Source organism: Myotis nattereri (assembly GCF_964212035.1).
Source record: "Myotis nattereri genome assembly, chromosome: 8".
Classification (NCBI taxonomy): Eukaryota; Metazoa; Chordata; class Mammalia; order Chiroptera; family Vespertilionidae; genus Myotis; species Myotis nattereri.
The window spans coordinates 32,437,119-32,493,251 of NC_138083.1; the positions used below are offsets into that span (position 1 = coordinate 32,437,119).

General features: G+C 53.5%; 2 protein-coding genes across 2 annotated transcripts; one reads left to right on the top strand and one right to left on the bottom strand.

Moving 5' to 3' along the window:
- The first annotated feature begins 22,721 nt into the window (after nt 1-22,721).
- On the top strand, nt 22,722-40,135 carry SDCBP2 (syndecan binding protein 2). The gene is made up of 9 exons (XM_081096846.1): nt 22,722-22,793; nt 30,518-30,590; nt 31,230-31,299; nt 32,003-32,103; nt 36,251-36,409; nt 37,012-37,187; nt 37,264-37,435; nt 39,337-39,428; nt 39,637-40,135. The coding sequence occupies exons 2-9, from the start codon at nt 30,537-30,539 to the stop codon at nt 39,689-39,691; spliced, it is 879 nt and encodes a 292-aa protein (XP_080952972.1). The 5' UTR covers nt 22,722-22,793; nt 30,518-30,536; the 3' UTR covers nt 39,692-40,135.
- A 496-nt stretch (nt 40,136-40,631) lies between these two features.
- On the bottom strand, nt 40,632-52,460 carry SNPH (syntaphilin; the record flags this gene model as incomplete). The annotated part of the gene is made up of 4 exons (XM_081096845.1): nt 40,632-45,331; nt 47,323-47,472; nt 51,559-51,765; nt 52,279-52,460. The coding sequence occupies 4 exons, from the start codon at nt 52,458-52,460 to the stop codon at nt 44,158-44,160; spliced, it is 1,713 nt and encodes a 570-aa protein (XP_080952971.1). The 3' UTR covers nt 40,632-44,157.
- Nucleotides 52,461-56,133: the final 3,673 nt, after the last annotated feature.

Consider the following 56,133-nt stretch of genomic DNA (forward strand, 5'->3'; position numbering starts at 1 on the left):
GGGTAGAGCACTATGCTTGGTTGTCTGGGGTTACCAGGAGGTTGGATATGTGCTACCAGCAAATTGATGAATTACAAAGGGAAGAAGGGATTTTAAATTGGTTTCCTCAATAACATTTGGTGTGGAGTTTTGTCATGTGGACAGGCTGGGTGGTTACAATACCTTCCTGGCCCCTGCCCTGTATATGCTCCCCTCCTCCCTCATTACAGAGACCACCAAAAATGCTCCCACATCCATATAGACATTTTCCAAAATCGCCCTAGTGAAGAGCCTTTGATACTTAAATAGGTTGCTCAAGGCCTTGCTTAATGCTTTTACAAATCCATCTCTTTGTTAATTTAAGTCACCAGAGTATTTCAGGGTCATGTCCATCATTAGAATTCAGTATTTGTTTATGTTTTATACCCTAAGACCTAAAAAAAGAGAGTATCACCATCTCAAAGTTTCCTTATGCCCTTCCCAGTCAGTCCCCACCCACACCCAGAGGTGACAGTGCTTTCATTTTTCTACCATAATGTTATTACAGAAGAGGACTGTAATAAGAATCAAATTAATAAACTAAATTTATTTAACCACCAAATGTTAAAGGATAAAATTTTTTTTAGTAAAATGATTCAGATACAAAATGAACATATTAAAGATTTTATTTAACTCATTAATGAGAGAAGCAGACAGATGTTTTATTTGGTTCAAAGGAGAATCCAGAGAGCAAGTAAATATACAGTAAGTCCTCACTTCATGTCATCTATTGATTCTGAGAACCTGTGACTTAAACTGTGTGTGATGAAGCCCATTTTACCCTGGCCTAATTGGCATAAACAGGAGTTAAATTCCTGTGGCATGGTTTCTGGTCACAAAAAAATCACCAAACTTCTAAATAAAGACCCAAAACACTTCTAATATGAAACACTGAAATAAATGTGAGCTATGCTTACATTTAAGAAAGATTAAAACAGAATTATTTCACAACCCATTTAATCCAGTTCAGGGTTGAGGGTGGCCAGAGCAGCTCAGGGCACAAGGTGGGCACCCACCTGGACAGGACACCCTTCCATGGCAGGGCACACTTATACACCCATCCTCAGACTGGGACAGTTGAGAAACCAATTCACCTAATGTGCATATGGGTGGGATGTGGAAGGAAAGCTGAGTCCCCAGAGAAAACGCATGCAGGCATGGGGAGGATGCACACTCAGACACTGGGCGCCGGCTGGGACTGGTCTTTTATTGTTATTTGAGGACCTGCTATATAATAAGCCCAGTAGAACACTAGGATGAATTTGCATAATACAAAACTGGCATAGTTGGCATTAATCACTAACATTCCATTGGATGCATAGAATTAACCTGCATTATCAGTTTGCCTCTATTTACATTATTTTAAAGTACTAGTAAGTTAAAGAAAGTCAGATGGAGACACTCAGAAGAGTGGGCTAGATGGAACACCCAGTAATCAGGTAGGGTTAGAACCTATTTCAGAGTCCCACAATGCTTTCTGACATCCACTTTTTCCTCATGCTCATTGGCCACAATTAAATATGAAGAGCTGACTGGTCTGGACCAACTGAGGACCCCACCCTTATCTACACTAGCGACGGGGAAGGACTCAGGACCCCGAAGCCCTGGTCCCCTGAACCGGATTCTTTTTTCTTTTTTTTAAAATATATTTTATTGATTTTTTACAGAGAGGAAGGGAGAGAGATAGAGAGTTAGAAACATCGATGAGAGAGAAACATCGATCAGCTGCCTCCTGCACATCTCCTACTGGGGATGTGCCCGCAACCCAGGTACATGCCCTTGACCGGAATCGAACCTGGGACCTTTCAGTCCGCAGGCCGACGCTCTATCCACTGAGCCAAACCGGTTTTGGCTGAACCGGATTCTTATTAATGAAGTGAGGAGGACATCAGTGGGCCTGGCTAGAACTGGCTTATGTTACTACTGACTTTTTCCTTTTTTGTTTTATTTCCAAGAAGCATGATGGTTATGTCCTGGGATCCAGGAAAACTTCCTAATTCTGTTTCTGAGTTTTCCCGTTTGTTCAATGGACTTGGGGTGGGGGCTGAGGTCTGGGTGGTGGGTCATATTGTTCAGATGAATGTAAGATAGCTTCCAACTCAAAAGTTGTAAGTGTTTAAGTTTGGTGATCATGTGAGAAACTTCCTGCCGTGACAGCCACACACACCCTCCTCCCCTAATAACCATGATGGTGATTTGACTACAAAAAGGCATCCCATCGACCTCCTCTTGCTCCAGGAAATGGTTGGCCACAGAAAACCCGCCACCCCTTCCTCTTCTGGTATGTCCCCAAGCTGCTTTCTTGCCCCTTGGCAGCTAACAGTGATGACCAAATATACTTGAATACCAGCTGGTCTCTCCTCTCCACAAATCCTACCTTAATAGGACTTTTCCCACTGAGACAGTGTGTCAGTATTTCCTTTTTACTTAGTAAAACGTACTCCCTAACACCTTTGAACCCCTGCTGAAACTGGTGACGGCAGATGGGTTTTTCTGCTGCAAGTTTATGAGCAGGTTTTATTAATCTTGTCTTGAACTTAGATTTATCTTTCACACGTGTGGGATGTGCGTCTAAGAATTCAGCACTTAACATGCACCTGCTTCCTGGATAAATGTGGGTTTGGGTTCACTTTGGTTGACAACCTCGGACTGCACTGGCTTAGGAACGGTCGAGAAACCATGGTTTAGGGATTCTCATGAGCCCTCTAATTAAATGCAGTGAGTTAATGAGGGACAGCTGACACCAAAAATGGATTAAAATTAAAATGTCAAGGGCAGCACTTCCTGGCTTCTGTCCAGCGTGTCTGATGCGTTCCTCTAAGTTCCCCAAGTTCCACGCATGCACAGGGCAGGTTGCCTTGCTGCAGCAGCTGCCCCCATAGGGCACACAGGAAAACAGCTGTCAGCTTTTATTAGGAAGGTGGACATATTTGCCACTGGGTATGTAGGACTGATACATCATTGGATCTGTCTGCTAATTACCACTATAGTTTTTCCTCTTTTGGAATTAGTTTATATATTTCTCAATGCAGTGCATACCCAAGATTTAGGGAAATAAATTCAGTTAAACCGTGGAATATATTTATGGTATGCATCCCTGTAATCAGTGCTGTCCTAGGTGCTAGGAGTGAATCCAGGATGGAACAGAAAGACACTGCCTCCAAGGAACTTACATTCTAGTGGAGACCCAAAATAGGAAGAAATAAATAATGTTAGCTATCCAGAGTATGAAAGCAGTGAGGAGAGTGAAGTAGCCAAGTGAAGGTTTGGAGGAAAACTGTTCTAGGCTGTGGAACAGCAGGTGTTAAGGCTTTCCAACCCACTTTGAGGAGTGGTGAGTTAGGGGTGCTTGGAAAACACCAAGACCAGTATGAGGAGAGCAGAGGTGTGAAGGAGAGACTTGGGCAAGGGCCAGGCAAGGCAGGGCATTACATTACAGATACAGTGAGCATGATGATGCTATTGGTGGATTTCAGATGGGGCATGGTGTCTGTTTTTAAAGTAATGTCTCTGGGCTCGGCTGGGCAGAATGTCTGCCCACGCACTGAAGGGTCTCAGGTTTGATTCCCAGTCAATGCCACGTACCTGGGTTGTGGGCTTGCTCCCCACCCCGGTAAGGGTGCATAAGGGAGGCAACCAGTCAATGTGTGTCTCTCACATCGATGTCTCCCCCACTCTCCCCCTCCTCCCTTCTCTTCCCCCTCCCTCCCTCTCCCACTCCCTCATTCCCTCCCTCCCTCTCTAAATGAATGGCAAAAATCCTAGGGTAAGGATTAAGAAAAAAAAAAAAAAGATGTCTCTGGAAACTGGAAAATTGCCTGAAGGGGATCATGATAGCTAGTCTCCAAAGATGGCCCCCAATGAACCCTGCATTCCCCTTGACTCTTGGCTTGACTATTAGCAGGCAGTGGAAGGAAAGTTCTGGGACTTCCAAGCCCAGGCCTGAAGAGGACTGCCAGCTTCCACTTCCTTCCTCTTGGAACACTAGCTCTTGGGCCCAAGCTACACAGAAGAATTGAGGCCCACAGCCCACCCCAGCTGAGGACCCAGCCAACTGCCAGCACCAACTAGCCGCCAGGTTGAGTAAGCCATCTGGACATTCTGCCCAGTCGAGTCCACAGTCCACAGCCCAGCAATATCACGTGGCTAGAGAATACCCTCAGCTCAAGAAAAGCACAGAACTGAGATTTAATATATTGGTTTTGAAGTGGCTTATGTCATAGTGATGGATAACTGAAATGGGAGCAAGGGAGGAAGTAGGACACCAGTGAGCCGGCCATTGGGTTAGTTTAGGCAAGAAATGGAGGCTTTGACTGGAACGGTGGACATGAGGGTAGATCCAGGACACACTTTAGTAACATAACTTTCAGGCTGGACTGAGGGAAAGTTATAATAGAAAAACAGCAGTTCCTTGCCTGGCCTTCCTCACTCCAGACCGCTCTGGAGAGAGAACTGTTTTAAACTCTTAACTATCTTATAGTCACCACTATATAGCACCAATTGTTTATACTGTGTTTTTTTTAAGAAAGAAAGAAAATAAGATAAAAGTAAACTTTTATGTGGAAAGAGCCTTTATCTTAAGAAACAAAACCTCAAAGACCTAAAGAAAATTATTTGTAGATGTGGCCACTGGAAAATGGGAGGGGAAAAAAAAAAGCTATCATACAGTTAAAAGATGAGCCATAATGGAGAGAAAATATTTGTAAAATATAACAAAATCCTTATATCCTAAATAGATATACAATTCTAAATCAAAAGACAATCTAATGGAAAATAGCATTAAGCTGCTCTAAGAATTTTACATTATGTTTCTGCATCTTCCTGTATCACTTTTCCACACCTTTCCATGGCCTCTCATCCTCCGTTAGACATGCCTAGGCTTCTTTACAGCAAGGTGGTTTCACGTCCAGGTAGGTGAGAGGAGACATGTCTAGGCCTCTTTAAAGCCTTGGCTGTAGAACTCACACAGTGTCACTTCTGCCACATGCTATTGGTCACAGTAAATCACAAGGCCAGCCCAGATTCAAGGGAGTGAAGAAACAAACTACCTCTCACTGCAAGGACTAACAAAGTTACATTGCAAGGGGGCATGGCTACAGGGAGGAGTGATTCACTGGGGACCATTATAACACTTGAGCACACAATTTCTAAAACTGCCTTCTACCCTCACAAATGATTGATAGTTTGGCTAGGACTATTGGTCTAGATTGGTTTTTATTTTTCCCTAAGAAGGAAATTATTGCTGCATTGTTTTGTATTCTCCAGTGTTGAGAAGGGTGATGCCGCTTTGATTTCTGTTACTTTCCTCCCTGAAATCTGTCAGGATCTGCTACCTATGATTTTTTTATTGTTTGTTTATTTGTTTATTTGTTTGTTAATCTTCACCAGAAGATATTTCTCCATTGATTTTTTTTTTTGTTTTTTTTTTTTTTTTTTTTTTTTTTTTTTAGAGAGAGTGGAAGGGAGGGCCAGGTATTGAGTCTGCAGTTGAGGTAGGTACCCTCAACTGGAATCAAATCTGAGACCCTTCAGTCTGCAGGTCGACATTCTAACCACTGAGCAAATTGGCTAGGGCTGCTTATCAATGGTTTGATGAAATTTCATAATATGGCTTTGGGGGGGGTCTTTTTTTTTTAAATCTTCTCCTGTTTTTCATTTACTCTGCTGGGCATTTGGAAAGTCATTTTAATCTGGAGACATGTCCTTCAGTTTGAAACTTCTTCTTATGTTATTTATTTGATAGCTGTATTTTCCACACATTTTCTCACAAAATATATTAGAAGAGTGGTATTATTTTACATTTTTGCAAATCTCTTTAATGCTAGGCTTAATAGAAGACAATTCTCACATCTACTTCTGCATTCCATCTGTTGCAATGTGCTGTTTTGGTTGAAGTGTATGAAGAAATTCCGGCTAGGCACATTTACAAAAGAGCTTATGTCTGAACAGATAGTACAGAAACCAATATAATTAGAAACCTGGCAACCACCTGTGTATCTTAGGACTTGGCTAATGGGGAATGTTTGCTCATTCATCTTTTTGAAAAGAATATATCCAACCTTATATTGGTAGAAAATAAAACTGACTTTGTCTCCCTGTATAAACACCACTTAGCACTTCATTTGGAAGTCTGAATGTATAATTTTGTGAAGAAAGCTGTCAGAGAAATCATGTGTCCACCTAGCCAGAGAGAATCTATCTACAAAGTCAGATAATCTCCTAGCTGGTCTGACAGTTGCCATCACAAAGTGCATCAGCTGCCCAGAGAGTAACAGCCCTCTTCCATCAGGGATTTGAGTGCATGGTGTGGACAGAAGACAAATCTTAGAGACCCTGAGAATGTAGGTAACTCATCACGAGCCACCAGGGATTCAGCAGGAAAGGGTGGCGACAGCTGCACATGAAGAAGGTGTCCCTATTCCATAGAACACAGATGGCAATGTAAGGCCAAGTTTACAAACCCCTAAAGTTTTCTGGCAAGAGAATGACTTTTTTTTTTAATGTACTTTGATCTGAGCAGGTAATTAGTAAGTAAATGATGGAGCATATTGATTCAGGCATCCAGAAGAAACCATCCTTTTACTCTGAAATCTTATCCTACCCATAACTTGAAATAAGTACCAAATAACGCATCTAAATTTTCTTCCCTTGGATCAGAGAACAGGAACCTGGAGAGCAGAACCACAGCAAAGGTCATGGCAGGAGCAGCTGTGGTCCATTGACTCTTGGTGTTTGTCAGGCAAGAGCAGAGGGTAGTGACAATCCACGTGAAAGCACAGACAAAAATATACTGGAATACTGCTCAGCAATACAAAGGACTAAACGACCAGTACACCCAGATATATCAGTGAATCTCACAGACATACTGAGTAAAAGAAGGCAGACTTTTACCAAAGAGTACATTCCATGTGATTTTCTTTATCTGAAACTCTAACAGTGGTTCTCAACCTTCTGGCCCTTTAAATACAGTTCCTCATGTTGTGACCCAACCATAAAATTATTTTCGTTGCTACTTCATAACTGTAATGTTGCTACTGTTATAATGTAATCTAAATATCTGATATGCAGGATGGTCTTAGGCGACCCAGAAATCAGATCAGTGCTTGTCTGAGGCCTGTGATGGAGAGAATTAACTGGGAAGGGGCACGGGGGCGGGGGGCGGGGGGTGGTTTGGGTTGATAGAAATGTTCTTTACCTTGGCTGTGGTTACATGGGTGTATATATTTGTCAAAACTCATGAAAATGTAACTTTTAAATGGATACATTTTGCATAAATTGCACCTTTAATTTAAAAATATATTTGGTTTTTCGCCCTAACTGGTTTGGCTCAGTGGATAGAGCGTCGGCCTGCGGACTCAAGGGTCCCAGGTTCAATTCCGGTCAAGGGCATGTACCTTGGTTGCGGGCACATCCCCAGTGGGGAGTGTGCAGGAGGCAGCTGATCGATGTTTCTAACTCTCTATTCCTCTCCCTCTCTGTAAAAAAAATCAATAAAATATATTAAAGAAATATATATATATATTTGGTTTTCAATTTTCAGACAAGATGGAGTAAATGGGTTTCACCCTATTCCTTCTACTTATTACGAGTAAACATTTGATAAAATACATAAAGCAACTATCAGGATACTCTGATCATGGGAAAAAGCAGGTGGACTGGCGAGGCAATTTGGTTCTCAAGGGATGACCTAGTCAGGGGTCTTCAGGAGCTTTACTTTGTCCTGTATCCCAGCCTGGGCACTAGAGAAAGCCATGACCCAAAACTACCACCAGGCACAAAGTCCCAAGGAAAGCCTGCTTGCTTACATTAGAGGGCTGGGGAAGGACAGCAATTAAGGACAAGTCTTTTCCAATACTTGCTCCTCTCCAGGCAAACACCATGAAAAAAGGCCCTCCTTCTCCCAGCAGGCTCTGCTCTGTCAGCTCCACTTTGCACTAATGTGATCAGAGGGGGTGATCTGGAGACTGAAGGGGAGCCCTGCCACGATCCTTGCCCTGAGCAAAGGTAACAATGAGGCAGCACCCCCTCCCTCACAGCTTGAGTGCATGGGAAGGGGTGCAGAGAAGAGGGAGCTGCAGAAAGAGATTCTTTCAATTTGTGTGTGAAGACCAGGCCACAACCCCAAGGGATCTATGTATGAAACTCAGCAGAATTAATACAGCAAAAGCTTTGAGAACTGAACTATGAGATGGAATACTGTGTGGTTTCAGATTGGCCTCTGGGTAGCACACAAGCAGGGCAGACCAAAATAGCAGTGACTTTGGAACTAAATTGACATTCAAACTCACAGAGCACAAAAGTGAGCCATGATGTGTGCATTCGGAACTTAAAACAGGTTGAACGCATTCTAAAATAGATTTTAAAAGGAACCAGCGTCTCAGAACTTAATACCCAAAAGTCCAGAATAAAATTAACTACTGCTTATACCAAAAACCAGGAAGTCTCAACTGGAATGAGAAAGGGCAATCAACAGAAGCCAGCGTCAAGGTGACACAGATATTGAGATTATCTGACAAGGATTTTAAAGCAGCTGTCATAATGAAAATAAGAAAGTTTTACAAAGCTTCAACAAACCACCATAAACACTCTTTTTTGTTGTTAATCCTCACCTGAGGATACTTTTCCATTGATTTTTAGAGAGAGTGGGAGGGAGGAGAAAGAGAGAGAAACATTAATGTGAGAGAGACACATTGATTGGTCGCCTCCTGCACATGCCCTGACTGGGCCAGGTTTCAGATGGAGGATCGAGCCTGCAACCTAGGTGTGTGCCTCTGACTGGAATCGAACCCAGAACCCTTCACTCCATGGGCAGGTGTTCTGTCCACTAAGCCAAACCAGCTAGGGCCACTATAAACACTCTTAAAACAGAAAATAGAGGGGTTCAGCGAAGAAATAGAAGATATAAAGAAAAAAATGGAAAAAAGGAAAAAAGATGGAAGTTGTACAACTGAAAAATACAACAACAAATAAAAAATGTACTGGATGGGCACAGAATGGGGATGGCAGAGGAAAAAAGCAGGGAACTTGAAGATAGACCGATAAAATTTATACACCCTGAACAGGTAAACAATTTATACAACGGAACAGAACTTCAGGGCCTGTGGGGAGTCCCGGAAGGAGAGGAGAAAGAGTGTAGTGCGGAAAGAGTGCCCTGCTGGTGTGGCTCAGTTGGTTTAGGGTTCGATTCCAAGTCAGGGCACATGCCCAGGTTGTGGGCTCGATCCCCAGTAGGGGGCATGCAGGAGGCAGCTGGTTGATGTTTCTTATGGGTGTTTCTATCCTCTCCCTCTCTCTCTAAAAAAAAATAATGTATTTTTTAAAATAAAAAATATATATATACATACATATATATATGTTTTAGTGGAAAGAGACCAGAGGTTCTAGGCAGATAACGATGTCACCTTTTAACCAACCTCAGCTGCAGCACAGTTCACCAGAAAGGAGAGAGCTGAGTGACAGGATTGAAAGATGTCATTTTGACCCCTGGCCAGCACTTTGGAGCCTCTGTAACAGCTGAACACTGGGAATGCTGGGAAAAGAGGTGGCCACAGTGGAAGCCATGAGACAACTCCAATGGCAGGGTTGTTGGGAGTTGGAGATGTCCAGAGCTTCAGAGATCAGCCTCTTCATGTAAGGGGCCCCTACAGAACATTAAAGGCAGTTGGGGGGTGGGGGGGGAGAGTTAGTTGAGAAACATTGATCGGTTGCCTCCCATACATAGCCCAATGGCGGATCGAACCCGAGATCTAGGTATGTGCCGTGACCAGGAATCGAGCCTGAAACCTTTTGGTGTACAGGACGACACTCCAACCAACTAAGCCACCTGGCCAGGGCTGACCGTTATTGTCATTACTCATTTTATTTTGTGATTAATAAGGACAATAATTATGTTGTATGGGGAAGGACAGAAAGCAGCTGCTGCCTGGAGGCTGCCTCCGTGTCAGGTTGACCTCACCTGAAACTTCACATCGACCTCTGAGAGGGGCTTCTGTCCATTTTTCAGGTGAGAAACCAAGGCTCTGTGAAGGGGGGAAATGAACGCAGGATCACACAATAAGTGGCAGGAGGAGGATTCACGCCCAAAGTCGGCCTGACTCCAAAGTGCAAGTCTGAAATGCGAGCGAGTGTTGAGATCCTGCCTGAGCAAAGCACAAGGATGTGGGCCAGGGGTGGTCAAGGGGGGCTTGGAGGATGAGGTGCTGGGAGGGATGTCTACAGGGGAGGACACTGAAGCTTGAGGACCATGTGAGGAGTCGGAATGGGGGTTCCAGCTTGAGCCCTGTCACTTCCAGGCTGTAGTTTTCAAAGGCCCAAGAGTCCATAGATAAGACTAAGACAGTGGTCTGGGCAGTGATCTTGGCTGGTGAGTATGACCTTTCCCTGCCCCATGTCTAAGAACTGGCCCCCCAATTTCCTGTGGCTCGCCCCACCCTGCATCTTAAGTAAGGAGCCCAGCCCCTGCCTGGAAGTCTGATGGCTGATGGTTAAAAACATAAACCTGGTGCAGCTGGTGTGGCTCAGTGGTTGAGCGTCGGCCCATGAACCAGGAGGTCATGGTTCAATTCCCAGTCAGGGCACATGCCTGGGTTGTGGGTTCAATCCCCAGTGGGGCATGCAGGAGGCAGCTGATTGATGATATTCTCTTATCTCTGACTAGAGCAGCGGTTCTCAACCTGTGGGTCGCGACCCCTTTGGGGGTCAGGTCAAACAACCCTTTCACAGGGGTCGCCTAAGACCATCGGAAAACACATATATAGTTACATATTGTTTTTGTGATTAATCACTATGCTTTAATTATGTTCAATTTGTAACAATGAGATTGGGAGCCACCACAACATGAGGAACTGTATTAAAGGGTCTCGGCATTAGGAAGGTTGAGAACCACTGGACTAGAGGTCTGGTGCACAAAATTCTTGCACTGGGGGGCGGGGAGGGTACCCCTCAGCCTGGCTTGCGCCCTCTCTCAGTCCAGGAGCCCTTGGGGGATGTCCAACTGTGGTGGAGCACACCGCTGCTGTGCTCACCAGCTGTGAGCCGGGCTTCTGGATAAGTGGCATCCCCCCGTGAGAGGGGGTAGCTCCTGCACTGAGCGGGATTGGGCCAAAATTGGCTTTCTGACATCCCCATAGTGGTCCTGGATTGCTGGATTACGAGAGGGCACAGGCCAGGCCCAGGGACCCCACTGGTTCACTATCGAGGCCAGGGAGGGGCACGGGAGGTTGGCCAGCTGGGGAGAGACTGTGGGAGGGCTCCAGGGCGTGTCCAGCCCATCCTGCTCAGTCCCGATCGGCCAGACCCCAGCAGCAAGCTAACCTATCGGTTGGAGTGTCTGCCTCCTGGAGGTCAGTGCACGTCATAGTGAGCGATTGAGCAGCCTTAGCATATCATTAGCATAGTATGCTTTGATTGGTTGAATGGACAACCAGACACAGCATATTAGGCTTTTATTATATAGGATGTTTCTATCTCTCTCTCTCCCTCTCTCTAAAATCAATAAAAACATAAAAACAAACAAACATAAACTTGGCTTGGAGTCCCAGGTCCACCACCTCCTTCCTAGATGAGTGACCACTTCTTTTCCTTAAGCGTAGTGTCCTAAACCATAAAGCAGGGTCATCATATTGACCTCAAAGGGTAGTTGTAATAATGAAACAAAAGACTAATACCTGATATTTATTGGATAATTGTTATATGCCAACACACTTCTAAAAGTTCTTATTAAATCTTCCCAACTACTCTATGAAGCTATTATTGCCATTTATAGATATGACAATTGAGAACAAGAGTGATGATGTCACTTGCCCCACCCCATACCTCTGTTCTGCTTAGCTCAATGCCTGACTCACAGGAAAAGGTAACTATGATCATAACTAGTTCTGATGCACTGGCCCCACACACATCTTAACGTTTCTGGAATCAGGATGTGCCCCACCATTGATGCGGAAGGAACATGCCAGCCAGCAGGCGGAGGGTGACTTAGTCATTGTCTGTCTGCTGTCTAATTGCCTGGATGGAATTTTACCAGTTCTCAAATATTGCATAAAATGACTTCTAAAATGATGCCACTTGAAAATAAAAGGTTATTGAGTGTATGGAAGGCTAGCATTGGCCAGGCAATGCAATTAGAAGTTAAAATCGCCAAATTCAACCAAGGAAAGTTTAGACTCTAAATGTGAAGAATTTTGATCAAATCACCAATGGAGATGTGTTGTACAACTTTATAAATAAAAACAAAACCAATGTCATTTATTTCTTTCCTCACCCAAGGATATTTTTTCATTGGTTTTTAGGAAGAGAGAAATATCAATGTGAAGCTACATGGGTTAGTTGCCTTCTGCACACACCCTGACCAGGGCCTGGGCCTGGAGGAGCCTGCAACCCAATGAAGGTGTTGTGCTCTTGACTGGAATTAAACCCAGGACCCTTGGGTCTTCAGGCCGATGTGCCATCCACTAAGCCAAACCGGCTACGGTCAGTGTTAGTTTTTTTATAAGGGGCATTCCTGATGTTCTTATTTTTTCATCCATAAGTTGTTATTAAGTAGATATATTTTCCTTTTAAAAATCATCTTATAGCCCTAGCCAGTTTTGCTCAGTGGATAGGGTTCAATTCCAGTCAAGGATACAGAACTCAGTTGTAGGCTCAATCCCTGGCCCGGATTGGGGCGCATGGGAGAGGCCACCAATCAATGTGTCTCTCTGTCTTTCCCTCTCCCTTTCACTTTCTCTAAATATCAATGCAAAAATACCCTCGGGTGAGGATTAACCAAAAATAAATACATAAACAAATAATAAAAATAATCTTATAATTGATGATGCCATAAAATCAAGCAAAACAGTCAAGACTCTTTTTGTTGTTAGCAACAGAAAATCCATTTCCAACTGGCTTGAGTGAAAAGGCATTTCATTGACTCTTGAACCTGAAAAGCATAAGGGTAGGCACAGCTAGATGGGAGAGATAAGGCTACATCAGCAGGTCCTAATCTCTCCGCCCCCAGCTCTGCCTTCTTTCCAACAGCTCCATTCCCATGGCTGCCAGCAACTCCCGCCCCCAATCCTGCCAGGTTTGAAGCTTCCAGACTTATCTACAGTGTTCCCACATCTTGTGGTTCAAAGCCAAACCCACCAACTGGCTGGCTGTCCTGAAAGTCCTCTATGGGAGGGAGCTTGACTGCAGCAGTTTGATTGGTGGTGGGAGGGGCTGGTCTTAAAGCTTTGTTAACATAATAAGCACTTTATTTTATCTAGATCAGTGGCTCTCAACCTTCCAAATGCCGAGACCCTTTAAAACAGTTCCTCATGTTGTGGTGACCCCCAATTTCATTGTTACAAATTGAACATAATTAAAGCATAGTGATTAATCACAAAAACAATATGTAATTATATATATGTTTTCCAATGGTCTTAGGCGACCCCTGTGAAAGGGTCGTTTGACCCCCAAAGGGGTCGAGACCCACAGGTTGAGAACCGCTGGCTTAGCTTCAAATCTTGCTTTCACCTCCTACTTATCTGGGGCATTTCACTTAAATTCTCCATACCTCAAATCTCATCTGTGAATAGGGCTAACATAGGTGTAAGGCAAGAATTCCATGGGATAATCCATCTAAGGTGTTTAACTCAGGTCCTGGTGTTATTGGTGGAAGTGAGAGGATCCCTTTCCCCACTGGGTGCGGGGGGTTGGGTTTTTATGATACCTTGAGAAAAAGACTTTTCTAAGACTTACATGATGGGTTGAATGATTTTTATTAGCATGGAGTTATATACCTCAGTTTCAAAAGTCCCATTTCCCTTAATCTAGGCCTGGAAGAGGTGCAGCTGGGGATTCAGCAGAGCTAGAAGCAGAACCAGTGTGCAGTTTCTGTTCCACGGTGGAGCTAAGTCTGGCACAGAATCCAGCTAGTCAGTCCATCAGTGCATTACGTGCGGGTCCACGTGGCTGTGGGCTATGTGGGCAAATGCAGAGCCTGAGAGACCTGCAAGCCAGGTGTCAGGTGAGCAGCAGAGATAAGGGGCAAGAGGGCCTGGAGAGGGAACTCCCTTTGTTTAGGAGCTTATGTGTCTCAGATTTCACACCCCTGCAGTGGCCACGCTTATTCTGGCCAATGACCTGCTCCCAGGTGTGACACAAGTAATCACCTTTCCTAATCATCAGACCTTACTGGGCATGCCTACACTATTCAGCCTTTCCTTTGCTCCTTTTCTGTTAATTAATAACTGGGTTAATGACAACGGTATTATTGGCATACAGTAAGTGCTCAGACAATGTTAGTGGTTAATCTTGTCAGTCTCCTGTGCAGGGGCCTCATTCCCACAGTCTCTACAGCCAGCTCCACCCTGCTCCGGAACCCAGCACCCCTCTGCCGCCGGCTGCCCATTGTTCCTGCCTTCCTGCTCTGGCTGCTCCAAGAATCCTGCAGGAGCAGCTCCAGCCCAGGATGGAAAAGCACCCGGGCTCTGGCTGCCCCTCCCCCTCCTTTATGGGCCTTCAGCCAGGCCTCTCCCGCCTCCAGCGCCCACAGGATGGCGGGGAGGGGGGGGGGGGCGGGGAAGGGGGGGGCGGGGAAGGGGGAAGAAGCGATGTGTGAGCACTGGACTGCGAGTCCTGGGGCCTCAGTTTCCTCTCTGGAAAAATAGAAAACCTCACAGGACCACATAAGGGTTCAACGAGACCACATGTGCAGGAGCCTGAGCCCCATGCCTGGCTTCCCACCATGAACACTTCTGTCCTCAGAGGTATTGTCTCACTCAGGTCAGCTTTCAGAATGTGGCTCCCAACTGGTTCAGCCCCTAGTGTCTGGGCCTGAACAGATCTTCGGAAAATCAGCTTCCTCTCCCTGCAATCGCCCCTCCACCAGCACCAGGCACAAAGTGGGTGAAAGGGTTGGGCAGCTTTCCCAGGCTGGCAGCCAGAGAGACAGGGTCTGGAGTCCTTGTATCCTGGCTCTGCTACAGAAGTGCTGTGTGACCTTGTGCAAGGCCTTCCCGCTCTGGGCTCCCGTCTCCTTCCTCTCCTGGCTTAGGGAGCAGGTTTGGCTCCTCCGCCTGGCTGTCCCACTGGCTGGTTGGGTTACTCTGGCAAAGCTGACCCCTCCAGGGCTCAGTTTGTTTTATCTGCAAAATGGAATGCCCGGGAGATTAATGAGATGACTCCTGATCTCCAGATGTTTCTTTAGTTTTCTGTCGCCCTCTCCCCTATTTCTCTGTTCAGAAGAGGGACTGTACTACCCAACTGGGGCAGGCTATGGGAGGCTTCCGGAGACTAAATCTGAGCCTTAGCAGCATGTCTTCCTGTGCGGGGCAGGACCAGGCCAGGCGTTGGATATGCTTTCTCCCCATCCTGATCCCCAGAAGCAGAGAGGGCCTCTGTGTCCACAGGCTGGCTCTGACATGCCATGGACACACTGGGCAGTGTGCCCATGGTGCCGGAGCGAACCTCCTGTCAGCAGAGGGAGTTTACTCAAGATCTCAGGGGAAGGATCTGGGGCTTACACCTCACATCGCAGCTTCAAAGCTAACCCTGTTCTCAGAATAACTTACTGGAGATTACTGTTACCTGCTGGCCTCTCCCCATTGCGCTGCCTTCCTTCCCGCTTCCCTCTTCTTTGCTCCCTAGTCTGTGGACTGCTGCAGGAACCCCCAAACCTTCTGTTGCACAAAACAGTTGATCTCTTTCCAGTTTTGAAGGGGACAGGTGTGGGAGGCTTGGATGCTCCCAGATTCTCCAACTCTCTCAGAGCCATCTCAAATAAAGGCACCCCAAAGACATCGTAGGAATGTACTGTGCCTCAGTAAGCACACAGTAAGCCTCGGGAAAGCCCCTCCGGCCGGTGTCCTCCAAGCCCCTCTTCGCCAAGCTCCTGCTTTCGAATGTGTCCACCTGAATTCATCAACGGGCTCAGCAGGCCAAAGGCTTTCCACCAAAAATATCTCCTTCTGCGGAAGGCTGCTTGGAAGATAAAGGCACGTTTCCCCATGCTGCTGACCTATTCCAGTGAACCTTCACTCAAGTTCCTCAGATCAGGAAGTACTGTCCTATTTTACAGCAGTGGAGCCTAGGCTGCTGGCCAGCTTGGCGGGTAGGACTATCGGGCACCACAGCCCCAGGCTCTGGAATGCCAGCCGTCCTTTCTCCTCCTCAGCACTCTCAGTCCAGGTGGGTCCCAGCAGGCTCCACTGCCGGATAAGCTGCCCCCCTGCCCCTGCACAGGTGATCACAGCGCCCTGGCAGACCCTGATCAGGTCTGAGGTCATCATCCATGTCATTCTCCATATTATTTCCCAAGCTCTGCCCTCAGGCAGGTGGTGGGATGGCATATCTCTGCACCCTTGTGATTGGGTTGGGGTAATGTGACTAGTCCTGGCCAAGGAAGTTTGAGAAGTGACATTAGTCCCTCAGCCGGGAGCCTTTTATTGCCAAGGGAAGACCCTCCCCCACTGTGGAGGCTACTGGTAGCCCCCGAGATAGATGGTGGCTGCAAAGCACCCTGGGCTCTGGAGTGAGGAGCCCTGAAGAGCCCTGCCAGCCCCCCACGGGCATGTGATGTGTGTGACAAATAGCTTCATGTTAGGAGCCACTAAGAGCTGGGCTGTTTGTTCTGCAGCGTGACCCAGCCTACCTTGCCTCGTCCAAATCTCCAGAAAGCAAAACCCCGGCTGGAGCTGAGAGGTGGCTTGGAGGACCTTCTGCCTCTGGAGACCTGTTTGTATTCTTTTATGAGATGGCCAGTCAGGTACAGCACAGAGGAGAGGCTCAGAAAATGTTCCTTAGACTCTCTGGTCCTAGAGACGGGAGGCACACATGCCACTCAGGGCCACGTGGTCTCTGCTGCCAGTGACCCGGCCACTGCACTGGGAGAAATACAGGATCCGAGGGATAGAATGGAGAAGGTGATCACTTCTAGAGTAACCATCTCAGGGAGAGTCCAACCTAAACTTATGGTCCAGAAAGGATGCAAGTAATTTCTGTATGTCTGATCTTCTACCACATTAAGAACGGTGCTGCGCCAGCACGGCCATGGGTGAACCTGAGGTGGGGTGGCGAAAGATTAGAAACAACAGATGAGAATAAAGCTGGGGCTAGGTGGGACGCTGCCCTCTGATTAGAGAGACAGTGCCATGGCCTGCAACCCGAGTCTTTATTTTATAGCCAGATTCCACGAGGCAAAGTAAGGGCGTGGTCAAGGGTTTACAATGTTCAAATCTACTCAATCACATGCACCTGATCAAGCTTTGTTTCCGTGCTGCACCTCCCGCAGCCCATATCACTCAGCCACGTGGGACCCCAGGTTCGGACCATAAGGTAACCTGCCCAAACACTGTAGCCGCTCTCCACAAAGAACAGTAATGGATCGTTTCTCACTTGGATAATGCAGTAATCCCATAACATGGATGGAAATATAATAGTTCAAATGTAGTTAGCACATCCCCTGAGCCAGGCATTAAGCGAGAGTACTTTATTGGTGCTAATAAATACAAAGTGAAATCATTTCCCCATCTCACAGGCGAGGAAACGGAGGTCCAGAGAGGTCGTTTGCCCAAGGTCACATGGCCTAACAGGACGGATCTGAGCCTAAGCTGTGCCCCCTTCAGGATGTCACGCCGGGGTACTGTGAGGGCCTTATAGGTCAGGGTCTCTGGCCAGTGCCTGCACTACCAAGCAAGGGGCTGAGGTGCCGGGTGGGGCTAAGTGGGGGACAAGTATGAGGAACTGTCGGACATTAGCCCCCTGGGTGTCTGACTCGGCTACCACCTGGGACATCTGTGACTCAGCTGTGAGGGATGGGAGACTCCTGGAGCCCAGGCAGCTCCATGCGGTTTACAGTCAAAGCCTGGCCTTCCCCCTCGGGCTGCGTGGTCTTGGACAAGGTGCTTCACTCTCTGAAGCCGGGGCTGCTGTGAACAATAGAGGAAACCGGGTAATACCCCAGGCCCAGCAGAGCACCCAGCATGGAGAAGGGGCCAACCAACGGCCTCTTCCTGTTATCATCATCCCACTGTGAGGAGCCAGCCACGGTGACATGCCATCAAGATTCCCTGCAGAGGCAGGAGTGCACAGCGGGCACTTCTCTGCCCAGAGCCCTGCTGCAGGTAAGGCCATTTTCACTTGAACCAGGTAACTTGCATTTCTGTAGCTTACAGCTGGACTGAGCCCATGAGGAAGTCGGAAACTAACATTTACTGAGAGCCAGCTGTGTCCTAGGTACGGTGTATGACTAATTCATTTAATCCTCAAGATAAGCCTGTAAAGCAGGTCCCAAGATCCCCATTTGTAGATGTGGAAACGGTAGCTCAAAGAGGTTTGGTAATGGGCAACGTCATAGATTTGGGCCTCAGATTTGATGCTGCAGCCCTGCCCAGCCCATCTTTTATTTATTTATTTAAAATGTATTTTTATTGATTTCAGAGAGGAAGGGAGAGGGGGAGAGAGAGATAGAAACACCAATGATGAGAGAGAATCATTGATTGCCTGCCTTCTGCAGGCCTCACACAGGGGGTCGAATCCGCAACCCAGGCATGTGCCCTTGACCAGAATTTAACCTGGGACCCTTCAGTCTGTAGGCCAACACTCTATCCACTGAGCCAAACCTGCTAGGGCCCAGCCCATCTTTTAAATAAGTGAGCCATTAAGTTTATTACGGTGATTGATTTTCCTAGTAGGGGTATTTATTTATTCATTCAGTAAGTACTTACTGAGAGCCCACTGTGTGCCGGGCAGGGCCCTCGGGCAGGGGTGGGAACATCTGGCCCTCGGTCCGAATAAGGCCGAGGAAATAATTTGTTCTGGCCCTGCCATGGCATAGGGGTGAGTTAATTAAATGTTTGACCAAATATAGCAGGCTAATTTTTAAGTTGATAATTTTGTGTGGCCTGGGAATGATGTTATAAATATACAAACGGCTTTGGGAAGAAAAAAGGCTCCTGCCCCCCCTCCTCCCCCCACCCCCCACCTTAGGACTAAGAACCTCCCTCACGGACAAGCCCCTGCCCTCAAGGAGCACCCACTGGGACCGGGTGGCACAGAGGTTTCACCTCAGGGGCGGAATCCAGGTGGAGGCAGCCTTCTTTGACTTTGTTGTGAGAGGATTCTGAGCCACCCCTGGGCTCAGCAGGGAGGACAATCAATGGCTAGTTACTTAGGTCTGACAAGGGTGCTGTTAGGGAGTTTCTGATTGTATGCTGGATATTAGATACCCGTTTTAGGCTTTTGAAGATTGTTCATACCAACGTGTAAGAAACCAGAAATATCTCCTGGTCAGAGCACAGTTTCCAATTTTATTTTGAATATAGCTACTGTAAACCTAATTACTAGGCTCTGCCTTCAAGGAACTTAGAGTCTAGTTGGCAGCCTACAGTACACATGAACAATAAGAGGTGATTACTATCTAAGAACAAACTGGAAGGTCTGATCCAGCCCTCAGAGGTGGGACAGGCCACATGATGGGGTGACCGGGGAAGCTTCCTGGAAGAGGGGCTCAGTGGATCTGGCTGGGTGGAGGGGGGCAGGGGGAAGGCGGTCCAGAAGCAGCAGCACAGGCGTGAGGTATGAGGTGGGAACTGGACTGGAGAGGATTCCCGCCTGGCCAGGAAGAGGTGCTGGGAGACAAGATTGGACAGGGAATAAATGAGTGTGGGTTGTAGGCCATGTGGCTTCAGTGTGAGGTCTGGGAGTTTGTCTTACCCCAACCCACCCTCATTGGACCCTTCGCTAGTGGGCCACTAAAGACTGAGCAAGGCCATGCCCAATGAAAGCCTGGACAAGGTGCTTCACTCTCTGCTGTGAACAATAGAGGAAACTAAGGGAAACTGTTGGTGGCTGAAACAGGGGTGTTAGAGACGGGAGGTGGCTAGCATGCTGTGGAACATGTAAGTGGGGGTTCGGGGACCTGGGTCCTAGTCCTAGATCTATACCGAGGTGCTGTGTGACCACAGGCAAGTCCTTTACCCTTCTGGGCTGGTTTTCCTCCATCTTCTCTTAAAGGCCCTTTCAGACCACGGCTAAATGAATTGAGGTGTGAGTGTGTGTGTGTGCGTGGCGGGGGAGGAGGGGTGTCATTTGGTTTAGTCAGGATCTCTATTTCCTACTTTTCTTTGGCCTTGAAGACCTGGCCTAAGGGGGCCCATCACCCACGGTTTACTTCATCCTTCAGGACCACGTGGCACAGCCCTGGGTGTGTCCACACTTCAGCTTCAAGCTGCATTTGTCTCACAGAAGAGAAAACACGACTTGGAGCCGCCTTCCAGCGTGTAATTAGGAAAGGGGCTTCCCTCTCACACCTGCTCACAGGGATGAAAGGAGCCACGGAGAGAGACCTTTCAGGCACCTGGGGCAGGATCTTTAGTTCCACAGGCAGGACTGGAAGGGACTTCCAAGCCTGTATGTAGAGCAGTGGTTCTCAACCTTCCTAATGCCGCAACCCTTTATTACAGTTCCTCATGTTGTGGTGACCCCCAGTTTCATTGTTACAAATTGAACATAATTAAAGCATAGTGATTAATCACAAAACAATAATTATATGTGTTTTCCGATGGTCTTAGGCGACCCTGTGAAAGGGTCCTTTGACCCCCAAAGGGGTCGCGACCCACAGGTTGAGAACCGCTGATGTAGAGAATCTTTATGAGTTTTTTGAGCCAAACTGATGACAACTGCTGGGAGGCAAAATCTCAATGGACTGAGAAAATGCTCTGGAGAATGGCAGCTTATTTTATACACTGGGATAAAGGGAGAAGACGGAAGGAGGGTTACATGAAATCCATTAGTGTAGATTAAGGAGGCGGGAGAAAGCAAAGTGGGGGAATCTCTGCCACTGGGTAAAAAGGCAGAATAGAGAAATCTTCTTTCACATTGGTGGGTACGGATAGTTAATGGACATTTACAGCACATCGAGGGGGTACGCCGGGAGCAAGGTAACAAGGAACGGTTCCGGGACCTCCTGCTCCGGTGCAGGCAGCTGGGCCTTGCTGGGCCTGGAAAAGGTTCCTCTGCCATTTCAGAGGTGTGCTCTCTTAGTGTGAAAAGACAACAGACGGGTTCACTTAAGCTAAAGATCCACCTTTGCCCGGGAAGCTACAGGCCTAGGATGTGACTCCCGTCGCCGCCCCCCTCCCGCCCTGACCCGCTTTCAGTTAGGAATTTCAGCGTTCAGAGCCTCCTCTGTGGTTACTTTCGGCCTCTGAGTTTGTAAAGCCACCATGCAGGCCTCCCTGAGCGTGTCAGGGTTAGTATGTGGCCCCTTTTTCGTCCACTGTGTTCAATTAACAACAGCTGCTTTTCTTGCTATTGTCTCTTATGCTTCCTATGGGACTCTGGGCTGTGAGCTCCTCAGAGGGGAGCAGTTCTCTCCTCCAGGGGGCCGAACACCAGCCGGGCCCCTGGTCAGGGTCTGACACCTGAGGCTAGTGCAGCTCCACCCAGGCTTGTCATGGGGACTGACCCGGACCTGCCTGGCCTGGTGAGCAGCCCTGATACTCACCCCACCCTGTGTGGGTGCCCTGCGTCATTCACATGGGACTGCCCCGCACACAGGGCACCAAGTGTGACAGGCACCTCGGTACAACTAAACACCAGGAACTAAACGACGTTTGTCCTCCTTTCTGTTTAATTTTATGTGATTATTTTGGGGGGATACGTAATACATTCAAATGTTTCAAAATTTAAAAGGCACCAAAAATGTGCTATAGAAAAGATCCCCTCCTACCCCAGCACACAGCCAACCTAAATTCCTTTCTAAAACAAATTTAATTTGCTTCCTCTTTGAAAAATCATAAGCGCTCAGAGCAAAAACTAACTTCGAAGCAAAACTCGACCACCTTAGAATATACACAAAAGTACAAACCCCAAACCCCACCACCATCCAGATTTTCAGCATTTAGCATAGGCCCTCCCAGACCGTTGTCAATGCAGATCCACTTTTCAAAACAATAAAAGCAAATCACAAGAAGAGTATCACAGTCCTGATCATGCCAGTACCTCAGGACATTCCTCACGGCTTCTTCCTTAAACAACGTTGATAGCTGTGTGATCGTCCATAGGTACTGACTTATAATCAGACCTCATGATCGGCATTTGGGATTTCTAGATTTGCCTGTTATAAGCAACATGGTGATGGGCCCTGAAACCTCACTGCCTACTTGTTTGCTTATTTATTTATAATATATTTTCATTGATTTCAGAGAGGAAGGGAGAGGGAGAGATAGAGATATCAATAATGAGAGAGAATCACAGATCAGCTGCCTCCTGCATGCCCCCCAGTGGGGATTGAGCCCACAGCCGGGGCATGTGCCCCTGACTGGAATCGAACCCGGGACCGCCCCAGTCCACAGGCCAACGCTCTATCCACTGAGCCAAATCAGCTAGGGCTATTTTTTATAACAAATTCCTAGAAGAGGAAATGCTGGATCACGATTTTTTAAGACCCTGGATACCCCTCAAACTGCCTTCATGTTCAGCAGGACTGGTGTCCAATGAAAATCTGAAGGCCAAGAAGTTTTGGTTCAAATCTCTCTTAATAGTAACAGCTGTGTGTGCTCCAAACCCACCTCCACATCTAGACAAAGGCCAGAGCCCTCCCCTGGGCCTGGTGAGCTCTGTTTGCCCTGCCCCAGAGAATTACCTGGGCCTGCCCCGGTCCCAGGCCTGGTGAGTCAGCTGACCAGGAGCGGGCACCACCCTCCAGGAGCAGGAATGCAGCTGCGACAAGGGCCACCACCTTCCAGGGAGGGAAACAGACTCTCTGGGCAGTGACTGGAGAAGGACGTGCAGCAGCTCCAGGCCTGCAGGTAAGATCTGCCTCCCGCTTCACCCCAGCTCCCCTATAGACTGGGGTCCAGGTAAGCGAGGTTTGTTCTCACCCTGTCCTGAGCTTTTTGGGATTTCCCCGGCAGTTTCCTTTCCAGGTGCTTCACTCTGGGAGCGAAATGTGAACTGGGGTTTCCTCCTCTGATCCCAGCCCTGGGCCAGGTTTGAGGGCTGAGAGATCTTTATCCAGGCCAGGGCCCCAGCCTCCTTCTGCCTGCTTGTGAGGGTGCTCAGGGAGACGGGACCCATACTTTACTCCTGGAGGTGGGCCCTTAAAGGCCAGGCAAAAAGAAGCCGATTTCCACAAGAACGGAGTGCAGGCCTCATTTTCTGTTACTGCCTGAGGCTGTTTCTATCCACAGCCTCCCTACCATAGCCAGGAACATCTTGGGCCAGTGACTTGACCCCTCTAAAACTTGGTTTCCTCATTTGGGGACTGAAAATACCCCTAAAATCAGGAGAACTGAATGAGGTAATGGACATGAGGGGCCAGGACGTGCCCTCCACACAGCAGAGCCCCAGCAATGGAGAGGGTGCTTAAAATGCGGCCGATGTGCCGGGCACGCACTGCCGTGACTGCTTTGCCCAAACTAGTAAGTCTTATGCCACCACCACTCCTTACCTGGGCTCCCCGTGTCCACTGTGGCCCCTCCAGTTGATTTTCTAAACATCAGCCAGAGGGGGCCCATTAAAATGAAACTTGGACCATGTCACTCTGTTGCTCAAAATTCTCCAGAGGCCCCAGGGTAAAGGCCACGTCCTGGCCAGGACCCACCAGCCTTCCAGGCACTGCGACTCCTCCTCCGAACCACTGACTGCCTCACTGGTCAGATGTTCCCTAGACACAACAGGCAGCCCTACCTCAGGTGGCAGCTCTCTGTCCTTGGCCGGAATGCTCTTCCCTACCCTTCAGGCTTTTACTCGTTACCCTCCACCCTCTCCCCATCGCTTCCCACCACCTCACACAGAAGCACTTACTTATCCTCAGCCAGGAGGTTAGCACTCCTCCGGGCAGATTTCACTTTTGTTCAATGCCTTCCTACTGGTCCCTAGAACAGTGCTGGGATGTTGGTGCTCAGTAAATACACTGAGTGAACAATAGCTAATGATTGCTGTGTGCCCTGCAGGTGCCAGGCACTGTGGTAGGTGCTTTGCATACAAAGCTTATCTCTATTTAAGAATCTTTTAACCTCCACGATAACTCTGTGATGCATGCATTGTTCCCTGCATTACAACAGAAATGACGTTCAAAAGGGACTTGTCCATGCTTGTTCTCACAAGGTCCTGGCTCCTGCCCTGCCCTGCCTTTCCTGGGCTGGCTCGGGAGCATCTGCGTTCTCTGAAGAAGTCCCCAGCTTTTCTCTAGCAGGCAGGACACCCTGAGAGGAGGAGGGGGTCTGTGCCGGTGGCCTAGCAACAGCCTCTTTCCGACTCACCGTAATCCTGGGCTAATTTGGCCTTCCAGGAGCTATTCCTTCTGATGCTCTAGCCCACGCTTCCCTCCTGCACACTGTCTTCTGAGATGGATGAGTTGTCCACAGAACAAGTGGGAGTCCCTCGCCTCAGCTCTTGGGAACACAGTGTTCCAGGGAGCGTTCTCACCCCGAGTCCAAAGATGCGGCTGAGCTCTGAGGACCTGACTGCCGATGTGTTGTGGGTGTTGTTATTGCTGATGTAAAAAAACAGTGAGGCTCAGGGATGGACATTCTGCAAAGTGCAGCGGGTGAAGAAAATTCCTTCCAGAGGGCTAACTGTGGGAATCCGTCAGCACTGAACTCAGCAAATTCGTCCCTTGCCAGCATGTGGGAGCCAGACGTTCAATCTGCCTCATTCGGCAGACTTATCTCCCCTTCTAGGCCCAGGGCGTTTGTTCAAAGGACTTCTTGGGCTTTCTCTTCCCTTTGTGTCTGCTTTTCCATTTCTTTAAGAAATGGTAACAGGACACCTGCTGGGTGCCAGGCCCTGGGCTCAGTACTGGGGATTCAGAAATGAGCAACATTCTTGACCAGAGAGGGAAGACAGGCAAACAAATACAAAACAGTGGAAATCCCACCCAGAAATGCCAAAGGCCTTGATCACAGCAGGTGATTAATCAACATTAGTGGAGTAAATGTTGAATAGGTGAACATAAATCCTGTGGTCTAGAAAAGGGAGGCTGTGGGTGTGGACATTTTGGGGAAAATTTAGAATTGGAGTCCACCAGATGAATAAGGGGGAAGAGAGAAGGCGTGACTGGCATTGAAGTCAAAGGGCACAGCCATGAACAAGCAGGCTGAGTTTTAGGATCAGCTGTCTGGAATGAATGAAATGCCAGGTGAGTGTAGAAGACGGTGAGATTGGAGCTGTACCAGGAGTCAGGTCATGGGAATTTGAATACGAAGTTGAAGTTTGAGATTTATCATAAGGAAAAGAGCTGGCCTGGATGACTTCACGAGCAGGTGCTGAGGATAACTCCCAGGCTTCTGGCTTAGACCTTGGGTTGGATTCGGTGGGGCGGCCGAGGAGGGGCGGCAAAGCTGAGGAAAACGGGTTTAGTAAAGATGTGGAAGGCGGCTGGACTCCTGGCCTGGGCCTCCCTGTCCCTGGAATAGCACCCCCACTTCCACCCTCCTGAACCCTCCATACTTCGGTCTTCTCAGGGTCTCCTTCCTTCCTCCAAGTGGCCTGCCTCGTTGCCCTCGCCCTTTGTCCTGCACTCCATAAACCCACCCGCCTGAACCCCGTGTAAAATGCAGTGGGTCCAATTTTGCTGTAGGAAGTGATCTGCTCGGCCAAGCACAAGTCCCCTCACCTGGGCAGCAGGGGCTCAGATCCCTCAGTCACACGTCTGGGAGCACTGGGTGAATCAGTGTGGAGTGGGCCGAGGCACTTGCGGCTCAGGCCCAGGCAGGTGCAGCCCCCCACCCCCCAAGAAACTGGTGAGAGAGTGGGCGGGACGGTGACGTCACAAAGGGTAGGAACTAGTCGGTCAAAGACGCTTCGGAGTCCTAAGGAGCCAGGGTGTGTGTAGGTTCAGATTCCTTTTCAGTTTGAGCAGCAGGCAGCGGGGAACGCAGGAGTGTTGACTGTTCGCCTCCGCCCCCACAGCCGCCTTGGTACAGAGCCTTGTCAGCGGCGAGCAGCTCAACTGCACCGATTGCTTCGGAGGCAATAAATGGCCCTCAGGGGTCCGTGGCCACGGGGCATAAGCCCCTTTAAAGCTCGATTTGACCCGTAGCCTCCAGCCGGTAAGGAGAGAACCGCGGGGCCTGGCCAAGCCTTCTTCCTGCCTCTTCATCTGCTGCTTTACCCGATCTTTTTGTGGATGCCAGCGCCAGCTCCGGGCGCCTTGCCCACCCTGACAGCGTGGCTCAGTGGTGGGGCAAGGACCTATGAACCAGGAGGTCATGGTTGGGTTGGGGCACTTGCCCGGGTTGCGGGCTCCATCCCCAGGGCTGGGCGTGCAGGAGGCAGCTGATCAGTGATTCTCATCATTGCTGTTTCTCTCTCACCCCTTTCTCTCTGAAATCCACAAAAATATATTAAAAAAGAAAGAAGGAAGCCGAGTGGATTCTAGTAACCAACCACGCCAACAACCCACTCGGCGGGGAAGCGGGCATTTCCAACCCCGCAACCGGAAAGCATTTTGGGCAGTGGCTCTCAACCTTGGCTGCACATTGGAATCACCTGGGGATCTTTTTAAAATCCTGATTTCTAGGCCTCATCCTCCGGAAATTCTGTTTCTTTGTTACTAATGTTGTGGCTCCGCCCCATAAAGAAACAGAATTTCCGGAGGATGAGGCCCAGAAATCAGGATTTTAAAAAGATTCCCAGGTGATTCCAATGTGCAGCCAAGGTTGAGAGCCACTGATTTGGGGAGTCGCCCGCAGCCCGCGCTGGCCTGGTGGGCCAGACGCATGCGCCCTAGACGCCACCGCGCACCCTAGCGGCCTGGCGGGGCCTCTGCGCAGTCGCCGTAGCTCCTAGCAACCGGGAGCGGTCGCTTCCGGCGGGAATCGAACAGCAAGGGGATTGGAGTCCGAGCGTCTGGAGATCGATTTGCAGGCGGCCTGACCGACTGGGAAGCTGGCCTGGGGTGAAGCACGAACCCCAGGGACCCCGGGGCGCTCTCTGGGCCCCGGGCATGGAGTGTGTGCTTGGCGGCTCCCATTTGACAGCGGGAATTGCGGCTGAGGGAGGGGGCGGGTTTGTCCACAGCGGCCATTTCCTCGGTAAGAAATTGATAGGATGCCCTCCCTGCCTTAGTACAAGGGGAAAGGAGGGCGGAGTAATTTATGATAAAAGATGACGCACTTCACTATCGGGCTACACCGATCATGCTCGTCCCTGACAAAATGATTAAGTTTGGATTATTAAAACACAACGTTCAACTGAATTTTGCCAACAGTTTATAGTTGACATTTAAAAAAAATACATTTTATTGATTTTTTACAGAGAGGAAGAGAGAGGGATAGAGAGAAACATCAATCAGCTGCCTCCTGCACACCACCCACTAGGGATGTGTCCGCAACCAAGGTACGTGCCCTTAACCGGAATCGAACCCGGAACCCCTCAGTCCTCAGGCCTATGCTCTATCCACTGAGCCAGACCGGCCAGGGCTATCGTTGACATCTTAAGTCGCAGGCTAATGTATTTGCCTGCAGGCGTGGAATCGCTGTGGCAGCTACAAAGGCAGACACGCATGGGTGTGTGCTGGTGACTGACGTGTGGTGAGAAGCGTCGACAGTGATGTTCCAAAATGGTGAACAAAACAAAGAGTAACTTCCCTGGATTGACCTGGCACATGCACATCTGGATAACCTGTTGTATGTGAAAGCCGGCGGGAATTCTGTGTGTCTTGTATTTGTATGTAAAACAGGTCATAAGCAGGTGTTTTGCCTCCCTGAAGGTTTGCAGGACAGAGGACATTTACTGTGGTGAATTATTCCGTGCATGACAAGAGGTCCAGATCCCTGCTCCCTGCTTCCTGAAGGCGGATAGTGTCCCCTCAAAATGCCCACACAGAATTCCACTCTGGGCTTTGGGAAAACACTGATTTATTCAGTCAAATAAGTTTTGCCAGCCTTCGTGTGCTGGGCACGTTTGGTGGGGAGGCATGGAGTGGTGAATGGGGTGGGTGGGTGGGCGGGAGCGAGGCCCCTGCCCTTCTGAGGTTGGGTCCAGTGTGAGAAAATGCCCAGATAGTAATCGTATAATATGCTAAACAGGCCCTAACCGGTTTGACTTAGTGGATAGAGTGTCGGACTGCAGACTGAAGGGTCCCAGGTTCGATTCCGGTCAAGGGCATGTATCTTGGTTGCGGGCACATCCCCAGTAGGGGGTGTGCAGAAGGCAGCTGATCGATGTTTCTCTCTCATCGATGTTTCTAACTATCCCTCTCCCTTCCTCTCTGTAAAAAAATCAATAAAATATATTAAAAGAAATATGCTAAACAGCTTGGTAATAGAGGCAGTACAGCTCAGGTTAGGAGCAAAAGAAGGCCCAGCCGACTAGCAGAGGGTCCCGTGACCTCAAAAACAGAGAAGTAGCTTTTGAGCTGAGCCTTGAAAGGGCGCCAGGCAGAGAAGGTGGTGGGCCAAGCAGAGGGGCCAGCATGACTGAAAGACGCCAGGGCCCCCGCACACGGTAGACGCTCACATTCTGTGAATGAGACACAGCCATGCTTGCTGGCAGGGAGCATTCCCCACTCTACCACGAACTGCTCAAAACTGCGACAAGGCAGGGGAATACCTGCCTCTTGATGCCCCCCAGAGCCCCAGACTGAGCTGGGACCACCAAGCCGGTGACAGTGGTGGAAGGGCCACTGGAACGGAGAAAGGGTTGTGTGGTCCTGGCCTGGGAGTGATTTCCAGGAAGTGGCTCTCCGATTCTCCTCTCCCAGAGGGCAGCTGCTAAAAATACAACCTCCCTGTTGCTTCATAGTTGAGAAAAAACAGGGCAGGGGTAGCCTCTCACCGCTGTTTGTGCGAGATTGTGCTGGCACGGGGTGTTTTGGGCAGATGGTACCTGCCGAGGACTGTCCTAAGATAAAAACCTCCCAGAGTATGTGCACAGCGGGGAGACCACAGGCAGACGGCCCCCCAGCTGGTCTAAAGGAGGTCAGCGTCAGTCTCCCTCTCCCCCTGGGAAATCCCTGATCTCATGAGATGATCATTTCTTCCCCGAAGGCCAGGGGAGGGCAGGATCTGGAACTAAACGGGCTGGCTGGGTATTTGGGGGAATAGGAAAGCACCAGCAGCCCCTCTGGAGGTAGGCTGAGTGTTGCTATGCACGACCCCTGCTCTTGCATTGCCCAACGTTCTTATGGTTTTCAATACAATTAGAAGTGAAGAATTTTATATTTCCATATCTTACAATGTTGGCACTAATTCAAATAAAAGACACCTAAGACTGTGGGAGGTGAACAAGACTGTAGGACCGCTGGGCCCTGTTGCCATCTTCGGAAGGCGGTTGTCCTTAGGACATCACAGCTTTAAAGAGAAAAGTGAGAGCCAGGCAGAGTGCAGTGCTTCTGGCAGTATTACCGAGTTAGTCTCCACGCTAGGGGTGAGGGGCTCCGTGACACGTGAGAAGGCCAGTGCTGCCATTTTGGAACTCCCAGTCGAACAAGGCAGATGGACCATTTCAGAGGCCACTGCAGGCAATGGGATAATCAGCACGAGTGAGGACATGGGTGGGGTGGGGGGAAGTGAGCACAAACCAGGGCAGGCTCCCGAAAGAAGAGTGCTCTGACCTGGGGCTTGGAAACGATGAGCCGTTAGCCAGGCAGGACGTGGAAGGGCTAGAGGAGGGTTCAGAGAGAGGGACTAGCATGTGCAAAGGCCTGGAGACGTGAAAAACCCGATTTATTCAAGAATCTGAAAGCAGCCCCTTCCTCACCTTTCATCTAGGCAGGAAATAAAGCATCACTTGTAATTCCTTTGAATTTCTTTGGATACCTTGCTCCAAGGTCTTACTGACTCTCCTCTGGGACACGTAGAAGATATGTGGTAAATGTTCACGGTGCTCCCCCAGGTCCCCATTCCCTCCTGTTCTCTGCGGAGTTTTAAAATTCCACTACAGTTTGTATGCTTGTTTTTAAGAATTTCCATTGGTCTCACTTCACCGTGGCCAAGATCAAGGCTGGAAATGGGTTATACAGTAAGAAGTCAAATGTCCAGAAGTGAAAAGGGGCGTGGGGGGTGGGGTGGGGTGGGGAAGGAATTCTGAAGGGCCTGCTGCCTTTCTGTTGTAACTAAGTCCCCGCCCACTGGACACTGGACCGGATTCTGTGTAGTGGTGGGGCAATGCTTTGCAAACCCCAACAGGCCGGTACGCAGCGGGTACTCGCTACGCACCTGCTGGATTGAATGTAGGTCTCATAAACAGGTCTGATCTTTGAAACAGGGCAGGGAAGGATGTGGCCCCCAGTCCTGCTTTTCCCGGCCAGCATGTCCTGGGTGGTTCCCTGAGCCCGGGTTCTGTAGCCCAGAACCAATTGAATGTGCTGGGATGGAACTCTGCAAGGGTGGAGACCGTGAGCTGGGGAACCAAACAGATTTGGGTACAAACCCCAGCTCCCCCATTTCCAAAATGGGGGGGGGGGTAATTGTGCCTTCCTGGTATCGTTTTCATCCTGAGAGTGCTAAATGGCTCACGTGGACAAAAGGTGGGCATCTGTGCCTCCTCTCACCCCTCGCTCCTCCTTACTTTCTGTGCCCTGCAGGGTGTTTCACGGAGCAGCCATGTCCACACTGTACCCATCTCTGGAGGACCTGAAGGTGGACCAAGCCATTCAGGTACATCGCCAGGCCCATGCTAGCCTGGGCCCCCTGATGGAGCCTTCAGGATCACCCAGGGCAGCTAAGGGAGGCTGGTCTTGGATTTCGGTGGGTGGTTGGGCCCCAGGCATAACAGGTCACCCCCGAAGGGCCTGCTGAGCGGGGCAGGTGCCCAGAGGCCAAGGCAATGGAGTCACAGCAGGAATGGAAACGGCCGGGCACCTGCGGCCAGGCCTCTGTCATGCCTGCTTTGTCCCAGCCTCTCCTCCACCAGGTTCAGTCCACCCCACACTGTAGGGCAGGCTCTTGGCCTTCTCAGCCCCCACAAGCCCTTCTTCCCTCCATCCCATCTGTGGTCTCAGTGGGTGTTGAGAGTTTGGGACTTTTTGAGAACTTGGCTGGGAGTTGGCCCCTATGTTCTGGCTGCTTCAGGGAGAAAATGGGTCATTTGATGGCTCGTAGAGCATGACCACGAACCTCCCCCAGAAACATGGACATCTCAGAGACCACATCTGCACAGGACCTCAAAGGGTCATGGATGTCCTCCACCCCCAGGCCCGCCAGCATACGTAATGCCTCGCTCTTAGGGTCCAACGGTTCCGTGGGGCGGGGGCCGGTCCCAGACGCAGCTGACCAGCACCCCTCACCTCTCCGCAGGCCCAGGCCAGAGACACCCCCAAGATGCCCATCCTGCCTGTGCAGGAGACACCTGTCCCCCAGCCTTCAGGTGAGTGAGTGGGGTGCTCATGACCGAGAGTCACCTCTTCCGGCATCTCCGAGGGCTGGTCTCTGGTCTGCTACTCTGCTGTGTGCTCTAGACACGCCCACCGTCACCAGAGCCCTTTGAGGGGCACGGAGAAAACCGGCCCAGTGAGGCGCTCACTGCCCTGCTTTGGGCCGTCTTCTGTGCTGCTGCCTGAGGGCCAGATGCTGTGGTGGCCCCTAGCGTTGTTGTCTGTGGCCGTCTTGATGCAGGTTTTGGCAACAAACTTGAACTTAGGCTCAATTCTCCCCTCCTCCCCAGGCACAGTGTCCCCAGAGCTGAGCTGCCCTTGGGTCAGACGCCTGCTTCTGTGGATTTCTTAAGAGCAGGGCCTCATGGCCCCAGTGCCAGCCCTGTACTTCGTGTTGGGTGTCTGGCCGGTGCCAAGTAAAGGGGTACATGAGGCACTCAGGGTCCCAGGCTGCTCCTGGAGGGAGCAGGACCCCTGCCCCTCAGACCTGGGGAGAGGACCACCTCACCAGCGCGTGTTCCTGCCTCCTCTCCCACACACCCCTTCCCCGGGAAACACTGTTCTCAGGGAGAAGCCGCATCCTTGGGCGCTGACAGCATTCCCAGGCCCTGTTTCTTAGAAATGAGCCACCGCATTGGAGCCACCTTGGTAACACCTTGGTAACACCTTTCTTCCTCCTTCTTCCTTTCCCATCAGTTTTGTACCCAAACCTGGCAGAACTGGAAAATTATATGGGTCTTTCCCTCTCCAGCCAAGAAGTCCAACAGAACCTGCCTCAGAGTCCAGACGGTGCCAGTGTAGGTATCTGTCTCTTGCCTGAAGTGGGCACAGATCTTCCAACTCTCCCTCCTTCTTGGTCTCGCCTTTGAAACATTCTTGCAGCCCTATTTCTTGATGGAACTTCCCATTTTGAGCCCTCATTACAAGTGTTGTGGGATTTCATGGGGTCCCGCGGGCCTTGGGGTTGCAGGGCCACTGCCTGCCCTTTGACCCCTGGCGGCAGGGTGCTGAAGGAGAAGGGAGGACATTAAACCCAGCCTGCGTCTGGGAGCTTCTCACGAAGGGCTGCCTGTAGCGTGAGAGGTGGGAGGAGCTTGTCACCCAGCTCGGTCCCCAAACTAAACAACATGGCTTGATTCCCGAGCTCCATGGCTCAGAGAGCAAGAGAAATCCTGACAGAAACATTCACCCTTGAAAACGTGTTCACTCACAGACTCAGTCCCCACACAGACCCCTCCCGGGCAGGTCCAGCACCCCTGCAGCCATTTGTCCGTGTCCTTGGCGGCCAGTCTCGGCCTGAGCCCGTGAAAATCAGTGGCAAAGTGCCGAGGGGACTTGCTGGGCCTGGAGGATTTCGAGAGGGTGGTGGGAGTGATAACGAGAATGCCACAGCCACATGCAAAGCTGCTGACAAGGGAGGATCTCACAGGAGAACGTCGACAAGGATGAGGACATGTGGGACCCTGAGAAAAGCTAGTGACACTGGGGTGTTTCTCTAAAATGACCCCCTTGATAGTCATGCTGTGAAGTCCACACACCACGTAAAGAAGGTCATGTTTATCTCTTCAATTTTAATCCATTGATTTAATCCCTCTGTTCCAATAATTAGGACATAAATGCATTTAACCTAAGTGTTGATAAAACTATGACAGCTGAATGCATTTTATAATATTTTAAAGTTTTGTTTTTATTTTTAACTTTTTATTTTTAAATAATCATAGATTCACAGGACGTTGCGGAGGACAGAGAAAGGCACCGAAGCGTGTACCCTTCTCTCAGTTTTCCCAATGGCTACGTTTTACATAATGACAGCATAACGTCAGAGCAGGCATTGCATTGGTACAGGGTGTGTCTAGGGCTCGGTGTCGTTTTATCACCTGCAGAGATTCCTGTAACCACCAGCACAATCAGGGCGTTTCATCCCCACCAGGGTCTCCTACGAGCTGCCCTTCATAATCATGTCTGCCCGCCCCCCTCACTATCTTCACCGGGGCAACCACTCCTCTCTCTCCTGTCCCTTTAACGTCGTCATTTCAGAATGTCATGTCAGTGGAACCTACAGTGCGTGACCTTTGCACTCAGCATCAGGCCCTGGAGGTGCTTCCAGCTTGTCACGTGCATCAGCAGTTCCCCCTTTTCACTGCTGAGCCGAGTCCGTGGTGTGGATGTGCCACAGTTTGCTTATGCTGTTGAGGGTCACTTCGTTGTTTCCAATTTCTGTTACAGATGGAGCCGCTGTGATGTTTGTAGACAGGTTTTGTATGAACATACGTTTTTGTTTATCTGGGGTGAATGCCCAGGAGTGCAATTGCGAGGCCGTATGATAAATGAATGTTTACATTTTTAGAGAAATCGCTCACCTGTTTCTAGAGTGGTTTGACCATGTTATTTTCCTGTTAGCAACACACGACAGCCCCAGCTTCTTCACGTCCTCACTAGCACTGGGTTTTATCACCATTTTTAGTATTCGCTGTTAGGATGGGTGTTTATTGGAATCTTATCAAGGTCTTAATTTGCATTTCTCTAATGGCTAGTGATGTTGAACATCTTTCCATGATCTTATTTACTATCTATATTCTTTTCAGTGAAATGTTTCCTCATATCTTTTGCTTATTTTATAAATGGATTGTTTGCTTTTTTAAGTCAAGTGTTTTTCTTTTTTTGGTTAATCCTCACTTGCGGATATTTTTTCCTTTGCTTTTCAGAGAGAGTAGAAGGGAGGGAGGGAGTGAGAGAAACATTGATGTGAGAGAGACACATGGACTGGTTGCCTCCCAAACTCGCCCTGACTGGGGTGGCGGGGGGGAGCAGAGTTTACCCGAAACCGAGGTACATGCCCTTGACCATGCCCTTGCCCGGGAATTGAACCCATCACTCTTTGGTGCGAAGGCCAACACTCTAACCCAGGGGTGGGCAAACTTTTTGACTCGAGGGCCACAATGGGTTCTTTAACTGGACCGGAGGGCTGGAACAAAAGCATGGATGGAGTGTTTGTGTGAACTAATATAAATTCAAAGTAAACATCATTACATAAAAGGGTACCGTCTTTTTTTTCAATAGTTTTATTCATTTCAAACGGGCCGGATCCGGCTCACGGGCCATAGTTTGCCCACGGCTGCTCTAACCACTAAGACACATTGGCCAGAGCTAAGTCAGTTTTTGAGAGTTCTTTATTCTAGAGTCATTCATTAGATATATGGTTTGTAAATATTTTCTCCCAGTGTGTAGCTTCTGTTCTCATCCTATTAAAAGTGTCTCTTGTAGAGACCCTTAATTTTGATGGGGTTCAATTTATTGATTTTTTTTTCTTTTGTGGGTCATGCTTTGCTGTCCTAAGGAATTTTCACTAAGCTCTAGGTCCTGAAGATTCTTTCCTTTCTAAAACCATTATAGTTTTATGTTTTACATTTAAATTTATGATTGAATTTGAGTTAATTTTTATATGAGGTGTGGGGTAAAGGTCCAAGTTCATATTTTTGCTATGGATGTTCAATTGCTCCTGTACCATTTGTGGAAAAAACTATGCTTTCTCCATTGAACAACTACTCTTGCATCTCTGTGAAAACAGCTGGCCCTACTTATGGGAGGCTGTTCTGTTTCAGAAGTGTCCATCCCTCCACTAACGCCACACTGTCCTGATTACTTAGCTATATAATGAATCTTGAAATTTGGTTGAGTGTGTCTTCTCACTTTCCTTTTTGTCAGGATAGTTTTAGCTATTCTAGTTCCTTTGTCTTTTCATATGAAGTTCAGATTAACCTTGCCTAAATCTAGGAAACATCTTACGGGGGTTTTGATAGATATCAAATCTGTATTATCAACTGGGGACATTTGACAGTTTTTTTATTTTCTTCAAATCCATGAATCTCTATGTTTATTTAGATCTTTGATATCTTTTATCAGTGTTTTTTAATTTTCAACATACAATTTCTATACATGTTTTGTTAGATTTATAACTTATAAGCTTTTTTTTTTTTTTAATTCTCACCTGAGGATATATTTTCCATTGATTTGTTTTTAGAGAGAGTGGAGGGGAGGGTGGAGGGGCACAGAGAGGGAGGAGAGAGAAACATCGATGTGAGAGAGACATACACATTGATGTGTTGCCTCCTGCACGCACCCTGACCGGGCGTCAGGGATTGAGCCTGCAACCGAGGTACATGCCCTTGACCTGGAATCTAACCCACAACCCTTCCGTTGACGCTCTAACCACTGAGCAACCGGCCAGGGTTTATAAGCTTTTTAGAGTGATCGTAAGTGGTATTGCATTTTTAATTTAGGTTTCCACAGGTTCATTGCTAGTATATTGAAGTACACTTGATTTTTGTATGTTGCTATTGTGTCCTGTGACCTTGCTGAACTCATTTATTAGTTTAGGGAGTTTACTCAGATTCCTTGGAATTTTCTAGTAGGCCATAATGTCATCTGCAAATAGGGACCATTTAACTTTTCTTTTCCGATCTGTATGTCTTTTATTTCCTGTTCTTGCCTTATTGCTCTGGCTAGTTCTTCCAGTCCTATATTTAATAGTAGTGGTGAGCGTGGACATGTTACCTGTTCTGGATCTTAGGGGGAAAGCATTCGTTTTTATTTTTAGAAAAAATTCAAACTGAAACCACTTTTTCCCATTGGTCACTATTGCTGTTTTGTAATTTTACTTACTTTTACTTAAAAGTGAATTTTAAAGAGGTCTTTACCTGATATCAATTAGCCTTGGAAAACGAGGGCCTCTTTTCTGTATAGCCCTGCTCTTTCCTCATTTTCCTGGCTGTCTTTCAAGGCCGTGGACTTGGCTGCCCCCTAGTGGCTCCATGGAGTCATGTCCCCTCTGGGCTCCAGCCGATCTGCTGGTGGGCGAGGCCCCAGGGCCCATTCCATCCTCCTTTCCCCCTCCTTTCGAGGCCCCGGGGGCCCGCTGACCCCCTCCTCCCCCGGTGTCTGCAGACGGTGGTCTCTGGCCCCTCGCCGGGCCAGGTGGTGGCGCCGGTGTCCGGGAACAGCCTGGGCGTGCGGCGAGCGGAGATCAAGCCCGGGGTGCGTGAGATCCATCTCTGCAAGGACGAGCGCGGCAAGACGGGGCTGCGGCTGCGGGCCATCAACAAGGTGGGGCTGGCGGCCTGGCGGGGGCGGGGTGGTGGGCAGCACCCGTAGCAGCCTGCGCCACCCGAGCTCCGCGCCTTCAGGGCTTCGGCTGCACAGCCCAGCAGCTGGGGAGGGCATTGCGGGGTGGGGGTGGGGGTGGGGGAGATGCAGAGGGTGCTGGGAGCAAGGCCCACCTAACTCCCAAGCCCAGCCCCTTCCTCTTGGCCCCTCCCCCATGGCCCAAGGCCTGGCACTGGATTGCTGAGGGACCCACCAGCTGCCTCTCGGGGGCTCCTGCTGCTCAGAGCCTCCCTTCCCCGTGCCCCCCGATTCACAGGGTTCTGGCTGCCAGGCGGCTGTCCTAGGGCCTTGGTGCCATCGGGAGAGGCTGCGGGCCAGTGCCTGGGGGTGCGGCCTCCAGCCAGGGTTGAAATTCTGCCTCAGGTGCTCCCTAGCTGTGTGGCTGGGAGTTTCCTCACCAGGAAAAGGGGGAGCCAGTGTACCCGCTGGCAGAGCTGTCGTCTCCGCACGCTATAGGCCCCCAGAGCGCCAGGAGGAAACAGCACCTAGGAAGGACCTGGGCTCGCGGGCGGGCGCGCTGACTGGGGCCCTGCCTCTCCCAGGGGCTCTTCGTGCAGCTGGTGCAGGCCAACACCCCTGCATCCCTGGTGGGGCTGCGCTTTGGGGACCAGATCCTGCAGATGGACGGGCGCGACTGTGCCGGGTGGAGCACAGACAGAGCGCACCGGGCGGTGAAGAAGGCTTCAGCAGAGAAGATCGTCATGGTGGTTCGGGACCGGTGAGTGCCCGTGGCAGGAGCTCGTCTGTCCGCCCGCAGCCCGGCCCGAGCCCCGCTCACTGTCTCTCTCCGGCAGGCCTTTCCAGCGGACGGTCATCATGCACAGGGACAGCACCGGCCACGTGGGCTTCGTCATCAAGAAGGGGAAGGTGGTCTCTGTGGTCAAAGGGAGTTCCGCGGCCCGCAACGGGCTCCTCACCAACCACTACGTGTGTGAAGTGAATGGGCAGAATGTCATCGGGCTGAAGGTAGGCCAGCGGCCGGCTCTGCCCCAGAGCTACAGGGGCAGGAGGCTGCTGGGTGGTGGGAGGGCCATGTCTGTGGGCACCATCCGAGCTCGTTTCTTCATCCTAAGGTTGCTGCGAGGAGTCGATAAGACAGTAAGTACATAGAACTTTGGGCAATGGTCAGTGCTCAATAAATATTAGCTATTGATACTAACACATGGAGGTCAAAGGTGTGACAGAAAGGGGGTGTGGTGACATGTGAAAGGCCACAGGTGCCCAGGTGGCTAGGGGCTGCATGAATACCTCCCTACTTGTGTGGTACTTCTGCTTGCATCCTAGATCACGTGACAGGAATGTTTCTGAAAACAGTTCTTCAGAAATCCATTTCTGACCGTTGTTCACTTTTTGAGGAGAGGTGTGTAGCGACTTTTATTTTTGAAAAATATAAGTGGTCTCGAGTCAGTGCTGGGGGCTTGGACTGAAGGTGGGTGCCTTCAGGGAATGGACCACAGAGGATGCCGAGTCACATGGCTTTTGGTCCCTGAACAAGTGAAAGTAACGTTATCCTAACCTGATGCTGCTCCCTGGGTAAGAGTGGTTCTCATCGCAGGTGTGATTTAGATGAGGCCCTTCCCCTCCTGCAGCCAGGGCTCTGGGCTCACAGGCAGGTCCCCCTGCAGCCAGGGCTCTGGGCTCACAGGCAGGTCCCCCTGCAGAATGGCCTGGGTGGCGGCATTCATTCTCTACCCCTCACAAGGGCCTTCACCAAGCCTTTCCTGTCACATCTGCTTCCCTGTGCCTGGTGGTCTCCCCGCCTTCCCTGGAGGCAGGTTCTGGTAGCTCACTGGGATCAGGAAGTGCTTCCTAATGTCTGTCCTAGGTCCTTCCTGCTGCATCTCTCCCCTCAGGGATCAGGGAAGGGAACCCCCATACCTGAAAAGCTGGCACACTGGTACCAATTCTGAGTAGCCGGCTCTTTCGGGTATGAATGAATCCGTCCTTTGAGGGCATTACTGCTCATGGATCCTAACTGAGAGCAGTTGTTCTACAGGGGCTGCCGGTCCTCTCCTTTCGGAAGGCTCACGGCTGCGTTACGGGCTTACCCGTGACCCTGCCAAGCCACAGCGTGTGAGGCTCTTAGGACCGGGCTGGCCCCCTGACAGGTGGCCACAGAGCGCTATGCTGCTTGAGATGGTCTCTTCACAGTTCATCTGCTTTCACTCTGGCCATCACCAGTCCTATCCAGCACGTCTTCTCCCCTTTATCCTGGAACAACCCGACAACAGAAACCAAGCTAGAGTGAAGTCAAGGCCTCTAGTCTCTGGACGGGCCAGGGCTCTGCTGCCATCGCTCTAGCTGTTGGGGTGCTTGGCACACTTTGCATGGAGACTTTGTGTGTGTCCCCAGGATCTCACTGGCTTCTGCAGGCCTTTCCTCTTCACTGAGTGAGATGTAAGAGGAAGGGTCCCTGTGGGCAGCTCAGGCTGGCTGGCCAACGGGCCCGGCGGGGGTGGTGCACCTAATGTCCCCACTGCATGGCCGTTTTCTTCCTGCTTTGGGGCCAGAACCTGGCCGGGCCCAGGGAGATGGGATAGGCGATGTGGCTGGTGAGATTCGGGGCCTCTGTGGGTGAGGGAAGGAGCGTAGTTCTGTTTGTAAGGCCCTGTTCCGTCAGGCCCAGGTGACTGGCCCTTGAGATGAGGGTGGGGAGTGGCCCATGCACAGAGGGGAGCCTCAGGGGAGGTCCACGTTCTCGGTCAAGCAGGGCCTCAGCAGGTGTCTGCCTGGGACTCCCCTGAGGGCAGCCCTCCCCCCGAAGTCGGGTGCCAGTGGCTCCCCAGCAGAGGCCACGCTGACCCAGCCATAGCGTTGCCTGCAGTTACCCCTGGCCCCCGGTGACCGCTGGCTCGCCTCCTCTCTAGGACAAAGAGGTCACGGAGATTCTGGCCACGGCCGGGAGCGTCATCACCCTGACCATCATCCCCACCGTGATCTACGAGCACATGGTCAAAAAGTAAGGCGCTCCCTCGCTCTTCCCTCCCCTCCCCACTCCCCTCCCCGCTCCCCTCTGCCCCGACTCCTCAGAGCTCAGTGCGCAGCCAGCTGCCCGCCCCCACCCACCCCCTTCAGCGTGGCTGGTGGCTGGAAATCTTAGAGATAGAAGTGAAGGCCCCCGAGGGAGGCACTGCCCGTGTGGCCACTGTCGTCGTTGCTGTATCCAGGTTGTCCCCGACGCTGCTCCGCCACACCATGGACCACTCCATCCCAGATGTCTGACGTCAGGGCAGCTCCGCCCTCCCTCCTGCAGGAACAGAGGCCTCAGGACGCAGGTTTCGGAGACCTGCTGCCTGAGCCGGGATGTCCTGACGGGTGCGCTCGCGGGGGGGTGTGTGTGTGTGACCAGCGCACCTCCTCTTCATGTGCAGCGCAGCCTCCTCGGAGCCAGACTTGCCTGGACTGCGGCGCCAGGGCCACAGGCAGCGCTTGCGCGGGTTTCCGTGTCGCGGCAGCCGCCTCAGGGCCTCCGGAAGGGGCAGCTGGGTCCCTTTTGAGACGTCACCTCTACCAGAAGGACAGTCCACATTGAGAGAACAGAAGCACATTCCTTGTGAGAATTTTTCCCTTTACTTGATCTTTGACACACACTGTACATGGGTAGAACTCCTCACTTATCTTTTGAATAAAGCTTTGATTTTAAATAAAATTCCTTCCTCCAAAGTCACTGAAAAGTCCAGAATTTCAGCCCCAGGACATGCTGGGCTGGTTTTCTTTCAAGCAGTCGTGAGACCAAGGCCTTGCCTCTGCATTGCCTCTGAGAGGCGTTAGTGCTCCGACCCGTCTCAGGCTGCCTGCCATCGGAGGCGGGACGGCTAGTGGGGGACCGTGTGGGCCCTGGAAGAGGGGACCAGCTTTGGACACCCCTCTCTCCGGCCAGGCTGCTGTGCACGTGCAGAACGGGCGCGAGAACTGGCGAGGGGAGGAGGAATGGATGCGCTCAGGGTCTGACACCGAGGGAGGTGCTTCTAGATGCTTTGTCCCCGCCCCCCAATGAGGGGGGATGGGGCGGGGCGGAACCACCCACAGCTCGTGTTCCCCTGACCTGGAGAAGACGCCTGCCAGGGGGCACGCTCTGCCTCCCACGAGGGTGGGGACAGCTTGAGCCCCCTTCACCCGCCACCTCAGAAAAAAGACATCAAGAAACAGGCCGAGGGTCGTGTGTGTTTTCATGCTTTAATTCAGAGTCGTCTGCTGCAGGTACAACTCTGTCTGAACAAAAGGACGAAGGAGACCAAAGTGAATGCCCCTCCCACCTCCCCCCTTCCCGGGCCCCTGAATTCTGTCAGGGGATGGCCGAGTGTGAGTGTGCACTGTGCCTGGGGTGCACTGTGCCCCCAGGTCAGAGAGGGGATCATGAGGTCACTGGGCAAAGGCCCCTCCGTAGACCTTTGCCCCGGAACCTTGTCCTTTGCCCGCCCCTCCCCAAGGCCGTCAGCCTCCTGTGCTGCAGCCGCTAGCTGAGCACGTGGGGACTGGGAAGGTGTTCAGTGAAGAGCGAAGTCATCCCCTTGGGAGACAGGCAGTAAACTCCGCCCTGGCCAGCTCTGTGTGCGGAGTCCTGGCCCGACTCTGACTCCGGCCTGAGCCTGGACCAGAGGAGCAGCGGGGCCGCTCTGGCCGGGCCCGACAATGAAGAAGCCACTTTCCCTGCTGAGCTCCACGGGGCCAGCGTTTCCAGAAAGTGACTCCTGGAAACACTGTCCCGTAGGACCTGACCATCGCCCTGGCAGAGGCTGGCGAAAGGGGGGCCCACGGATTTCTGCTCCAGAAGCGGAGGGCAGGCGGGAAAGGTCCCAGCCCAACGGGAGGCGGCGTGAAGCAGACACGTGCAGAACGAGCACTCAGCCCCACGTCCTGTGCCCTGCATAGTCAGGGGGGCAGGCCCACCTCCTCCGCCGGCAGCCGCCCAGGGAGCGCGCTGCACCTTTTGCATAGATGCGGACACTGAGCACACACACGCACACACGCAGGGGCCCTGGGGACCACTGACCAACAGGGCCCCCCGGGCTGTCTCAGGGCTGCCCGTAAGCCGCCTCCTCCACTAACACAAAGAAACGCCCGTCCAAGGCCCCACCAGACCCCTCCCTCCCAAGAGCGAGGACCCTCAATGCTGAGAGCAGGACCCCTGGGACCCAGACAGGCTAGTCTCAGGCCAGAGGAGGCACAGAGGGTGACGGCTGGACCCACTCACCTCACCCAGAGGCCTCGGGTCCGAGCCCGGCCAGCCCTTCACCAGTGGCTTCTCCAGCAGCAGACAGTGTTGACTGTGGCCCCAGCCCTGACCACATCCACCAAAACATAAGACACAACAGGAAGGCCACAGACAGCAAGACACAGACAAGAGCAGAGGGGCTCTGCAGCTCCACTCAATCCCAGTGGTGAAAAATATATAGATTTTATGTTGTCAAATAGAGTCATACGTTTATTTCCTCAGCAAAGCTTTGCCTGTTTCTAAGGAGATAATGCGCGGCCTGTGAGTACGCGGCTCAGGAGGCTGGGTCCCGGCCAGTCCCGGCTTGGCTTTGGATTGGGCTTGTCCTGCCCCCAGGCCACGGCCCCGGCGTCCCTGGGCAGCCCTGGCCAGGCCCCAGGAGCTCGGGCTCAGTTCGGCTGGGGTGGGAGGTGCTCCACAAAGGAAGGCTGGCCTGAGGCCCAGACCGAGGAGGGGGAGCTTTGGAGGCACAAAGCGCGTGGCAGAGGGGGCCGCTGCCCCGATGGCTGGGCCGGCTGCCCACTCCCAGTGCATGCAGGCGCTGCCCCCGTGAGGGGAGGGCGCAGAAAGGAAGGGCAGAGCCCGTGAGTCAGGCAGCGGCTTCCGGAGCAGCAGGGGTGGGCAAGCAACCTTGGCAGAGAACCAGTGTGTCCCATAGGCCAGAGGGGTGAGTAGGACACAGGGTCCCACCAACCCCAAGTGTGGGGCCTAACTCTGAAGAGTGGGTGGGACAACCAGATGGGTGTCAGCCCTGAAGGGAAAAAGGACCGGGTTTACTTTGTAAAATAATCTATATATAAAAGGCTAAGTGACCATCCGACCGTCTGACCAGTAGCTATGACGCGCGCTGACCACTGGGGGCAGATGCTCAATGCAGGAGCTGCTGAGCTGCGGTGACTTGGCAGCAGTGGTTCTTGGGTGATGCACCCTGGAACCAGAGAGGAGGGAGCCCGATTCCAGGTTGCATCACCCGAGAACTGCCCTCTTGCAATCCGGGACCCCTCGGGGAATGTCAGAGAGCCAGTTTTGGCCTGATCCCCGCAGGCCAGGCCGAGGGACCCCACCTGCCAGAGGGGCCCCGCTCACTCCGCAGATGCCTTTGAGCCCAGCGCTGCCCCAGGTGTGGCCAGCCGGGGAGGGACCATGGGAGGTTGGCTCCAGGGCGTGTCTGGCCTGTCTCGCCCAGTCCCGCCCCACCAGCCACCTTCTAATTAATTTCCCTTCAATGTGCATGAATCCGTGTACCGGGGCACTAGTAATGGTAATAAAAGGTCAGCAGCGTTTCTGGGGGCCCTGATGTGGTCCTGGGGATGGAGGGAGGACAGTGAGCCTTCCCAGGCTGGGCTTGGGCCGGGAGCAGGGTGTCTGCGGGCCGCCCCCTCGCCCCCCACGAAACACCCAGGGCACCTGCTTTGGCTTGGATGACAACATGGCTTCAGTTCCGTCTTGCCATTCATCCTGCAGTAATTCCCCCTGAGGCACATGAGTCTAAGATCCAGGAACCCTCACCCTAGACAGTAAGCAGCCCCCTTTCAGGAGGTCCGGATACATGAGAACCAAGCCCCCGAGTGAGCACAGTGCAAAGCAGAAGTTGGGCCTGAGGCCCCAGAGAAAGTCGGGGTGCGCTCCAGGGCCGTCACGGCCTTGGCTGTCCACACCAGCTGAGGACTGCTGAGTGCAGCCCGGCCTCCCAGACCACAGGGCCTCATCTCAGGCCGGAGGGGCCCGCGCGGCCAGCCCGCCTCCTCTCCTCGTGCTGGCACTCTGGAGGGGAGCCTTCCTCCCCCAGCACCGAGCCGTCTGGCTTAGCTCTCACAGGAAGAATTATCTGACGCCCAGACGTGTCAGGAGGAAAGTGGACCGTAGGGAAGGTCTGGGGCCGACAGATGCAGAACCCACACTGCCCTCTGCCCCTCTTGCCCATTTCCACCTTTCGCCCAAGTGTGGAGCAGTCTGAGGGGCTGGGGCTCCAGCCGGGCCCGGCAGTTCAGGCTCTGCTCGCAGTCCTGGGTCAGGAGCCTGCACTTTGGGTGGCCGCTGCCTGCACCTGAGGAGATAATACTGGTCCAGACGCCGGGCTGAGGGCAGGGGTGGTGTGGAGTGATCAGGGAGCTGAACAGGATGTGGGGGGTGGAGGATGGGGAGACTGAAGTGGGCAACTGCTGTCCAGCCTCTCCAGCTCAGTACACCAGAGACTTCCTGAGCAGGGGCCGCCCTTGTGAAGGGCTGAGCGGAGGGGCCGGGGTGAGGACTCCCCTGCACTCGGTCCTACAGCGGGCCTCCCTGCCTTTGGTCTCTCTTCCCCTCTCTCCTGTCCAAGCTCCGACGCCCAGCCCCCACACCGTTAACATCCAGAAAACACCACTTCCGAACCCAGAACTAAGTAAGATGATGCCCCACGGGGATGGGCGAGAGGGACGACGGCACCCCGACAATCAGGGGTCAGGCCGCCGAGCCCCTGGCCAGGAAGGCCTCAGAGCTGGGAGCCGCCGGCGGGGCTGGGGCCCGGCTGGCTCAGCGAGCGGCAGCTGATCCTGCGGATGGAGTGCAAGGCCACCGTGCAGCAGCCCCGCAGCAGGGAGCTGATGTTGTAAATGGGCTGGCCCTGGCGCCGCTGGGAGCGGCAGAGCCAGGCCACCGTGGGGACCGCGGGCACCACCACGGCCAGCAGATCGACAATGTAGTGGCGGCTCCAGTAGCTCTTGGGCTCGGCCGCCTCCTCCTCCTCTTCCACGGGGCACGCCACGCTCACCGACAGGCTGGGGTTGGGGTTGGCACCGGGCCGGTGTGGGGTCGGCCCGCGGGTGATGGGCTCCGGGGCCTCAAGCTCATCACCCACCTCATCACCCACCGTCACCACCACCGCTGAGCTGGGGTCTCTGGGCCCTGGGGGGTGGGGGTCCGGCTCCGGGCACCTGCCCCCTGACTCGGGACCCGTCCCGCAGACCTGGGCCTGGGTCACCTTCTCCAGGATGGTGTCTAGGTCAGGCTGGTACTGCAGGGAGTCTGTCTGGATGGCACGCTCCTGCATGCAGCTGGCCTGCACGCCAGCCTCCATCCCGCACAGCAGCTTCTCGTAGGTGCTGCTGGCCGGGCAGCGGGGCCCCAGGCTGAAGGAGCTGGGCAGCGAGGCCTCCTCGGGGCCGCAGTCCACCCCCGACGACAGCAGGCTGCTGGCCTCCAGCACGTCCGTCCGGCTCATGGCGTCATCGTTGGCCGCGAAGCCACTGTCAGCCCCGTCCTCCGTGGAGGAGCCAGGGTGGTCCCCGGGGGGCTGGTCCCCGCAGACGGCCGGGTCGCTCAGCTTGGTGTAGGTGGAGCTGCGGGTGAGGGAGCGGGCGGGGGAGCCGCCCGCTGACTCCCCGGCGCCGTCCTCCTTGGCCGCGCCGTCCTGGGCCACCTCCATGCTGTGCAGCAGCGTCTCCAGCTTCTTGTTCTGGATGTTGATGTCCATGAAGTACTTCTGCAGCCCCTTGTCCTTGTCCATCAGGTTGTTCTTGACCGTGTCGATGACCTGCTTGAGCTGCCTGATCTCCTTGCGGGCCTCCTTCAGGGCCAGCTGGGCTTCCACGCGGCGGCACTCCTCCTCGATCCAGTCCTCCTGCATGCGCGACAGCTGTGTCTTCAGGTCGTCGATCTCCGTGTCCCTGTGGCGGACGAGACCCATGCTCACTGCTGGCCTGGCACCGCCACCAGGGGGACAGGTCAGGAGGGGGCCGTCACACGGACAGACGGCCTGTGCCGCCGGCTCACAGAGCTGAAACCAGGATGTACTCAGTGCTCCTTCCTTCTTACTCCCCAGGGTGAGGGGGTGGCAGAGGGCCAAGCGGTAAAGACAGGAGAGGCCTCCTCCCGGAAGGAGGGGGGCGAGAGGGAGGGGGGAGAAGAAATGGGGCAAGAGACACCTCGGCATCCCACCCCCTCGTTTAAATCCATCACCTGCAGAGCAGAGTAGACGGTAAAGAGTCTCAATTTCAAGGTGCTCCTGCTATAAAAACCCAAGGCATCCTTAAACATCTTAACGTATAACCACAGAAGGAAACCTACGATCTGCTCTATGGGAAGGGATGTGGCCTCCTGTTGGGCCGGCTTTAAATGACCACCTGCAACATGGGGGCTGGAGGCGGGAGGGGAGCTGGTAATTCCACATCTTCCCTCAAGAGGAGGGAGAAGTGGGCAATCAGAGGGGAACGATGAAACAGGGTGGCACTCTTTCATCCGGGGGACATTTCTGTTTTATATCTACTATAAAGAGGAAAGCCAACAACAACAAAAAAGGCAAAAAAGGGCAAAAAAGGCACACAGCTACTCCTGAGGGAAGAGGCAAGTGCCAGGTGAACCCGACAGTCAGCAGACCCTTGTCCAGAAACTCTCGGGCTGTAAGTCCCTGAGCTGACGATGACTTGGGGGGCTTGGGGGAGGGAGGTGAGTTCGACAAAGATGCCATCAAGCCCAGAGCTCACACCAGACGGACCAGAGCCGTGAGAAAGGAGTGAGCCTGGAGCCGGCCTGGGGTCCCTCCTTCAGCACACCCCTCGGTGACACGGCCACAGGCAGCCGCCGGCCGGCGTTTGTGCAAATACAGCCCACAAGCGGCACAACGTCACTTTGGGGTTCTCGATCCCATTAGAATGACAGTCCCAGATCAGGCATCATTTATTTTCAAAGTGGGATCGGAAATGCAGTTCAGGAAGTGGGCCCAGGAATCGCAGCCGCAGGGTGCCCAGGATGCGGCAGCAACAGACTCAGAGTGGCAGCAACAGCGATGCCAGCAGGTATGGGGGTACTTGCCCTTCACTCCTCAGGGTGGGGGCTCATCCCACGGGGACCCTCCTCACTGACATGGAGCCCAGGGAGGAAGAGTGAGTTTGGAAGGCAGCTATGCTCACCACTATACCACCAACGCAACCTAAGAGTGAGTTTGGAAGAAAGAGCTGGGCATGCTCAGCTCTGCGGGCACCTGCCCCCTCTCCTTGGAGCCGGCAGGTTCCCTGGGACTGTGGCTTCCCAGTCTTGCCTGGGGCTTTATCTTTGAACTGGGTCCTGAAGGATAAGTTTGCCAAGAAAGTCAGATGGGGAAAGGCCATCCCAGGAAGTGGGGACACAGCCTCCGAAACCACAGGGGTAAAAGATTACTGAGAGGGAGGCGACCGCTGGAACGGCAGGCAGCAAACTGGATACACAGAGTGCGGAGTGAAGCCGGTGATGAACGGCCACAGGTTCCCGCAAGGGTAGCAGGCGGGGAGCGGCCAGGGGTTAAGGTGTAGGCCTTCCACGGCAGGGCACGCTGCCTGCTCAGAGCCGCAGGCCGGCTCTCGAAGCTGTGAGAGGGGCCGCCTCCCTCCTGAGACCTCTGTGCAGACAGGGCATCGCTGAGGAGCTGCTGGCTAAACCCGGGAGAGCCCTGCCATGGGTGGGAAGTCCGACAAGCCCTCCTGGGAGAAACTGCTCCTGGCCTGCCCCAAGCAGCTTCCTGAGGTCAAAGACAGCAGCTCAGGGGGGACAGGGACCCGCAGGGGCTCTGGAAATGAGCTCCCCAAGCCGCTCCCTCCTCCCAGCGATGCCCAGGGCCCTGGTGCCTCGGAGTGCGGAGCGTGCCCCCCGGGCTGCCAAGGGCTGCCCCTGGCCACCTGCTCACCGGTCCTGGAGCCGGTCCTGCGTGTCCTTCAGCCTGGCCCTCAGGTGCCGGATGCACACCTCCTTCTGCTGCAGCGGCGTCAGGTACTGCTCCGGGGTGGGCGGCTTGATGCCATGGTTGTCGCTGCACAGCATGTACTTCATGGAGCGCCTGCAAGGGGGCGCTCGTCAAACAGGAGGGACGGAGAGCAGAGCCAGGGGTAGGCCCATGCCTCCAGGGAGCAAGAGGATGCCAGCCCCACCACCCAGGTCCATGGCCACCAGGACTCCAGGCCAGGCCTCCCGGACAGGCCCCCGTGGGCCCCAGGCCCCGTGGGCCCCTCTTCTGGAAGGTGGGCTTTATCAGAGCTCTTCTGAGTGAAAAGCACAGCGTCAGGTGGGGAGCCCCGGCTCCACCAGTTGGGGGTGGGGAGACATACTGTAGGACATACTGACACCACCTCCATCAGTCCAATCCCAGAGAGCTCAGGCGCCCAGTCTCCCAACCCGAGAACGAGGCTGGGGCTGGAGGCTCTCTCTCCTCGAATCCGCACACACACTCACTGGGCGTGCACATCGGAGCACACGGACTCCCAGTCCATTTGCGCCTACATGTCCACAGACATGAGTACACACCCATGCCCACGCATCCCCACCCTCTCTGTGGGCACAGGCACATGTGAGGACGCCATGCATGGATTCATACAAGTGCACGCCCCCCTTTTCTCTGGGGCACATGTGAACACACGTGTGGACACGGCTGGCTCTGACCCGATGTACCCGAGGTGGCAGTGGCTGGCTGTGCACTGCTCCGGAGGCCACATGCTCCCAGCACGAGGTGGCACAGGCGTGTGTATGGTGGGTGCACCCTGGTCCCACCCATGTAGAGGAGGGAGGGCCAAGGCTTTCACCCTGAGCAGCTTCCCAAGAGGGTACCCCAATTCCACCAACAGAGCCTGGCCCGGCCTCCTCGGCTCCCAGCTTCCTGCCTGCTGGTGGTTCTGTTCATGAATCCCTCCTCCCCCCTTGGGTCTTGGCTGAACACCCTGGGCAGGTTTTTCAAACAACTTGGCAGGGGACTTGCTGCCCCCCAACTCAGCTCCTTTGGGGCTGGGGGCTCCAGGTCTAGGGAGGGACGATGGCATGTGAGGGGCCTGGAAAAGCAGGCCGGGGAGGCCACTGCTGCAGCACCAAGTCGCTCCTGTTTTCTGTGACGAGGGGCAGAGGTGGCGTGGGGTGGAGCTCAGGGTGCCTCTCTGGTGGCGCAAGAAATCTCTTTCCAAAAGACAAGCAAGCCAGCAGAGTCCTGCGGCCCCACACACTGGCCCTGTGGGCTCCTGGACCCTGCAAGGACTGCTGGGGAAGCTCTGTGGCGAGTGAAAGGTCTCCTCCCCATGCCTGGAGGAGGGGAACCAGGGTGAGTTACCCTAGTAAGTGCTGAGGCTGAGAGAGGAAGCAACTCTTTTAACCTTTCCATTTGCTTTCATGAGTGTTTCCCCAATATAACATTTAACACTCGCACATTTTAGTCACTAGCTCTATCTTTGTGGGAAAACATTTATACACAGGGAGACTGTACTATAATCCAAGCCTCTCCGCTCTTCCCTCGGAGAGCCCAGCGATCGTAGGGAGGCCACCCCTCGGGCCCTGCTCGCCCGCAGCAGGCTCTCCGAGGGCAGCAGGCTCTCCCAGGGCAGCAGGCTCTCCGAGGGCAGCAGGCTCTCTGCGGGCGAGAGGACACTTCCCCGGCAGAGGTCAGCCTCCGGGCTGGGACCGCCCCGGGGCTGCAGGTATGACATGCATTACAAATATCTGCTACTGAAAGGAAAAATACTAAAGTTGTCAATTATGAACTTTTAAAAATGTAAGTGGCCTGGCTGGTTTTGCTCAGAGGTTGAGCATCACCATGAACTAGGAGGTCACGGTTTGATTCCCAGTCAGGGCACACGCTCGGGATGCAGACTCGATCTACCGTAGGGGGCATGCAGGAGGCATCCAATCAATGATTCTCATCATTGATGTTTCTATCTCTCTCTCTCCCTCTCCCTTCCTCTCTGAAATCAAGCCTATATAATAAAAGAGAAACATGAAGATTAACCATCACTCCGCCACTCCGCTACACCCACCAGCCAATCAGAGTGACTATGCAAATTAAACCAACAAAGATGGCGGTTAATTTGCATATGCAGGCACAGAGCGAAGACTGAAGACGGCTGCGGCCAAAGAGCTGGAGTGAGCAGGAAGTTGGGTTGCTCCCGGTGACGGAGGAAGCCAAGCTTCCCGCTGGCCCTGGACTCCGCTCAGGAGGGGCTGGGGGCCTGGGGGCCTGGGTCACTGGGGGCGACCCAGGCTTCCATCCAGCCCTGGCTTCTGCTCAAGGAGCTGGGGAAAAAAAAAAGGAGGGGCTGGGAGCAACCGGAGCAGAGAAGCCAAGCCTTGCTGCTGTGGCCGGACCAAAGGCCTGGGTCCTGGATGCCAGAGGAAAACTGGTGCTGGCAGCCAGGTGAAGGAAGGCCTATTGCATGAATCTTTGTGCAATGGGCCACTAGTACAAAGATATTTTAAAAAATAGTTATTAATCAGAACTGTATCTAGGCTGGCTGGTGTGGCTCAGAGGTTGAGAGTTGACCTATGAACCAGGAGGTCATGGATTAATTCCTGGTCAGGGCACATGCCCAGGTTGTGGGTTCAATCCCCAGTAGGGGGCATGCAGGAGGCAGCTGATCAATGATTCTCTCTCATCAATACTAATAAAAGGGTAATATGCTAATTAGATTGGACATTCCGGACGTCCTTCCAGACAAAGCCATGGTGGCAGGGGCCGAGGCAGGGGAGAGCAGTTAGGGGTGATCAGGTAGGCAGGGGAGCAGTTAGGGGCGATCAGGCAGGCAGGCAGGTGAGTGGTTAGAAGTAAGCAGTCCCGGATTGCAAGAGGGATGTCCGACTGCCGGTTTAGGGATTGGGCCTAAACCGGCAGTTGGACATCCCCCGAGGGGTCCTGGATTGGAGAGGGTGTAGGCCGGGCTGAGGGACCACCCCCTGCATGCACGAATTTTGTGCACCGGGCCTCTAGTCATTGATGTTTCTATCCCTCTCTCCCTCTCCCTTCCTCTCTCTGAAGATGGATGCATACACTTTAAAATGTAAGTGTACGCATCCGTCTTCCTCATGCCCTGTGTTCTGGAGTGTGGTTACAAACGGAATGCTGGGGCATGGGTCCTGCACACGTGTGTCAACCCATCACTCGTGTGTCATGCTGGACAACACTGAGAACTGTTGCCTCAGCACAACCCGAACATCACTTCACACAAATGACACGCTCTCCACTGGACGGGCAGACGAGTCCTCCCCGCGGGTGTGTTGGCCACAGGGCTGCAGGCCGTCTTCCGGCCACGACTCTCACGGAGGACCAAAGCCCCACCGACGGCCGTTACCAGTGTCGGATGGAGATGGGAAGTGACCAAACCCCAAGTCCACAGTCTTCTGCCTCCCCCAGCATTTCAACGCTGGGGACAGGCTTGTGCCATCGTCCCAGCTCGAACCCCTGGTCTTTGAGGACCCACGGCTCCCCTTGCCCTGCCTCCCAGCCCGATCCTACTTCTCAGGTCTCTGCTCGCCTTTCCTGAGGGCACAACTCAGCCTTTCTCCCCCACTTTGCTTTCCAGGCCTGCTTACCTCTGCCACCCTCATGGTGCCCCCCAGGAAAGCAAGCGGCAGAAGCTGGGAGGTGCCCTCCAACGCTGTGCCCGGGAGCACACAGCTCTGTCTGACCTGGGCCCGCACATCACCCAGCTCTACAGGGAGGCGCACACAGGATTCCCGGGGAGGGGTCCCCGTCAGGAAACATGAGCCGGGGGCCGGGGGGTGGGGCTTTGGGCTTTTCCCGTTTTCCTTCCTGGGCATCAGCCCGCTGCCTGGAGGTGTGGGAGCCACATGTGATGAGGACAAGAGCTACACACCGAGGAGGGTGAGCAGGAAGGCAGGAGGCGGCCTCTGACATGCAGAGAGCTGCCGCCTGTGGCGCCTGGTCCTGAAAGCATCCCTTCTTGTGGGCCTAGGACACTGTCTTTGGAGACTCACAGCTGGACATATCACACCCATTTCACAGACATAAGAACTGAGGCTCAGAGAGGACGTGACCTGCTTGGGGTCGGACAGCCAGGGAGTGTGGGGGTGTTAGGACACCCACGCCCTGCCCCTCAGGGTACCCAGGCTCCCAGGCAGCTGGGCCAGGCCAGGCTGGAGGGGAGGTCGTTACCTGGGCGTGGGGCTTCCATCGCTGCCCTTGCAGGAGCCCGAGGTGCTGCTGCCGCTGAGAGAGGAGGTGCCGTAGGCGTCCCGCATGCTCACGGGCGGAGAGGTGCGCCTGGAGGCGGGAAGAAGGGGCAGGTGCTCGTTCTGGCTGGTGGGCAGCTGCGGACACTGGGCGAGCACTGCCAGGCCGCTGCGGCCCAAAGCGCCCCCACTTCGGGGTCACCGCCGGGAGAGAAGCAGAGGAGAATCAGGGATGCACAGACAGGGTGACAGAACAGACAGTGCAAATCAAGATGGAAAACCAGAAGGAGGCCGGTCCTCCTGACTCCCCAGGGCAGGAATGGAGGCTGGACAGGGCTGCAGGCCAACGGGGGGGCGGGGGGCGGGGAATGTGCCCTTAAAGGGTCCCCCAAGCCCAGAGGAGGAGGTCCTGCACGGACCGAGAAGAATGGGGCAGGCGGGAGGAGACAGGAGGGAGCTGCGTGGAGGACGGGGGGACATCCCTCTAACGGTGAAGGTCAAACAGCACTGATGGGGGCAGGAACCCCATGGCGTGTGCCTTCAGGGAACTTTACACCCAACGCGCCAGGCGAGCCCTAAGCAGTTCCAGGAGGAGCGAGTGTCAGCAGCCCATTTTAGAGAAGCAAAAACGGCAAGGGGGTGGCAGAGTGGGGACACCCCTCCCATCCTCTGAGGCCAAGGTCTGGGTCAGGGGCAGACTCACCTGCGGGATCCAGCAGAGGCCCGTCTACTGCCCTGCAGGGACATGGCCATGAGGCTGCGGGTCCGGGTGAGGGGTGGGATGGGTGGTGTCCCCGGGGCTGAGGAGAGAGGGCGCATTGGGGGGGCCGCGGCGAGGGCCGGGCCGGGCCACGTCATCCTCTCGCTGGGGCCGCTGCCCAGCATGGCTTCTCCTTTCACCCTTCAGCAGGGCACCCAGGACGGAGCGAGGGCCTGGCAGGCCAGGCTCTGGCCGCAGCTGGCTCCGGGCACCCGACTTAAAATGACTGGCAGAGCCTCAGGGCAGCCAGAGATCATCAGTCCAACCCCGTGCTCTCCAGATGGGCCACCGTGGGCACGGAGCAGAGGCCTCGCCCAAGGTCACACAGGCATCGGCAGCGCCGCCCGACCCCCAGCAGCACCGAGTCCTCTATGCTACACGCCAGCCCCCTGGGTCCCTGACACTCAGACCCCACCCTCGGCGGGGGCTGCAGGCTGGAGGCTCCCGGAGCAGGACCAGGACCCCCAAATTACGCTGGGCTAGTCTCGGCGTCACCTTCCCAGAGTGCCCGCTGGTGTGTGGCTCGGGGCTTCCCGTCTACAGGGGAGACAAGACAGACCAACAGACCAGCACACGTGTAGAAAGACATATGGATACACACGGTCATGAAAAGGCACCATGCCCGACATTCCATGTGAACATGCTCGGGGACCTGCGCACGGTGCAGGACATGCAGCGGCCTCCCGCACACGTGCTGCACACATGCCCGCACCCATGCAGGAGCGCGTGCTGAGCCTGCCATGCACAGGAGCTCAGGTGCAGGCTCGGAGCAGGTGAGGGCTGGGCGGTGGGAGCAGAAGCCCCCCTGGGGTGTCTCAGGGGCTGGGCCCAGCAGAAAGTGACTGTGCCTGCAGAGGCCCACCCTTGGGTAGGGGGACGCAGGCCCCTGGCTCCGGCCTAGGAGTCACTAGGCCCCTCTCCTGGGACCCTACAGGGGTTTAGGGAGGGGAGGCCCCAGGCCAGGCGGGGTGTGAGCTGCTGTGGGGAGGTGGCTGCCTGGACACCAGCCCAGGGCTCCTGGCGTCCAAGGTGGAGGGCCTGGGCCCTTGCAGCCAACATGCGAGTCCTGTGCCGGCTCCAGAGACCCGTCCCCTTCTTCCACGCTCAGGGCAGTGGCGGGGTCACAGGAGACTCGCCGAGGACGCTGGGCCCCAGACCTGCCCCCATGCTGGGAAACAAGCATTCACCAAGCCCCGCTCCTCGTCTCAGACCCCAGGCCGAGCATGTTACGTACATTCCGCCATCGACGCCTCCCAACAACCCTAAGAGGAAGTGCTGTGGTTAGTCCCTTTACAGGTGAGGAGTCCCGAGGGAAGGCACGGGCCCAAGTCACACCCAGTGGTGGCTGGGCCAACACCAGGCGCTCAGGGGCTGGACCTCAAACCCTGGAGTCCCCGGGCCAGGGCACCACCCCTTCCCGCGTCAGGGCCCCCGGGGAGCCTGGCCATCCTGGCCGGCGGAGGGGCTGCCTCCTGAGCAGACAAAGGCGCTCCTCAGTGGCCTGTTTCCTGGCTGTGACACAGATGCGGCCTGTCCCCTGGACGGCCAGACACAGCCAGCATTGTCCGCACGAGGTGTCAGGTGCCGGCGCAGGAGCCTCCGACACCAGGCCTGTCACCTGAGCTGCTCGCCCTTGGTTGGTGACGCGGCCCACCCATCACGCCCCGTCACCCAGGCAGGGCCTTCTGGGACCGCAGGGCCGGGCCTGGGGGAGGAACCACGGGACAGGGGCTGGGGCAACAACGGCGCCCCACGCTTGTCAGGAAGCCGCCAATGGCCGCCTGCTGCCTGCCTCCGAGCACAGGAGGGCTGGGCCGGTTGCAGCTGGGCGGGGCTGGGGCTGATGGTCCTTCCTCGTTGGGGGGGGGGGGGGGAGCAAGGCTTCTGGGATCACCTGCCGGGGACTGGGGTCTGAACCCCGTGTGGCCAAGTGACTGTGCAGAGTGCGTTTGTGTGCCAAGCCCATGTCTTCAGATATCAACCTTCCAGGCAAGCAGGGTTTGTGATCACATTTTGGCCAAGGCCACACGGCTGCAGGTCTGAGAGACCCTGGTTGCTAGTTCCCGCCAGCTGGCTTCACCGGCATCGTCCCCATCCCCGCCTCCCTCTGCTTTTGGGAGGAGGCAAAGCGGAGGCTGTGGCTCCAGGAGGACCTCTCAGCAGAGGCAGGACTCAGATCTGAGCATGCGCCGCGCTCCTCCAGGCCGGCTGGGATGCGTGTTGCTAAGTAGCTTGGGTGGGAAAGGCCAAGTGGAATTCTAGTCCCAGGTCCTGGGAGGCAGGCAGATGCCTGGCCTGCCTGGGAGCTGCGTGTGGCCTCGGTACAATGAGGGCCTTGTCCCAGCTGTCCCTCCCCAACCTTGCTTGGCAACCCCACGCCTCCCCCTCTTGAGCTCCTTCCTTCCTTTCTGACAGGAGGGTGGGAGAGGGGGGTGGCGGGGTGGGAAGGGGACTGCGTTTGTACCTGGATAAAGCCCACAGTCTCCTGGGAGGCCAGGGCCAGCCACTCATCCCGGGCAGAGGGGAAGTGGCGTTTCCCCTGCTGGGACGGGACCTTGCAGGCAGGCGTCCTCAGGGGAGGGCAGAAGTCACCCAGGCCCAAGGCAGCCACCTTTCTAGGATCCTGCTCAGAAGTCCCAGTGTGGGGCCCGTGCGCTCTCAGCTCCTCCCTCCCCTCCACGCCCGAGAGAAGGCAGGTTGCCATGGCGTGTGTCACCATGCTGCCTGCTGGCCCAGAGTCCCCAGGTGGCCAGAGGCTGCCACTGGGACGGAGGGTGGAAAGGAAACCCTTAGCCATGGGCCACAGTCTCTCATCATCCCAACCCCAAGTAACTCCCGCCCCTTCTCCCTCCTGCCTCCCTCCAGCTCCCCACCTGCGAGACCACGGTGCCCTGCCGAACCCAGCCCTGTGGCCAGTCCCTCACACACCCAGCATTTCCTGAGGACCCACCGGGGGGCCTGGGGGATACAGGAGGATCTAGGGAACAGCAGAGGGAAGATGCAGGAATAGAGTCCAACAGATGTGGGCCCAAATCCCAGTTCTGTCGCCTGCAGCCGCAGGCCTCCTCATCTGTCCGTGAGGCTGTGCCAGAAGGCGCCTCCTGTGGTCACTGTGAGAATGACACGGGATAATGCACGGGTGGGGCTGATCCCAGGGCCCATCACCCGACACACCCTCACAAAGGGGAATGCCAGTCAGTTAGAAGGGCATCACTGCAATGCAATGTGACCCTCAGAACAGAAACGCACCCAAGGAGTAATGGCGGCCTCAGGAAGGCCAGGGGAAGCTGCTCTAAAAAGAAATGTGCACGGGGCCCTGAAGGATGAGTAGGAGTTCACCAGGCAGGGAAAGCAAGAGGCCCGGGCAAAGGCACAGCTGCTCAGGACACGAGGGGCCTGGTGAGGGCCAAGTCACAGCGGGGGGGGGGGGGGGGGCTGGCGAGGTTGCAGGAGAAGGCGGGGCCCAGCCACGCTGTGCGGCATCAGCCAGGGTCTCGCCCGCCCTCTGTGCATAGGAGGTCATGGAGGAACACCATCAGACTTGCATTTTAGAAAGCCCGGTGGGCAGGGGGCCCTTGTGGAGTGTGGCTGGGAAGGGACAAGAGTAGAGGCAGGGAGATGAGGTAGGAGGTTATCAAAAACCCCAGGTAAGAGTGAGAAGGGCCCAGGTCAGGGCGGCAGCGGGAGCGATGGACAAGAGGGCCAGAAACTCCCTCAAAATTCACCAGAGGCGCCCGATTAAGTAAAGATCAGGGCAAAACTTAACCCCGGAGTCCAGGGCCCTCTCACCTGTATCCT

Excerpts from the sequence above, each read along its gene's own strand:
- SDCBP2 (XM_081096846.1), top strand. The coding sequence starts at position 30,537 with ATGTCCACACTGTACCCATCTCTGGAGGACCTGAAGGTGGACCAAGCC. Across the intron at positions 37,436-39,336 it reads AGAATGTCATCGGGCTGAAG|GACAAAGAGGTCACGGAGAT; the intron begins GTAGGCCAGCGG and ends CCTCCTCTCTAG. Across the intron at positions 39,429-39,636 it reads TACGAGCACATGGTCAAAAA|GTTGTCCCCGACGCTGCTCC; the intron begins GTAAGGCGCTCC and ends TGCTGTATCCAG.